A 61,559-nucleotide genomic window follows, 5' to 3' on the forward strand; every position below is an offset into this window, starting at 1 on the left:
TGGTACATGGATGGTCCTTCAACGTGATTCTAAACTGGAATGAATCTTTCTCGACGCACCACTCAACACCAAGGGTACGTTCTATCAGTAGGGCTTCAGAATCCAAGTCTATGTTCCTTATCTCTTCAGCTCTATCTTCGGCTGAGATGGCTTCTATAACTTCTTTCTTGTTTGAAGCAAACTTGTGCAGGCGGAAACCCCCTCTGCGGCACATCTCTTTAGCGTCTTTAATAAGGTTCACTGCTTCTTCTGATGAGGCGACAGATTTGAGGCCGTTGTCCACGTAAAAATTTCTTCGTACAAAGTTCGCTGACATTGAGCCAAGTTCTTCTTCATTATCGTTAGCAGTGGACTTCAAGGCGTAGTTTGCACATCCAGGCGATGATGTCGCTCCAAAGAGATGGACAGTCATTCTAAATTCTATCGGGTCCTTGGCCGTGTCTCCGTTCTCCCACCACAGGAATCTCAAGAAGTCTCTGCATTCTTCTGATACTCTTACTTGAAGAAACATCGACTCTATGTCGCACATGAACGCTACTGTTTCTTGCCTGAACCGACAGAGGACTCCCACCAAATTGTTTGTTAAATTTGGTCCTTGTAACAAATGTTTATTTAAGGTCTCGTTCTTGAATTCCGCGGAGCAATCGAAAACCACCCGGATCTTGTTTGGCTTTTTGGGATGATATATGCCATGATGAGGAATATACCAAACCTTTCCTTTATCAGATAAACTTGACTTGCTGTCTTGAGAACTTCCTTGGAGTAAACATTCGTCAGGTGGGACTCTTTCTGCATGGCCATTCTTGATTAAATTTTCCATGAAGGTGGTGTAGTCTTCTTTGTACTTCTGATCAGATTTAAACCTCCTTTTCAGTTGGCTTAAGTGATGCACGGCTACTTCTTGGTTGTTGGAAAGGCTTGGACTGGTTTCTTTCAAAGGCAAAGGCAACTCGTAGTGTCCATCTTCGCAGTGGCGAATGCCCTGTTCTACAGTCGCCAGAAATCTTCTGTCTTCTTGGGAGAGAGCCTGACTGTTTCTGTCCTTTTCTGAGAAGTCGGCTTCAAACATCATCTTCACTTCTTTAGGGGTGATTTCCTCCTTCGTCTGACTGGTAGTTACAAATGCAATATTTCTTGAACAATCGCTGCCTGTCTCGTATGCCAAAACTCTGTTACATGTTACAAAATCGTCGTCAACTTCATTAGCTTCTTCTTTAGATACAGGCATGATCACGGGACCAATTATGCCCCAACCAAGCAAGGTCCTAACAGCATAGGGATCTTCTCCTTTCCAGAGAATGACTTCTCGTGGCTTGATCGCTCTCGGACAATTACAGCCTAACAGCAGTCCTACGTCCATGCTACTTTGATATGGATACAGCTTATCGGCGATCTTCTGAGGGTGTTGCCACTCATTTGCCGTCTCCTTTCTCGGAATTTGGTCTCTTCTGAAAGGTATATTTGACCTTGAATATGTCTTTGGAAGCTCAATCTCCACTCTCTTATCGATTCTTTCAACAACCAAACCGCTTATTTTCTCAACAGCAATCTCCTGTCGTCCTAACATTGTGGACAGATTGAGTTTAACTTCAGGTCCCTTCAGGCCAAGGTCTTTGAGAACTTCAGACTTGATGAATGTGGTATCGCTAGCTTCATCTAAGAGAGCATAAGTCATAATCTCCCGTTTGGGACTGTCCTTATGGTGAAGCCACACTGGTACAATTAATGAGTTGATGACGACCCGTTGGCTATCTGTACTAGAACAGTTACTAATGGCTGGAATTGAGCTATCTTCTTTCTCCATCGCTTTCTGTGGTTCTTTGGCTTGCTTCTTAGTTTCATAATGGAGGGTTGTTGGGTGCGGCTTCTTGCACTCCTGACACGTAAGTCTACGCTTGCAGTCTTTAGAGAGGTGACCTTGCTGAAGACAGCCGAAACAAAGTGAGTTCAACTTCACGAAATCATGGCGCTCTCTTATGTCCATTTTCTTGAACTCTTCACAGTTGTACAACATATGGGACTTTGAACACGCCGGACACTTTAACTTTGAGTCAGTTTTCTCACCAGAAGGTGACTTCGAGTTCCCCTTTGACTCTTCTCCAGTTGTGGCAAGGCTGTTCAGGCTAGGTGGACGCCTTCGGTTTATGCTTGTTTTCTGCTTCTCGGGGCTCTTCTTCTTTTCCATCTTCAGCACATCGGGGGAGAAAACAGGATCAGTGGCGAGATCAGCCTCGGCTCTGACAAACTTCACAAGGTCATGAAAGGTGATTGTTCGTTCATCTTTCTTCTTCTTATCGAACGCATGTCGACACCATTTCACACCAGAATAAGATGGTAACTTTGAGCTAACTTGCCTCAGTACTTCTGTGGAGTTTAACTCGTTTAGGGAGTGTATACTTCTCATTGCTTCTTCACACTGGCCAAGAAAGTCGGACAATGCTTGGAGACCGTTACTATCACCTTCGCTTATTTGTGGCCATTCCTTCAATCGGGACTTATAGGCGTCAGAAACACGATGAGGGTCCCCATATCTTTGGGCAAGTAGATTCTTAGCCCGTTGGTAGCTATCATCAGAGTTCAGAGTGACGAAGCCCTTAATAACATCGTTTGCCTTTCCTTCAGTGTACTTGTTAAGAAAGTAAAGCCTTTCTCTGTCCGATGGAACTCTTGATTCGATGATGGTTTCGAAGGCTCTTGTAAAGATAGGGTAGTCAAAGTAATTTCCACTGAAGAGTGGAGGTTCTTGCACAGGGAGAGAACTCACTCGTTGTTGCTGCGCTATGAGGGCGCATAGCTCAGTCTGCTTAGCTTGGAGCTTTATAATTTCCTGTAAAGCCTTCTCACTTGGACTTGGGGGTGAGATCTCGACTTCTGACTTCAATACAGGTGACAAAAAAGGATTCACTGGCCAAGACGAGTGACGCTCTTCTATCGCAGGAGTCTGACTTGGTCCAGGAGGTGTTGGAGTTAAAGCAGAAAACAGCGAATCGTACGTTCTAGGTTCCGTCTTTACAGACACACCTCGCGGTTTCGGTAACGGGGTGTGAAAAGGATTAAGAGGGGTATCTGATCTGCATTCAACCTTGCGTGGTTGCGGTGATTCGTGCAACAAGGGAGGAGCAAATGGATTCGGAGAGGCTTTGAACTTAACTTCCGTTTTGGCGGGTGGCCCAGATTGCATTGGCACGAAAGGAGGAGCGTCTTCGTTTAATTTACTTCGCACAGGAACCATTTTCGGTGTAGCCTGCTCCAACGTATTTGCCCTTTCTTGTTCTTCTTCTTCGAGACTTTTCATGGCATCTCGTTCAGCTCTTGCCATTGCTAGCTCCTTCATACGTGTCAGTCTTCTAAGCTCCGCTTCCTTATCGAGGAATTTCATTTGAGCTTCTAGTTTGGCAGCTTTCGCAGCGGTCTTTATTTTTTTCGACCGAGCGGAGGAATTTGACACGTGAGATGTCTTCGTACTACCTGTTCTGCTTGTTCCTGAACGATAGCTCTTCACAGAGTGTTGTTTAGCTGCTTCCTTCTCAAGGGCGTGTATTTGACCACTGATCTTCAAACGACAGTCCTGGTACTCGCGATCTTTAAGGTCAAACCACCTATAGGAGGCGTCAGTTTCCTGTTCCGTCAGCATGAGCTCATGATAATCGGTGAACGCTTGATGGAAATCTTCTTTCAACTGATCGAGATTATCTCTTTCTTGAGAAAACCATTCAATGTCCTCGCAGGTCATATAGGAGGAATTAATCCTCTTGATTTGCTTTGCCATCCTTTTATATGCAGCGTCTCTCTTTTGTTGGAGCATGGAAATGTTCATTAACCGTCCCTTCTCCGTGGGTTTCCGGTCACGCGTTCTACGCTGTTGCATGACATCCTCACTAGCTAACACAGCGGGTGATGCACTGAGGAGGTTATCGATTATTTCTTTGGCGTTTTCTTCTTCAAACATCTTGTAACGTTCTTGTATGTGGAGATATTTTACTGTTACAGCGAAGCGACGATCATGTTCTTTACTATCAAATCAAACGTGTCGCTAACTGATCGGGGACATTTAAATACGGAGAACAAAAACTTGCAGGCGATGAAATGGTGTGATGTAATCAACTTGATTTATTTCTTGCCAGCGATCAATGATTCTCGTAAACTAAAAAACAAATACAACTAAATGAACTAACTTATAGGGGAAATCAAATATAAACGAGTAGCGATAGAAACAAAAGACGATAAAACATAATTGTGTACGAAAGGCTTAATGACAAAGTACAAGCTTGTGCATTTTGGGAGCGGAACCCCGCACATGAAGAATCTTATTGTTGCATGGAAAACACTTAACAAATACATCTGTTAATCTAAATAAAATGCTTCATATATTGACTTTCGATGAAGATAAAATTAGTAGAAAGGTAACTGAAATATCCATACTGTAGTAAATAACGAAATATGCGAAATTGTTACGAAATGTACACATGTATGCCCACGAGGGGACAAATAAAGTACTAAATCAATTACCTGAAGACTAAATCAACAAAAATATCTACGAAAGGAAACGAAAATGATTACTTACATATCTGACCCACACAGTAAACGTCCAAATAACGAAACGAAACTAAATGACACAAAAACTTATTCTGCTACTGTATTATGCGAGAAACGTGCAATCGACTGAAATAAGAGCTATCCAGGGGGAGTATTAGAAACAAAGCAATGACGTAAATGAAACACTGGAAATGAAATGAAACTAAAAATAATGAAAACTAAATGAGAAACTTAACATAAAGTATACCCATACTTTCTGGAGTAAGGTGACCATCAGCCCGTTTCTTTAGTGTGCGCATGTTATTAAAAAAACAAGCACTTGTAGGTGTTGTAGCACGTCTGCGCTGATCGCACGTTCGATGAAAATCATTATCTTCATCGTAGCCAATCTTGAAACGATCCCGTTTTTTAAGGAAGATCTTAAGACATTCACATTTTTATTTCCTTTCCCAATTATTCGTTATTTGGAACAATATTATTCATGTATTATTCCTCCTTTGCACCTTTTTTTTATTATTATTATTAGGCCATCCCAATTTAATGCTTCGTTTCCCATCGCCCGACCGACCCATTTTTTTGGAAAAGTCAAAAAAAAAAAAAAAAATTGGAGAATCACCTGTAAAGAAGCAAGTACTTTAATTTACAAGCACATTGTCTTATTAACACCAATTGTCTTAAATTATCATCGATACTTCGTTTTTGTAGCCTTTTTAGACATTTGATAGTTCTGTTAGCAAACTAAACGTGAGATTTAATATGCAATATGATTTATGAGGCCCTCTCACAGCAAGGGGTAAAATTCCTACAAGCGACGTGGCCTTGAAAAAGTGACACAAGCGGTGACTAGATGAGATGGTTGTGGGTTACTGTCAAACTCCGAAAACTGTGAACACCTGAAAAATTTCAGGAATGTTGATTGTCTACGGGCCACTTACAATAAAGTTCAGGAATACGCAAGCAAACCGCAAAACCACAAACTAATTACGGTTGCCGTTTGCGTGTTAGTTATCTTGCGCCTTGGCTAATTTCTCGAAACACAATAACATTCCATAAACTTTTCTGGAGTTCACGGTTTTGTGAGTTTGACAGTAAGTGTCGACAGGAACATTACCTACTCCTCAAAACACAAAAATATGACCGTATATGAAATTCAGACATAATCCTCCTCAGAGGGTCTCCCTTATGGTTGGCGTTAAACCAGTTGGCCATTTAAGGAGTCGAACTTAAACTTAAACCACTGACCACTGGTCTGAGTCATTCTTCCTTCACTTGGGTTCATTTATTATCAATATTGAAAAAATGTTGAGTTCAAATTTTGGATCAATTGAGGCAGTCTCCAGGTAACTGAGCACCTACATTTGTACTTCTCTCCTAAGTCAGCATTAACTTTAACTTAAACTTTAACTTTATTGAATTCATTGCATGTTATCAATTAACATGTACATAAAAATATATATATTTTAAATATGTTAGATAGAGAACAAAAATGAGAAATGGTGAAAGAATGAAAGATAGTGAATTATAAGCGTGGTGAAACAAATGTGAAAATGAATTAATCATGTCACGGGCGTGGGACAAGAAAAATGTGAGTCCCTGACGGGATTCGAACCTATGACTTTCCAAACACTGGGCGGGTGCTCTATCCACTTGAGCTACTGAGAACTCATGGAAAGTGAGGCCATATACTAGCTAGGTTCATATTTGACGTGCATCCTGCATACTGCAAGGATCAGCAATATCAATGTCATACTGTGTGGTGAAAGAATGAAAGATGGTAAATTTTAAGCTCGGTGAAACAAATGTGAAAATGAATTAATCAGCGTGTCACAAGTATAGAAGTATGTGGCCTCGCTCTCCATGAGTTCTCTGTAGCTCAAATGGATAGAGTGCCTGCCCAGTGTTTGGGAGGTCATAGGTTCGAATCCTGTTGGGGAATCTGCACATTTTTTCTTTGTTCCACGCTTGTGACATGCTGATTAATTCATTTTCACAATAAAATGCAACTAGTTAAATTCGCATGCATTGTGCATGTGATGGTGTATTTGGTTGGCCAGAAAAAGTCTTGATGGCCAAGATCTACGTGGCCTGCTTTGGCTTTAAAAATAAGGACTATGTCTTTCAAATCCCTTCTATACTCCAGTGGCAATAGGTTAACTTTGAATTTAATTGTCTTTCAGATAATTCAAAATAAACTTTGTAGCTCTGTGCTGGACATTTTCTAGCAGAAGTTTTTGCTTACATGTGTAAGGGGACCAAAGTTCATTAGTCAATTTAACTAAGTGTACGTTTGAGGCCTGACCAGCCGCTTTTCATTTTTCTTGAAATTAAATACTTGTCGTTTGACTTGGGGGTTTCTTGTGATTCAAAGGTCAATGCAAAATTTATTGAGTTCGAGGTCTGAGTCCAAAATATCGTAAAATCGTTTGATGTCAACAATCTTATTGGAAATGTTTTGAGCACCAAATGCAATAAATTCTCCTGTTGCATTGGAAAATCAACGACTTGCCAGACAAAGTGATCCTTGATTGACTTAAATTGGTGATCAGGTTCTATATGTCACTATTGGTGGAAGAGGTCTGGTCAGTAAACCAGAAACCTTAATTGATCTTGTGCACTTCTGTGTTTTTAGTTTTTATGTGTCTGAGACATCTTTATTCATAACATCTTAAACCTGAATGGTATCATGGCACTTAGCATATAATGAATGTTGCCAGAGCAATTTTTTTATTCAACTCATGAATTATAATTAATGATTAATTTATAATCATTATTAATTATTAATGCTGAGATTTTACTGCAAAATTTGGGAGTAATTTGTCACCCATGATATAAAAATATTATAATAATGTTATCATTAGTTAGTCAGTATAGGGTCAACCTTGTAATTCTCTCCTACCCATTAGGGATGAGTAGGAGAGAACCCTGGGAATGAGGTTGGTATAGGGTTTTATCATTGTACCAACAAAAGTTACTTTTTTATTGACCAGTCAAAATTACAACCACTTGCTGATTAGCCATGTCATGTGAAACTATATATAATAGTGGCAAAATTGATAAAACCCTACTACAACATTATGCGAACCATGATAATATACATACAGTAGAACCTCTATAACTCAAACTCAGATAACTTTGAATTCCATAGTGACTCGAACTAAATTTCCTTTCCCTTGAGCAAGATTTCACTGAAAATTACCCCAATAGCTTGAATTCCCCACTAACTCGACCTGTTTTTTGTTTCCCTTCAGAGTTCAATTTACTGGGGTTCTAATGTGCTTCATTTTTGTTCTTTTTTATTTACATTTATAGGCACACTGTTAGGTGTAACAAAAGAGGAAAAATGCAATAACACCAGACATAATCAATTTGTCAGCATTATGAGTGCAGTAATGGAAAGTTTAACACTGGAAAAGGCCATACAGGTAAAATTAAAATGTTAACCATGTCATTCTCGCAGTGTACCATCATTTAGCTGCAAATTGTAGTAACAGAAAAATTGCCTCATTCTTTGCTTAGGCAGGTTCACATGAGCAACACAAATGCAAGCACAAGTACTGCTGTGCAACAGATTTTCACACTTCCACCACAACAGTGAGATACAGCACACTGCATTTTAAGTATCATCCCATTATGGTGGACAAACATTTATCACCTTGCATCTGACCCCAGGGGGATGAACTCAAGAGAAACTTGAGTAGAGGCCTGCCACCCAGGCCTTCAAACCCTGAATTTGTTTAAGACTACCTTGTCTAAGACAAGAGACCCTAGTCCCTGACCCTTGACCCTGATTCATTTACTTTTGCATACAAAATAGATTTATTTTTTAGAGGAAAACCTTGGAATTATGGTTTAAAGATATGTTGGTACCACATATGTAGATTGCTTTTTGCCAACTTTCACACTCTTTGAAAGGCTTCCATTCCCAAAAGACACCCTGTTCAAGACACTAAAATTAATAGTGAAATTCAGTATACCCTGTTAATTCTGGAGACCCTAAAAACCATACCCTGTTCAGCTGCACATGCCTGTTTAGTCCAAATAAGGGAGTGCCCCCCTCCCGCCGGGCATTTGACTGGCTTGTTTCACATATGGTTAATATGTTAATGTGAGCAAAAACACAAGCATTAGCACTTGCACTAGCATTGCATTTAGGTATTGATATCACTTTTATGTTTTCTTGTGTTCCCATTAATATTTGCACCTGCATTTTGATCTGTGTCACTAGTATGAACTGAGCTGTAAATCCATTTTAGTCAAGTCCAGCTTTTAGCCCTCCAATTCCTACTAATACTATGTAACAGCTGATAAATAGTAGATGCCAAAGAAGGTAATTTAGGAATGTTTGGGTAGAACATTCTCCTGGAAAATGATACAAATGTTCATGTTCCCTATTCTAGACTCAAACTCGCTGATTTCTATTCTCTATCCCAGACTAAATTACTTGAAACCCATACCCTTTACGGTGGCACATGCCAATATTGTACCCCATACATGGTAGAATTCCCCCAGGCTTTTTTGTAGGCTCCATTACCAGCCGCTGTTCGGGAAAATGAGCCCACACTCGTCCTTCCTCTTCAGGAAGGATCAAAGACCGCACCCGGGAGACGGCGGAAATTAAGCCTAGTTTTTTTGCTACCTTTAAAAACGACCTTCAGGTGCTGATATTCAAAATGGAGCTTTACTGGAACTCCCCTGTCGTTGAAGAGAAATCAACCTGATGATTACATGTAGATGTAGATATTTTGTTGCAACTTGCAGAAATAAGTAAGTCCTACTTCAAAGAATACTCAGAAATTTGAGGCCTACCGGCACCAAAGAAAATAACTATTCACTTTATTAACTGAATGACTACATGTATATTACATGTATCTTGAGAGAGTGCCCCATCCAGAAAAGCACCATGCCCTAGGGGGACTCCCATATAAAAGTGACAGGGATGCTCGTTGTCTCCCTTAGGGGTATTAAAAATTGCAGATTTTATTCTCACCAAGGGTGTTTGGGACAGGAAGTCACTATATTTGCCCTTTCAGGTATCGCTTAGGGCTATGCATGAAGAGATTTACATAAATGCCATAAATGTGTGTAGTTTCCTTTAGAGGTCAGTTTAAGCTTGAGCCACACCCACATTGGTCTCCCTTAGGAGTTTAATTTTAGTTTTCTAACAAGCATCCCCTAGGCGCCACACCCCTCGCAAGGCCGCAGCTTTCCTTAATTTTTATAGTCTACTTTTACCGTTGTTAATGGTGATTTTTGCTAACATATAGACTTTAAAAACTAACTTTTATCACCTTCCTCCTTTTCTATTTTTGTCATTATTTATAAAAAAAAAGGTGAAAGATAACGTAGTACTGATAGAGCGATTTTCGTATGACCTTGAAAATGGTTTCGGTAAGTGTTCGTTATTTGTTTTATCAGCCAATGGATGAAAAGATCAAAACATGGACTCCTCGTTTTCCCGCCAAAGAAAACTGTAATGTGGAGAAGGCATTGTTCGATTGGCCAATTGTGTCGCAGAATGACATCAAAGCGAAGTATCGATTAATTTCACCCGAGCGTTCGCTTAACCAACCAAAAGCCACATGCGTTTGTATCCATTCGATAAACCAATCAAATTGCTCTATTTCCGTTCGTTTGTTGTGCATGTTTTGTTCGCGCGTTTTCATTTCAAGGTCATACGAAAATCGCTCTCTTCGCAAAATGGTTGCCTGCGTGCAGACGTCTCCTATTTCCTTTGTTGCACGTGCAACAAAGGAAATAGGAGACGTCTGCACGCAGGCAACAAAATGGAAGTTTTGAAAAAGTATCACACAGACAAGTCGAAATAAATCATTTTCGTGATTTCTTCAGGGTAGTCTTTTGATATACAGTAAGTGGTAGAAACTACTTCATTTATAATAGACTTTATTGATTCCATAAAAAATAAAGATAGATTTGTTCTCACCAACAATGGCTGGTTTACTGATAGCCTGTTAGCAGAACGGTGTTCAGATGGTGGGGAACGATAAAAATTGTACACGGGGAAAACGAGGAGAAAAAATGAGGGGAGACTGGGGCGACGGTCCCCTCGTGTTTTTTTTCCCTCGTCAATTTTTTGCCCGCGCTCTACTACCTGGATGCCTGGAATAGGCTAGTTTACTGACTGATCTTTACATTTTGTTGGCTTATAAGGCCTTAGAAGGAGTGAAGGATGAATATGAGATGGACAATGGAACACTTGCTATCATCACTCCGGATCAGTACGATGAGGCTTGCAATATCATGGCTAACTACTTTCTCCCAGACAACCCTCTTTGTAAATCATTTGGAGCTACTTGGAATGAGCTTTTAAATGAAGTAACACTGGCACACCTCAAGATGAATCTTTCCGTCTGTATGATGACAAGAGATACTAAAGAAATTATGGGTGTACAAATCACTGGTGTGAAGAAAAAGTCAGACCCACCGGAAAATTTTTGCCCAGAAGAAGAACCACTAAAGGCTCTATCCACATTAACAACTCTACAAGAGAAGGAAGTGAACGTTTTCGAGCGATACGAAGTTGATGAAGTGGTAGATTTTGTCGCATTAGCAGTTAAGGAAAAATACCGGCGTATGGGTGTGGCTGGTCGTCTTTATGCAGCCAGTGTAGCGATGTGTCGGGAACTCGGGTTCAAGGCAATCAAAGGTGGAGGGACATCAAGTTATTCACACAAATTGTATGATAAGCAGGGGTTTGAAGCTCTATCGACACTCGCGTTAGACACTTATTATCACAACGGACAACCAGTCAGTGAGGGCACAGGTGGGCATACCACGAGAAAGATTTACGGCCTAAAAATTTGATATCGGGTTCAATTTATAGAGTGGTTTTCGTTTGAGTGTCGTAAAACCAAAACCAAAGTAATTACTCTGGCCAATCACATAGGACACAGACAATACATTGAACCAATCAAAACTCGAAGTAATTACATGTGGCTGACGCAAAGCGCGGGAAAATGCATGCGAGCGCGTCACAATTGGCTTTGGTTTTACTTCTGATTGGATGAAAAGGTGGCGCGAATCTTTTAAGCCAATCGCATCGTGTAGAAAGTGCAAAACCAATTACTTTTCGACACTTAAATGAAAACCGCTCTATTGAAATTAACGTAGTGGAGTACAATTTGGTCTGAAGTCATAAGCGCGATTGAAATGAGGAGTATGATTTCAGACGAAAATTGTACCACAGGAAGTGATTACCACTTTATTACAGCCATTTTGAAATCGCAAAATTAAGTCATTAGCAATATTTTATCAATCCAGTAGCCGGTTTGTTGAAAGGAGGAATCTGGAACGCTTTTACATCTCCTTTTATATGCAAAACAGAAATGATGCGATTGAGAACAGGTGTGATTTAGAGAAAAGTTGTGCGATTTGTGAATAATTGACACCGCTGAGAGTCAATCAGATTACAAGTATCACCAGTGATTTCAAAACGGATCTAAGTAAAGCAGTTAAAAGAGTTGATAGCCAGCGTGAAGACGTCTCAGATTTCCCGTGTTGCAGACCTTTACCACATGCAACAAAACTAAAAGAAAAGAGGCGACGTCTGCAAGCAGGTTAAAGTTTTACAATCATTGTTATCATCATCATCATCATCATCATCATCATCATCATCATTATTATTATTATTATTACTATTATTATTACTATTAGTATAGTGGGTGGGAGAAGCGGGATGGGTAATTGAGGGCCGACCTGTCAGAACCCCTCCATCAGGCCTCTAAATTCTGTGATTATTGAGGAGAATCTAATAGGGTAAGTCAAACTCACTCACCTTTTTGGTGTCAATATTGACCACTACAGAAAATACCATAATGTTCTTTGTTTGTCACCCCAAAATTTTGCATAAGCATTGTTTTCAGTTTCTCTTCGGGCCATTTTAACTCCTAGGAGAAACTGAAGACAATGTTTATGCGAAATTTTGGGGTGACAAACAAAGAGCATTATGGTATGTAATGGTATTTTCCGTAGTGGTCAAGAAATTGATAACCTTCTTTCCCAATCAAAGCCTGTGATTTAATTTATGGCATTTTAGCGAATTGTTAACATACCTTTGTTTAGTAGTTACCTGTAGTATGTTAATTCAAGTTTGCAGCGGTTTGTAAACTGACCAGACGTTACAATAAAATAAAGCTGAAGTTGAAGTTGAGCGCCTTACAGACAACCTATCATACGCCACCATTATGATAGTTTAAAAACAGCAAAATGTTCCCAGTCGAAGCCACTTTAATTATTTCCTCTCGTAAGCGAGCTTGACCACCTTTTAGGCGGACGCTTTTTATAATTTTCAGTTGTTCCTAACCTCGTCTAAACGACCACTTGACACGTGGTCTGATCCGGTTTAGTTCGCTGATCAGAGTATACGAAGAATTTTCAGTGACCAACGTGAAATCGCACATCTCATTAATGGTCTTTCATAGAAATTGCCTCCACATCCTTAACCTGTTTCCACAAAGTAGATGTATAGGCTCTTTGCATGACTTGATCACGTGACCAACTTTCGGTGAACACGAAAACAGTTCACTTTTGAAAAATTTTGCTAGCTCAGGCTGAAAGTGCATATTAAAATTAAGTAACCTGAAAATTTTAAGCCGTGTATCTCAAAAGTAGCGATTGTAACGGCCGCCGAAAGTTAGAAGCATTTGTATGAGAAAAACAACTTTTGCCACCTAGTCACGTTTGGATGGTTTTCCATACAAATCCTTGTAAATTGTAAAATTTTGAAATTGTCGTTTAATCTTTCCTTTACGCATTTGAGGGCTCAATTGAAAGGAGTTCTGAGCCCTGTAATGCTTCATGACAGTTTTGAAAATTTCGAAATTACAAGGATGGAAAACCATGCAAGCATGACTGGATGGCAAAAGTTGTTTTCAACATGGCAAATGGCAAAAGTGCATTTTGGGTGATCGCCATCCTCGGAGACCCAGGGACAGTCAGGCCCAGTTCATACGTCGTGCTTCTGCCGTGCCGAACCTAATTAATATTGGGTTCGACAGAAGCACGGCACAAGCACGACTTCAATTCAGACGTCGTGCCAGAGTCGAACTTAATTCAGTGTTCGCACAGTAGTCAGTACAGCGGTAAGCGGTGACGAAAAATGGCGCCACACCGTAACCTCCAGCGTAAATTGCTACTTGTAAAACTCTTACAAAACTCGAGGACGAGAAGAAAAGAAATGCAGCAGAAAATCCTTTTCCTTTTGACCGTCAGGCGAATGATATTATTAGAAGTTTTTTTCTTTCTGCTCTTCTTATTTCTTCCGAGAAAACTACTGCTGATCGATCATGTCGACGGCTTCCCCGTAACAAGGGATGGTTCGAAGAAGTATGGAACACATACACTGCTCAGCCGCCATGTTTGTTTTAAATCATTCTCGACCCCGGCCCAGTGCTTACGCTTCTGATTCCTGGCCGTCATACCCAGAGGAGCTCTGGGGTAATAAAGAGAATCAATGCGCATGCTCATTGAAGGACATTTTTCCTCGAAGCTACTTGCGGGACTCGCAAGATAACAATTCCCGCGAAAAATACATTTCTGAAATTTATGCATTTAGTTCGACACGGCATAAGCACGACGTCTGAATCGCTGCCGTGCCAGAGTCGTGTAGCACGGCAGACCTTGTCGAACTTAATTGTTCTGCCGCACTAAATTAAAAACTTTGATTCAGACGTCGTGCTTCTGCCGTGCTTATGTCGAACTTAATTCAAGAATTAAGTTCGGCACGGCAGAAGCACGACGTATGAACTGGGCCTCAGTCGCGGATCGGGCTGGGAGAAAAGGCGGGACGTACTTGAAAACTTTCGTCCCGACTGACTGCCCCTGGGTCTCCGAGGATGGGAGAACGCTTACGGGCGCGTCCTCTGTTTGTGCTTCTTGCTGAATTTTGGCAATTTTCATCAGCTATGACTTTCGTGTATACCATTATTATATCACTTTTAGACTGTTTTCCTATCGCGTTCATGTGTGACCGACGCTGCTTATTGCGGGCTGAAAAAACCCAAAGTTCAAATTAATAATGTTCTCTCAGGATATCCTACTCTGGTGTTAAATTTGAACCAGTTGCAGCAGTGAGTGCATGGGTTAGATGGGTGAAGAAGGAGAAGGAAGGATTTTACAGACAACAGCTTGCGGATAGTTTGGACTTCCTCAACGAGCTTCTTCCCTGGTTCTGGTTCCATTGTCACCGCCTACAGGATGTCGTCAAAAGACAATAATCCTAGCCTGCGAAAACAGCCAGCTCTTCTCGCTCCGCGCCACAAGAGACGTTTCGCAGAAGCGAGAAGAGATGGCTGTTTTCGCGGGATATCCCCTGCTTCCAAAACACGAGTCTAGCCTGGAGTCTGGGGATGAGTGTCAAACCCATTAAGGGGTAATGCTCAGGGGTTGACTAAGGGTAGCAGGAGCCGATTACTCCTGTGGGTAGCCTGCTCCAGGCTCTCAGATAACGAGGAAGACGCGAAAGAAAAAGGCGCACGAAAAGTTTTATAGTATTTTCGTGTTTGCGCTTTCTCAATTCAGCGGACCCGACTATCTCGGAGCCTGGAACAGGCTAACTAAGGGGCAACTGAGGGCCAATCTGAGGGGCCTCGTTCCGAAACCGTCCCCGGCCCCCTAAGTAGATTTGACAAGCAGGCTGGATAAGCGCTCGATCTCGACGATCTTACGAAAAAATAGTGCGGAGACTGTGAATAGTCTATTGAAGGGTTGTACTAGTTTTCGAGACCTTGGTATTCTAGGTCTTAGTTTCGAGGTCCTAGCCGAGGTCTTAGGTCTTACATTTCTAGACTACAAGCCGCCACGAGGGTCAGAAAGGGGGTTTTCCGTGAACCCTGAACGCCTATTATTAATTGCCGTGAATCGTGAACGAGAGAATTTATTTCTCGTGATCCGTGAACAAAAGTAATCCCGTGATTCGTGAAAAAAAAAAACTAATTTATTTCTCGAGATTCGTGAACATGGTCTATAATTAGCTAATTTTTCGTGAAATATTCAACGTAAACTTTCGAGAAACTTGATATATCAAGGTCAAGTCTAAGGTCAAGTCAAGTGTGAGGCCGGGACACTTCCTCTCAATATATGTACCGTTCCTCATATACACCAGCATTGAAAGCAGTTTTCCCCACTCAACCTTTTCCAGATGATGTAGAAACTACAGCTTCGCTTCTGACATTCAGCCGCATGATCAACAGGATGCTACTTCTTTTGACGTTTCCGATGACTCCGACGAAGTGCAAGAATATGAGGCAGATTCTAATGTCTTGTGATCATGAAGACCTGAACGATGATGAAGATGAACTTACCTTTCTCCGTGGCATACAGACAAGTAGGGGTCGAATGGTCAGAGTTGTTCGGCCACAAGGGAGAACAGTGTATTGTACAGGCTGTGTTATTACCTTACGAGACCTGTAAAACTACTGGCAAAGATATTTTTCTTGCACATACGCACTACACTAAAGGATTGCAAGTAATGAAGTGTAACCAGTTTTGCTTGTGTAGAGTATGGCATGCAGTTGTGAATTTTTGTAAATTTAGTATTTTAGGGTGTGAAAACACTTCTTGTCTATGAATGATTCAAAATAGTCCACACCTCAGTTTCGCAATACTATGTGGGCGACAATCAAATGCTGAATTTTGCGTGGTTCGTGAAAAGTCTGTTTTAATTCCCGTGAACCGCTTTAAATTTCGATTTTAATTCCCTTGAACCGTGCACGACACCCCGCCTTTCCGACCCTCAGCCATAGTCTATCCCCTGAAGAGTCTTTAGTTATAAGTGCGAGAATAAAGCCGCTCTCCAAAATGCAAACCAAAGGGAAAAAGTCAAATCTTGTAATTTAGGATTTGCACCCAATTAACCTTGGAAGCGCCAACGGGCTGTTATCAACCCAAGCAAAAACGTGGTAGAGCTATAGTCCTACCACCCTCCCCCTCTGCCATCGCTGATTCTTGGGGAATGTCAGCTCTTTTTGGACTTCTGTCACCCAGGTTTACTTTTATACTGTATGACTAAAAATTCACGCGCGATTTTGGAGGTGCGAAAATGTCTGCACCTTCCCCCGTCTTTGCCGCGCTTTTCTCGGGCTTTATTTTCGCTTCGTGCTGGTCTGAACACACAAAAAAGCGCCTTTGTAAAGAATTTGAATATTCGGATGGATTAAAACCTAATGTCGTAAGATTTTCCTCTTCTTTTTGTGTCCCGTCGCCATTAATTAGCCTCGTCTCCAGGGTGTCCTCCAGTCGTGGACGACGTAGACTGGAAACTAGGCATGCCACAATGCCATGAATAATGGTGGACGACCTTGACTATTTTGCTTTTAAAAATCGGTAAGTTTTTCATTTTATTTCTTAGTTAAAGTATACCCATACTTTCTGGAGTAATGTGACCATCAGCCCGTTTCTTTAGTGTGCGCATGTTATTAAAAAAACAAGCACTTGTAGGTGTTGTAGCACGTCTGCGCTGATCGCACGTTCGATGAAAATCATTATCTTCATCGTAGCCAATCTTGAAACGATCCCGTTTTTTAAGGAAGATCTTAAGACATTCACATTTTTATTTCCTTTCCCAATTATTCGTTATTTGGAACAATATTATTCATGTATTATTCCTCCTTTGCACCTTTTTTTTATTATTATTATTAGGCCATCCCAATTTAATGCTTCGTTTCCCATCGCCCGACCGACCCATTTTTTTGGAAAAGTAAAAAAAAAAAAAAAAAAATTGGAGAATCACCTGTAAAGAAGCAAGTACTTTAATTTACAAGCACATTGTCTTATTAACACCAATTGTCTTAAATTATCATCGATACTTCGTTTTTGTAGCCTTTTTAGACATTTGATAGTTCTGTTAGCAAACTAAACGTGAGATTTAATATGCAATATGATTTATGAGGCCCTCTCACAGCAAGGGGTAAAATTCCTACAAGCGACGTGGCCTTGAAAAAGTGACACAAGCGGTGACTAGATGAGATGGTTGTGGGTTACTGTCAAACTCCGAAAACTGTGAACACCTGAAAAATTTCAGGAATGTTGATTGTCTACAGGCCACTTACAATAAAGTTCAGGAATACGCAAGCAAACCGCAAAACCACAAACTAATTACGGTTGCCGTTTGCGTGTTAGTTATCTTGCGCCTTGGCTAATTTCTCGAAACACAATAACATTCCATAAACTTTTCTGGAGTTCACGGTTTTGTGAGTTTGACAGTAAGTGTCGACAGGAACATTACCTACTCCTCAAAACACAAAAATATGACCGTATATGAAATTCAGACATAATCCTCCTCAGAGGGTCTCCCTTATGGTTGGCATTAAACCAGTTGGCCATTTAAGGAGTCGAACTTAAACTTAAACCACTGACCACTGGTCTGAGTCAGTCTTCCTTCACTTGGGTTCATTTATTATCAATATTGAAAAAATGTTGAGTTCAAATTTTGGATCAATTGAGGCAGTCTCCAGGTAACTGAGCACCTACATTTGTACTTCTCTCCTAAGTCAGCATTAACTTTAACTTAAACTTTAACTTTATTGAATTCATTGCATGTTATCAATTAACATGTACATAAAAATATATATATTTGAAATATGTTAGATAGAGAACAAAAATGAGAAATGGTGAAAGAATGAAAGATAGTGAATTATAAGCGTGGTGAAACAAATGTGAAAATGAATTAATCATGTCACGGGCGTTGGACAAGAAAAATGTGAGTCCCTGACGGGATTCGAACCTATGACTTTCCAAACACTGGGCGGGTGCTCTATCCACTTGAGCTACGGAGAACTCATGGAAAGTGAGGCCATATACTAGCTAGGTTCATATTTGACGTGCATCCTGCATACTGCAAGGATCAGCAATATCAATGTCATACTGTGTGGTGAAAGAATGAAAGGTGGTAAATTTTAAGCTCGGTGAAACAAATGTGAAAATGAATTAATCAGCGTGTCACAAGTATAGAAGTATGTGGCCTCGCTCTCCATGAGTTCTCTGTAGCTCAAATGGATAGAGTGCCTGCCCAGTGTTTGGGAGGTCATAGGTTCGAATCCTGTTGGGGAATCTGCACATTTTTTCTTTGTTCCATACTTGTGACATGCTGATTAATTCATTTTCACAATAAAATGCAACTAGTTAAATTCGCATGCATTGTGCATGTGATGGTGTATTTGGTTGGCCAGAAAAAGTCTTGATGGCCAAGATCTACGTGGCCTGCTTTGGCTTTAAAAATAAGGACTATGTCTTTCAAATCCCTTCTATACTCCAGTGGCAATAGGTTAACTTTGAATTTAATTGTCTTTCAGATAATTCAAAATAAACTTTGTAGCTCTGTGCTGGACATTTTCTAGCAGAAGTTTTTGCTTACATGTGTAAGGGGACCAAAGTTCACTAGTCAATTTAACTAAGTGTACGTTTGAGGCCTGACCAGCCGCTTTTCATTTTTCTTGAAATTAAATACTTGTCGTTTGACTTGGGGGTTTCTTGTGATTCAAAGGTCAATGCAAAATTTATTGAGTTCGAGGTCTGAGTCCAAAATATCGTAAAATCGTTTGATGTCAACAATCTTATTGGAAATGTTTTGAGCACCAAATGCAATAAATTCTCCTGTTGCATTGGAAAATCAATGACTTGCCAGACAAAGTGATCCTTGATTGACTTAAATTGGTGATCAGGTTCTATATGTCACTATTGGTGGAAGAGGTCTGGTCAGTAAACCAGAAACCTTAATTGATCTTGTGCACTTCTGTGTTTTTAGTTTTTATGTGTCTGAGACATCTTTATTCATAACATCTTAAACCTGAATGGTATCATGGCACTTAGCATATAATGAATGTTGCCAGAGCAATTTTTTTATTCAACTCATGAATTATAATTAATGATTAATTTATAATCATTATTAATTATTAATGCTGAGATTTTACTGCAAAATTTGGGAGTAATTTGTCACCCATGATATAAAAATATTATAATAATGTTATCATTAGTTAGTCAGTATAGGGTCAACCTTGTAATTCTCTCCTACCCATTAGGGATGAGTAGGAGAGAACCCTGGGAATGAGGTTGGTATAGGGTTTTATCATTGTACCAACAAAAGTTACTTTTTTATTGACCAGTCAAAATTACAACCACTTGCTGATTAGCCATGTCATGTGAAACTATATATAATAGTGGCAAAATTGATAAAACCCTACTACAACATTATGCGAACCATGATAATATACATACAGTAGAACCTCTATAACTCAAACTCAGATAACTTTGAATTCCATAGTGACTCGAACTAAATTTCCTTTCCCTTGAGCAAGATTTCACTGAAAATTACCCCAATAGCTTGAATTCCCCACTAACTCGACCTGTTTTTTGTTTCCCTTCAGAGGTCAATTTACCGGGGTTCTAATGTGCTTCATTTTTGTTCTTTTTTATTTACATTTATAGGCACACTGTTAGGCGTAACAAAGGAGGAAAAATGCAATAAGACCAGACATAATCAATTTGTCAGCATTATGAGTGCAGTAATGGAAAGTTTAACATTGGAAAAGGCCATACAGGTAAAATTAAAATGTTAACCATGTCATTCTCGCAGTGTACCATCATTTAGCTGCAAATTGCAGTAACAGAAAAATTGCCTCATTCTTTGCTTAGGCAGGTTCACATGAGCAACACAAATGCAAGCACAAGTACTGCTGTGCAACAGATTTTCACACTTCCACCACAACAGTGAGATACAGCACACTGCATTTTAAGTATCATCCCATTATGGTGGACAAACATTTATCACCTTGCATCTGACCCCAGGGGGATGAACTCAAGAGAAACTTGGGTAGAGGCCTGCCACCCAGGCCTTCAAACCCTGAATTTGTTTAAGACTACCTTGTCTAAGACAAGAGACCCTAGTCCCTGACCCTTGACCCTGATTCATTTACTTTTGCATACAAAATAGATTTATTTTTTAGAGGAAAACCTTGGAATTATGGTTTAAAGATATGTTGGTACCACATATGTAGATTGCTTATTGCCAACTTTCACACTCTTTGAAAGGCTTCCATTCCCAAAAGACACCCTGTTCAAGACACTAAAATTAATAGTGAAATTCAGTATACCCCGTTAATTCTGGAGACCCTAAAAACCATACCCTGTTCAGCTGCACATACCTGTTTAGTCCAAATAAGGGAGTGCCCCCCTCCCGCCGGGCATTTGACTGGCTTGTTTCACATATGGTTAATATGTTAATGTGAGCAAAAACACAAGCATTAGCACTTGCACTAGCATTGCATTTAGGTATTGATATCACTTTTATGTTTTCTTGTGTTTCCATTAATATTTGCACCTGCATTTTGATCTGTGTCACTAGTATGAACTGAGCTGTAAATCCATTTTAGTCAAGTCCAGCTTTTAGCCCTCCAATTCCTACTAGTACTATGTAACAGCTGATAAATAGTAGATGCCAAAGAAGGTAATTTAGGAATGTTTGGGTAGAACATTCTCCTGGAAAATGATACAAATGTTCATGTTCCCTATTCTAGACTCAAACTCGCTGATTTCTATTCTCTATCCCAGACTAAATTACTTGAAACCCATACCCTTACGGTGGCACATGCCAATATTGTACCCCATACATGGTAGAACTCCCCCAGGCTTTTTTGTAGGCTCCATTACCAGCCGCTGTTCGGGAAAATGAGCCCACACTCGTCCTTCCTCTTCAGGAAGGATCAAAGACCGCACCCGGGAGACGGCGGAAATTAAGCCTAGTTTCAGTTTGCTACCTTTAAAAACGACCTTCAGGTGCTGATATTCAAAATGGAGCTTTACTGGAACTCCCCTGTCATTGAAGAGAAATCAACCTGATGATTACATGTAGATGTAGATATTTTGTTGCAACTTGCAGAAATAAGTAAGTCCTACTTCAAAGAATACTCAGAAAGTTGAGGCCTACCGGCACCAAAGAAAATAACTATTCACTTTATTAACTGAATGACTACATGTATATTACATGTATCTTGAGAGAGTGCCCCATCCAGAAAAGCACCGTGCCCTAGGGGGACTCCCATATAAAAGTGACAGGGATGCTCGTTGTCTCCCTTAGGGGTATTAAAAATTGCAGATTTTATTCTCACCAAGGGTGTTTGGGACAGGAAGTCACTATTTTGCCCTTTCAGGTATCGCTTAGGGCTATGCATGAAGAGATTTACATAAATGCCATAAATGTGTGTAGTTTCCTTTAGAGGTCAGTTTAAGCTTGAGCCACACCCACATTGGTCTCCCTTAGAAGTTTAATTTTAGTTTCTAACAAGCATCCCCTAGGCGCCACACCCCTCGCAAGGCCGCAGCTTTCCTTAATTTTTATAGTCTACTTTTACCGTTGTTAATGGTGATTTTTGCTAACATATAGACTTTAAAAACTAACTTTTATCACCTTCCTCCTTTTCTATTTTTGTCATTATTTATAAAAAAAAAGGTGAAAGATAACGCTATTCGCAAAATGGTTGCCTGCGTGCAGACGTCTCCTATTTCCTTTGTTGCACGCGGAAAAGGGACGTCTGCGTAACGCCGTCGCTAATCGTGTTCCAGCATCCCGCTGGCAGGGTATTCTATTTCGCATAAATTGGGAAATAATATCCGGTTAGAAATAAGAGTTGACAGGCCAAACACAACATCATAAGCCCGTGATAATGCGAAACGTGACCTTGAGAGTCTGCTTGAACAGAGGTTTTTCTTCTTTTCTCTCTTTCGCGAAGGTTACTAGCACCACACAGTGCATGTAGCATTCTCAACTTTGACTGAGTAAATCTCGTTTTTGCCGCACTAAGTCTTACATTTAGAGGTCATGAAGCAGGTTTGTTACATGCATACTGAGTGGTCATTTCCTGTGGTTTATGCTTCTGTGGATGTTCCTGATAGGATTTGATTTCAGATGTAGTTGTAAAGTGTTTAAATTTTCTTTGACCTCTGTTTGTTACGGCCAAATAAAGATTTTAGTTTCTTTGGCTGGCTTTCTCCGAAATGGCTGCCTTGTGCGAAGTCCACGCCGCTTTTGTAGTTTTCTCAGACACTGTGTGATGTTTCATGCACAGTAAATTGTAAAGAAATAATTTCCTTGTACACGTTAAATTTTCCGTGGCCTCGCACAAGATTTCTTCAAACGGTCTGCCCACAATGGCACATGTTTCGATTTGTTTTGGCTGGAAACCCCGATTACATAAATCACCGCATACATTATCAGACCAGATTCGATAACAACCAATCAGCGTTATGTCAAACAATGCGCACTGTGTGTCAGCCTATCACAGCATGTTCCCAAGATCTTGGGAACCCAGCGAGACGCTGGAACACGATTAGCGACGGCGTTATGCAGACGTCTCTTTTCCGCGTGCAACAAAGGAAATAGGAGACGTCTGCACGCAGGCAACAAAATGGAAGTTTTGAAAAAGTATCACACAGACAAGTCGAAATAAATCATTTTCGTGATTTCTTCAGGGTAGTCTTTTGATATACAGTAAGTGGTAGAAACTACTTCATTTATAATAGACTTTATTGATTCCATAAAAAATAAAGATAGATTTGTTCTCACCAACAATGGCTGGTTTACTGATAGCCTGTTAGCAGAACGGTGTTCAGATGGTGGGGAACGATAAAAATTGTACACGGGGAAAACGAGGAGAAAAAATGAGGGGAGACTGGGGCGACGGTCCCCTCGTGTTTTTTTTCCCTCGTCAATTTTTTGCCCGCGCTCTACTACCTGGATGCCTGGAATAGGCTAGTTTACTGACTGATCTTTACATTTTGTTGGCTTATAAGGCCTTAGAAGGAGTGAAGGATGAATATGAGATGGACAATGGAACACTTGCTATCATCACTCCGGATCAGTACGATGAGGCTTGCAATATCATGGCTAACTACTTTCTCCCAGACAACCCTCTTTGTAAATCATTTGGAGTTACTTGGAATGAGCTTTTAAATGAAGTAACACTGGCACACCTCAAGATGAATCTTTCCGTCTGTATGATGACAAGAGATACTAAAGAAATTATGGGTGTACGAATCGCTGGTGTGAAGAAAAAGTCAGACCCACCGGAAAATTTTTGCCCAGAAGAAGAACCACTAAAGGCTCTATCCACATTAACAACTCTACAAGAGAAGGAAGTGAACGTTTTCGAGCGATACGAAGTTGATGAAGTGGTAGATTTTGTCGCATTAGCAGTTAAGGAAAAATACCGGCATATGGGTGTGGCTGGTCGTCTTTTTGCAGCCAGTGTAGCGATGTGTCGGGAACTCGGGTTCAAGGCAATCAAAGGTGGAGGGACATCAAGTTATTCACACAAATTGTATGATAAGCAGGGGTTTGAAGCTCTATCGACACTCGCGTTAGACACTTATTATCACAACGGACAACCAGTCAGTGAGGGCACAGGTGGGCATACCACGAGAAAGATTTACGGCCTAAAAATTTGATATCGGGTTCAATTTATAGAGTGGTTTTCGTTTGAGTGTCGTAAAACCAAAACCAAAGTAATTACTCTGGCCAATCACATAGGACACAGACAATACATTGAACCAATCAAAACTCGAAGTAATTACATGTGGCTGACGCAAAGCGCGGGAAAATGCATGCGAGCGCGTCACAATTGGCTTTGGTTCTACTTCTGATTGGATGAAAAGGTGGCGCGAATCTTTTAAGCCAATCGCATCTTGTAGAAAGTGCAAAACCAATTACTTTTTGACACTCAAATGAAAACCGCTCTATTGAAATTAACGTAGTGGAGTACAATTTGGTCTGAAGTCATAAGCGCGATTGAAATGAGGAGTATGATTTCAGACGAAAATTGTACCACAGGAAGTGATTACCACTTTATTACAGCCATTTTGAAATCGCAAAATTAAGTCAGTAGCAATATTTTATCAATCCAGTAGCCGGTTTGTTGAAAGGAGGAATCTGGAACGCTTTTACATCTCCTTTTATATGCAAAACAGAAATGATGCGATTGAGAACAGGTGTGATTTAGAGAAAAGTGGTGCGATTTGTGAATAAATGACAGCGCTGAGAGTCAATCAGATTACAAGTATCACCAGTGATTTCAAAACGGATCTAAATAAAGCAATTAAAAGAGTTGATAGCCTGCGTGAAGACGTCTCAGATTTCCCGTGTTGCAGACCTTTACCACATGCAACAAAACTAAAAGAAAAGAGGCGACGTCTGCAAGTAGGTTAAAGTTTTACAATCATTGTTATCATCATTATTATTATTAGTATTATTATTATTAATATTATTATTATTACTATTATTATTACTATTAGTATAGTGGGTGAGAGAAGCGGGATGGGTAATTGAGGGCCGACCTGTCAGAACCCCTCCATCAGGCCTCTAAATTCTGTGATTATTGAGGAGAATCTAATAGGGTAAGTCAAACTCACTCACCTTTTTGGTGTCAATATTGACCACTACAGAAAATACCATAATGTTCTTTGTTTGTCACCCCAAAATTTTGCATAAGCATTGTTTTCAGTTTCTCTTCGGGCCGTTTTAACTCCTAGGAGAAACTGAATACAATGTTTATGCGAAATTTTGGGGTGACAAACAAAGAGCATTATGGTATGTAATGGTATTTTCCGTAGTGGTCAAGAAATTGATAACCTTCTTTCCCAGTCAAAGCCTGTGATTTAATTTATGGCATTTTAGCGAATTGTTAACATACCTTTGTTTAGTAGTTACCTGTAGTATGTTCATTCAAGTTTGCAGCGGTTTGTAAACTGACCAGACGTTACAATAAAATAAAGCTGAAGTTGAAGTTGAGCGCCTTACAGACAACCTATCATACGCGACCATTATGATAGTTTAAAAACAGCAAAATGTTCCCAGTCGAAGCCCCTATAATTATTTCCTCTCGTAAGCGAGCTTGACCACCTTTTAGGCGGACGCTCTTTATAATTTTCAGTTGTTGCTAACCTCGTCTAAACGACCACTTGACACGTGGTCTGATCCGGTTTAGTTCGCTGGTCAGAGTATACGAAGAATTTTCGGTGACCAACGTGAAATCGCACATCTCATTAATGGTCTTTCATAGAAATTGCCTCCACATCCTTAACCTGTTTCCACAAAGTAGATGTATAGGCTCTTTGCATGACTTGATCACGTGACCAACTTTCGGTGAACACGAAAACAGTTCACTTTTGAAAAATTTTGCTAGCTCAGGCTGAAAGTGCATATTAAAATTAAGTAACCTGAAAATTTTAAGCCGTGTATCTCAAAAGTAGCGATTGTAACGGCCGCCGAAAGTTAGAAGCATTTGTATGAGAAAAACAACTTTTGCCACCTAGTCACGTTTGGATGGTTTTCCATACAAATCCTTGTAAATTGTAAAATTTTGAAATTGTCGTTTAATCTTTCCTTTACGCATTTGAGGGCTCAATTGAAAGGAGTTCTGAGCCCTGTAATGCTTCATGACAGTTTTGAAAATTTCGAAATTACAAGGATGGAAAACCATGCAAGCATGACTGGATGGCAAAAGTTGTTTTCAACATGGCAAATGGCAAAAGTGCATTTTGGGTGATCGCCATCCTCGGAGACCCAGGGACAGTCAGGCGCGGATCGGGCTGGGAGAAAAGGCGGGACGTACTTGAAAACTTTCGTCCCGACTGACTGCCCCTGGGTCTCCGAGGATGGGAGAACGCTTACGGGCGCGTCCTCTGTTTGTGCTTCTTGCTGAATTTTGGCAATTTTCATCAGCTATGACTTTCGTGTATACCATTATTATATAACTTTAAGACTGTTTTCCTATCGCGTTCATGTGTGACCGACGCTGCTTATTGCGGGCTGAAAAAACCCAAAGTTCAAATTAATAATGTTCTCTCAGGATATCCTACTCTGGTGTTAAATTTGAACCAGTTGCAGCAGTGAGTGCATGGGTTAGATGGGTGAAGAAGGAGAAGGAAGGATTTTACAGACAACAGCTTGCGGATAGTTTGGACTTCCTCAACGAGCTTCTTCCCTGGTTCTGGTTTCATTGTCACCCCCGACAGGATGTCGTCAAAAGACAATAATCCTAGCCTGCGAAAACAGCCAGCTCTTCTCGCTTCGCGCCACAAGAGACGTTTCGCAGAAGCGAGAAGAGATGGCTGTTTTCGCGGGATATCCCCTGCTTCCAAAACACGAGTCTAGCCTGGAGTCTGGGGATGAGTGTCAAACCCATTAAGGGGTAATACGCAGGGGTTGACTAAGGGTAGCAGGAGCCGATTACTCCTGGGGGTAGCCTGCTCCAGGCTCTCAGATAATGAGGAAGACGCGAAAGAAAAAGGCGCACGAAAAGTTTTATAGTATTTTCGTGTTTGCGCTTTCTCAATTCAGCGGACCCGACTATCTCGGAGCCTGGAACAGGCTAACTAAGGGGCAACTGAGGGCCAATCTGAGGGGCCTCGTTCCGAAACCGTCCCCGGCCCCCTAAGTAGATTTGACAAGCAGGCTGGATAAGCGCTCGATCTCGACGATCTTACGGAAAAATAGTGCGGAGACTGTGAATAGTCTATTGAAGGGTTGTACTAGTTTTCGAGACCTTGGTATTCTAGGTCTTAGTTTCGAGGTCCTAGCCGAGGTCTTAGGTCTTACATTTCTAGACTACAAGCCGCCACGAGGGTCAGAAAGGGGGTTTTCCGTGAACCCTGAACGCCTATTATTAATTGCCGTGAATCGTGAACGAGAGAATTTATTTCTCGTGATCCATGAACAAACGTAATCCCGTGATTCGTGAAAAAAAAAACTAATTTATTTCTCGAGATTCGTGAACATGGTCTATAATTAGCTAATTTTTCGTGAAATATTCAACGTAAACTTTCGAGAAACTTGATATATCAAGGTCAAGTCTAAGGTCAAGTCAAGTGTGAGGCCGGGACACTTCCTCTCAATTTATGTACCGTTCCTCATATACACCAGCATTGAAAGCAGTTTTCCCCACTCAACCTTTTCCAGATGATGTAGAAACTACAGCTTCGCTTCTGACATTCAGCCGCATGATCAACAGGATGCTACTTCTTTTGACGTTTCCGATGACTCCGACGAAGTGCAAGAATATGAGGAAGATTCTAATGTCTTGTGATCATGAAGACCTGAACGATGATGAAGATGAACTTACCTTTCTCCGTGGCATACAGACAAGTAGGGGTCGAATGGTCAGAGTTGTTCGGCCACAAGGGAGAACAGTGTATTGTACAGGCTGTGTTATTACCTTACGAGACCTGTAAAACTACTGGCAAAGATATTTTTCTTGCACATACGCACTACACTAAAGGATTGCAAGTAATGAAGTGTAACCAGTTTTGCTTGTGTAGAGTATGGCATGCAGTTGTGAATTTTTGTAAATTTAGTATTTTAGGGTGTAAAAACAATTATTTCTTGTCTATGAATGATTCAAAATAGTCGACACCTCAGTTTCGCAATACTATGTGGGCGACAATCAAATGCTGAATTTTGCGTGGTTCGTGAAAAGTCTGTTTTAATTCCCGTGAACCGCTTTAAACTTCGATTTTAATTCCCGTGAACCGTGCACGACACCCCGCCTTTCCGACCCTCAGCCATAGTCTATCCCCTGAAGAGTCTTTAGTTATAAGAATTGGGTCTTTGCGATTTTGGTGAAACTCTGTTCAGCGCAAGGCACTAATGCGCACTATGCGTAGCCGAGAGATTTTCACGAAAAAATGCTGGTAACAGCAGATTTTCGACTCAGACCTCAAAGGAGCGTGGCATTATAACCACGTGACATTTACTCCGATCGCCAAAAATTTTATGTTATATTGTAGATTGATCTATATGTTATCCATTCTATGTGTTAGACTTACGATAAAAGTAAAGGTGGGTATACCAGAGAGCTTCAAAGTAGGATGGTACCCCCTTAAAAAAACTGGGTCGAGTCACCTTAATTAGCCTCGTCTCCAGGGTGTCCTCCAGTCGTGGACGACGTAGACTGGAAACTAGGCATGCCACAATGCCATGAATAATGGTGGACGACCTTGACTATTTTGCTTTTAAAAATCGGTAAGTTTTTCATTTTATTTCTTAGTTAAAGTATACCCATACTTTCTGGAGTAATGTGACCATCAGCCCGTTTCTTTAGTGTGCGCATGTTATTAAAAAAACAAGCACTTGTAGGTGTTGTACATCGGCGTCTGCGCTGATCGCACGTTCGATGAAAATCGTTATCTTCATCGTAGCCAATCTTGAAACGATCCCGTTTTTTAAGGAAGATCTTAAGACATTCACATTTTTATTTCCTTTCCCAATTATTCGTTATTTGGAACAATATTATTCATGTATTATTCCTCCTTTGCACCTTTTTTTTTATTATTATTATTAGGCCATCCCAATTTAATGCTTCGTTTCCCATCGCCCGACCGACCCATTTTTTTGGAAAAGTAAAAAAAAAAAAAAAAAATTGGAGAATCACCTGTAAAGAAGCAAGTACTTTAATTTACAAGCACATTGTCTTATTAACACCAATTGTCTTAAATTATCATCGATACTTCGTTTTTGTAGCCTTTTTAGACATTTGATAGTTTTGTTAGCAAACTAAACGTGAGATTTAATATGCAATATGATTTATGAGGCCCTCTCACAGCAAGGGGTAAAATTCCTACAAGCGACGTGGCCTTGAAAAAGTGACACAAGCGGTGACTAGATGAGATGGTTGTGGGTTACTGTCAAACTCCGAAAACTGTGAACACCTGAAAAATTTCAGGAATGTTGATTGTCTACGGGCCACTTACAATAAAGTTCAGGAATACGCAAGAAAACCGCAAAACCACAAACTAATTACGGTTGCCGTTTGCGTGTTAGTTATCTTGCGCCTTGGCTAATTTCTCGAAACACAATAACATTCCATAAACTTTTCTGGAGTTCACGGTTTTGTGAGTTTGACAGTAAGTGTCGACAGGAACATTACCTACTCCTCAAAACACAAAAATATGACCGTATATGAAATTCAGACATAATCCTCCTCAGAGGGTCTCCCTTATGGTTGGCATTAAACCAGTTGGCCATTTAAGGAGTCGAACTTAAACTTAAACCACTGACCACTGGTCTGAGTCAGTCTTCCTTCACTTGGGTTCATTTATTATCAATATTGAAAAAATGTTGAGTTCAAATTTTGGATCAATTGAGGCAGTCTCCAGGTAACTGAGCACCTACATTTGTACTTCTCTCCTAAATCAGCATTAACTTTAACTTAAACTTTAACTTTATTGAATTCATTGCATGTTATCAATTAACATGTACATAAAAATATATATATTTGAAATATGTTAGATAGAGAACAAAAATGAGAAATGGTGAAAGAATGAAAGATAGTGAATTATAAGCGTGGTGAAACAAATGTGAAAATAAATTAATCATGTCACGGGCGTTGGAGAAGAAAAATGTGAGTCCCTGACGGGATTCGAACCTGTGACTTTCCAAACACTGGGCGGGTGCTCTATCCACTTGAGCTACTGAGAACTCATGGAAAGTGAGGCCATATACTAGCTAGGTTCATATTTGACGTGCATCCTGCATACTGCAAGGATCAGCAATATCAATGTCATACTGTGTGGTGAAAGAATGAAAGATGGTAAATTTTAAGCTCGGTGAAACAAATGTGAAAATGAATTAATCAGCGTGTCACAAGTATAGAAGTATGTGGCCTCACTCTCCATGAGTTCTCTGTAGCTCAAATGGATAGAGTGCCTGCCCAGTGTTTGGGAGGTCATAGGTTCGAATCCTGTTGGGGAATCTGCACATTTTTTCTTTGTTCCACGCTTGTGACATGCTGATTAATTCATTTTCACAATAAAATGCAACTAGTTAAATTCGCATGCATTGTGCATGTGATGGTGTATTTGGTTGGCCAGAAAAAGTCTTGATGGCCAAGATCTATGTTACGAATGCGTTACTTCGTATTGCGTTACTAACGTGCATGCGCACCAGCTTAGGGGGCGAGGCCCGATGATTGTGTAATCGTTTGTAATCCTGCTTTGTGCTTTATGCCTATATCGTGATCGGTTATATGGACGTTTGTAAGGTCCAATCATTTTAATCGGGAAAAGAGGTATGATTCTTCGTTTAATATATATTTTTTCGCTTTAATTGTTGCATGAATCACGGATAAATCAGTCTTTATTTACCTACCGAACTAGTCGATAATCGTATTTGCTTTGTATCATGTTATCGCCGAGTTATTTAAGACATTGTGTTCAAGTCTCTTAGCTAGACTCTCGATAATTTCATTGTTGTTTCTGTCACAGTTTTTACGTGCCTAAACGATAAATAAATTTGTGAAGTATCACCGATCGCTATCTATGGTTTTGGTCGATACCTTTTAACGCAACGTGATGACCAGTACGCTACAGTAAAAACTCTCCCACTGTGAAAGGACTTTATTATGGAAAACGTGGTTGAATCAACGGAACCGTCACAAGAAGAAAACGTTAGGAAATGTTCACGCGAAAGAAGGATGACAGAAAAAGGATTAGACTATAGAAAACAGCTGCTAGAAAGAGATCGCAATTCAGCTTTGAAAATATGGAAGGATCAGCTCCAGACAGCGAGGTCATTGGCTTCGACCTCGGATGACCTAAGAGTCCTACAACGAGAAGTCTTCAAGCTGGAAACACGAATGGAGGATCTCACTAAAGTGAGTCATAAACTGAACGACCTGCAAGATCCCGAAGAAAGATCTAAGGACATGGAAGATCACGGAATGTGGCTACATGAAAACATGGAAGTTACCAGAAGCCTGAATATCAAGATATGCGAGTTACAATCCGATGTGAACGATAGAGTCTCCCTCTATTCAAAACGTTCTCGCCGAAGTAGGTCGTCGAGTAAATCTAAAAACTCCAGCTTCTCTATTCCAATAAGAGCGCAAATGATGGCAAGAGCTGCCAGACTTGGCGCAGAACTCAGATTCCATGATATCGAAAGAGATGAGGTGGCCGCTTTAAAACGACGAGAAGAAGACATCAAGAAATTGCAAATAATGAGGGAACTAGCAGCCACTAACGCCGAACTTGAAGCAGTAACTAAAATCGAAGAGGAGGAATTCGGTGTTACTATAAATAAGACCGACGATCTTGGACTCCCAGAAGATGATGCCCATAGCCGTATCGAGGAATACCTAAAGTCACAATTGCAGTCCATTACTGACGAATCGTCTCCCGAAGCTACCGCTAAAACAAAGGTCGTATCCACAACGATGTCGGAAGTGGTCGCCAGCTCGTATCAATCTTCCGGGGCAGCCTCTGGATTCCAAAACGCCCCCTCCACTTCAATCTCAAGATCGCACGCCGAAACAAACGTTACATTCGTAAAGAGGTCAGAAGTCACTGCCAGTTCTTGTCAGCCTTCCATTTTAAACCCTGCCGCTCCCGCCTTTACGACAAATTCGACGCCTGTCCAAACGATTACATATCCATTCAGTCCTTCCCAGGCTTCCCCGAACGGTAGAGCTAGTACACCGGAATTGACAGGTGTCGGCGAAGTCATCACGAAATTAGCAGATCTGCTCACTCAGCGACAGGACAAGGACTCACTCCCGCGGCCAGAACCTGAAGTATTCAACGGTGATCTGCTGCGATACCCACTATGGATCAAGTCGTTCGAGACCTTCATTGAGAGAAAAACGAAGGACCCATCCGAAAGACTTTACTACCTCGGCAAGTTTACAGCTGACGAAGCTAAGGAGTCAATCAACGGACTCCTCCCTCTGGACTCTGAGGAGGCCTACGTTGAAGCTAAGAGAATCCTGGCAAGCAGATTTGGAAATCCCTTCCTGGTGTCAAATGCATATCGGAAGAAAATTAACGACTGGCCAAGGATATTGCCGAACGATGGCCCAGGTCTTAGAAGGTTTTCAGATTTTCTCCAACACTGCAACACCGCAATGCATTCAATTAAGTACTTGGGTGTACTCAACGATCCAGAGGAAAATCAAAGGATGCTCAAGAAACTTCCAAGTTATTTAGTCTCTAGATGGAGCCGAATCGTGGATAAATGCATTGGTGAAGAGCAAACGGACAAATTGAACTTAGAAGAAGTACCTTGTCACGCAAGAGAAGCTACATATCCTTCCTTTGCGGAGTTTTGCCAGTTCCTGGCGACGGAAGCGAGAATTGCATGCAATCCTGTCACCTCTCTACGAGCAATTAAAGACGAAGATTTGAAAGGGAAAACGCATAGCGGATTACGAAGGAGCAAGGGTCCTGGACTCAGCAGTCTAGCAACAGGCGTAAACGAAGCTGAGGGAGGAAGCGAGAAAAGCAAAGAAGAGAAAAGGAACCGACAGACGCTCTGCCTCTACTGTAAAGCCTCTCATGATCTTGAAAATTGCGACAAATTTCTGCGCTTGCCACTGAATGAGAGAAGAGACTTCATCCTGGCCAAGCGCCTATGCTGGGGGTGTCTAAAGTGGGGACACGTAAACAAAGATTGCCGTAGGAAGAAAGCCTGCAAGACATGTAACGGACCACACCCTTCTGCCTTACATGATGAAACATGGAAGACACCAACAAAGGAAGAAGCCCCTAACGTGAAACAAGACAGGAGCAACTTAAACAAGGACGCATCCGTCTCCAATCGAATTGAAGTCTGTCCTATGAAGGGTTTCGACCACTGTACATCCCATTCGTTGATCGTTCCGGTCTGGCTTCATCATCAAAATAACCCTGAGAACAAGATCAAAGTGTACGCACTCCTGGACGAGCAGTCAGATGCATGTTTCATCAGGAAATCTACTCTCGATACGCTTGGCGTTGACGGTCCAGAAATTCACTTGGAACTTTCAACCGTTCTTGCTCAGAAGACCATAACTAGCAAGAAGATAACCGGCCTCTCAGTCCGTGGCATCAATGAAACGATAGATATTCCTCTCCCTAGAACGTATACAAGAAACGTCATTCCTGCTAGAAGCAGCCAAATACCGATTCCCGAGACCGCCAGGAAATGGCCCCACCTAAAGGAAATTGCAAGTCACCTGATGCCACTTGATAACGACATCGAAGTTGGTCTCCTCATAGGAGCTAACTGCGCCCGAGCAATCAAACCGCACAAAGTGATCCTCGGAAATGATGACGACCCGTACGCCAAGAAAACCGCTCTTGGGTGGGGAATTATCGGCGTGGTCGAACGAACGAGCCAAGACGACAGCACCATTGATGTTGCCGGTGACATACTCTGCAACCGAATAGTTGCTCACGAAGTCAAAACTACATCAGAAAGAAGAACATGTCACTTTGCCGTGAAGACCCATGTTAAAGAAATCATTAGCCCGCTTCAAGTAGAGAGAATGTTCACGTTGGACTTTAACGACAAAGGAACAGAAGAAAAGTCACTCTCATTCGAAGACAGAAGATTCCTTAAGGCGGCAAAGGAAGGCATTCACCAACGAGAAGATGGGCATTATGAAATGCCTCTCCCTTTAAGGAACGAAAACGTCGAACTGCCGAACAACAAGGACCTAGCACTGAGCAGATTAATGAAGCTGAAGCAGAAGTTGCAGAGCGACACACAATACCGAGAGGATTACGTTGGCTTTATGCAAGAGACCATAGAGAACGGCTACGCAGAGAGAGTTCCCAGCACAGAGGTATCAAGAAAAGATAAACGCGTCTGGTACATTCCTCATCACGGAGTGTACCATAAGAAAAAACCAGGCAAAATAAGAGTGGTGTTCGATTGTAGCGCCCTATGCCATGGCCAGTCTCTCAACCAACAGCTTCTACAGGGCCCAGACCTCACCAATAACCTTACTGGAGTATTGTGTCGTTTCCGAAAAGAACGAGTGGCTTTCATGTGTGATATCCAGGGAATGTTTCATCAAGTCAAGTCAAGTCAAGTCAAGCATCGGGACTACCTCAGATTCCTGTGGTGGGAGGATGGAAACGTCGAGAGCGATCCAGTCGAGTTCCGCATGACTGTTCATCTTTTTGGCGCAACTTCTTCCCCTAGATGTGCCAACTTTGCCCTAAAGACCACTGCTGACCATTTTGAAGATGTTTGCGGCAAAGAAGCAGCAGAGTTCGTAAGGAAAGATTTTTACGTCGACGACGGCCTAAAGTCGGTGGCAACGAACGAACAAGCAATAAACCTCATCAAGAATACCAAGTCTTTATGCCAGAGAGGAGGATTCCGACTACACAAATTTACCTCAAATAGTCAGGTAGTCATCAGCTCCATACCCCCTGAAGACCGAGCCACCAAAACGAAGCATCCCAGCCTCCTCAACGACACCGCAATCGAACGCGCACTGGGAGTGCATTGGTGTATAGAGTCTGATACACTTCAATTCAGAATCGAACTGAAGGACAAACCGTTCTCAAGAAGGGGTATCCTGTCCACCGTTAGCTCTGTTTATGATCCCCTGGGCCTGGTAGCACCCTTCATTTTATTAGGCAAGAGAATCCTTCAGGAATTGTGTCGCAAAGGTGTTGATTGGGACGACGATATTCCAGACAACATTAGAGCGAGATGGGAGAAATGGAGAGCCGAACTCCCCTTACTGGAAAGGTTGAAGGTCCCGAGATGCTATAAAACGGAAGACTTCGGAGAAGTTCAGACAGTTGAGCTGCATCATTTTTCCGATGCCAGCCAGAACGGCTACGGACAGTGTTCGTATCTTCGCTTGATGGACGACGCGGAAAGTATCCACTGCTCCCTCGTTATAGCAAAGTCTCGCGTAACGCCATTGAAGCCTGTTACAGTGCCCAGGCTTGAGCTCACTGCTGCTCTGGTTGCTTCCAAAATGGGTGGTGTCTTACTGAAGGAACTTGAGTTTGACCAAATAAAGGAAACCTACTGGACAGACAGCAAAACTGTGCTAGGATACATAAACAACGATGCTAGAAGATTTCACGTTTTTGTTAGCAATCGTGTCCAGGAGATACGTGAACGAACGTCACCAGGACAGTGGCATTATGTAGGGACCAAGGAAAACCCAGCCGACATCGCTTCCCGTGGTTCCGAGGCACAAGAACTGATCGATACCCGTCTGTGGTGGAATGGACCGGACTTCCTCTGGAAACCCTCAAGAGTTTGGAACCAGACTGAAATTAGCCCTTCTATTCATCCCGACGATCCCGAAGTTAAAAGGGCTTCCGTTCTGACGACTAAAGTCCAAAATCCCCCGTCCCTTTTAGAACGCCTTGAATACTTTTCCTGCTGGCACCGAGCCAAGAAAGCCGTAGCTGTTTGTCTTCGCATTCAAGAGAAGTTTCGAAGTCGATCTCCTGGCGTCAACGACACCACTGCACGATATCCAACTGGTTCTCAGAAAACCAAGTATATTCCAGTTAATGTTCAAGAGTTACAGAGGGCTGAAAACGAAATAATCAAGAACGTACAAAGAGAAGCATTTAGCGACGAATTACGTATTCTCAAGGAAGCCAGTACCAGAGAACGAGCAACTGACCGAATCACCTCTACCGCTCCAGGAAGGAGGGAAATGAAGAAGACAAGCTCTCTTTACAAGCTTGATCCATTCCTTGACGATAACGGAGTACTCAGAGTTGGTGGACGAGTTAGACTTGCAACTGGCCTTACCTTCGATGCCAAACATCCCATCATCCTTCCGAAAAAGGGGCATGTAACCGAGTTGATTGTCTGTCATCACCATCATTCAGTCGAACACCAAGGTCATGGAATCACCCATAACGAGATCAGATCGACTGGTTATTGGATAATCGGTGGTGGCTCAGCCGTGTCCAGTCACATTTCAAGATGCGTCAAATGCCGAAAACTGAGAGCAGCTCCTCAAGAACAGAAAATGGCCGACCTGCCAGGGGATCGTCTCGAGCCTTCTCCCCCGTTTACGTTCTCAGCAGTTGATTATTTTGGACCCTGGTTCGTGAAGGAAGGTCGGAAGCAGCTAAAAAGATATGGAGTACTGTTTACATGCCTATGCTCCCGAGCGATCCACCTTGAAGTTTCGAACACCCTTAGCACAGATTCCTTTATAAACGCTTATCGTCGCTTCATCGGTCGCCGTGGACCAGTGCGCCAGCTTCGATCCGATCAAGGCACCAACTTTGTTGGAGCGATGAACGAACTGCAACAAGCCCTTTCCGAATTAAATCACGAGCAGATAAGAGAAGAGTTGCTGAAAAGTAGCTGCGATTGGGTGAAGTTTAAGATGAACGTTCCACACGCAAGCCACATGGGAGGAGTTTGGGAACGTCAGATACGGACGGTGCGAAGTGTCCTAGCCTCGTTATTAGAACGTCACGGAAGCCAGCTAGATGACGAATCACTGAGAACGTTCATGGTTGAAGCCGAAGCGATCGTTAATTGTCGGCCTTTAACAGTTGACAGCATCAGTTCCTCGCAGTTTTCCGAGCCGCTGACGCCCAACCACTTACTCACCATGAAGTCGAAGGTTGTCTTACCTCCTCCGGGTGATTTCCAACGCGTTGATCTATACCTAAGCAAGCGATGGCGTCGTGTCCAATACCTAGTAAACGAATTCCGGTGCAAATGGAAAAGAGAATTTCTGCAGTCCTTGCAGTCAAGACAGAAATGGATTTCAGTGAAGCGAAATCTGCAAGTGGATGATGTCGTGATCGTAAAGGACGACAGTTTGCCAAGAAACCGCTGGAAGCTAGCTCGTGTCAGCGAGACTTATCCCGACAACGACGGTCTGGTCAGGAAAGTAAGAATCGTGGTTGCCACAGACGCCCTTGACGACCTTGGCAGGCCCACAAAGGCAGCTGTGTACCTTGAACGACCTGTCCAAAAACTGGTTCTATTGCTCCCTACAGATCAAGTTGCAGACCGGGGAATCCCCTCCGAGGAGCCATAGCAGTACCAAGTATAATGTTGACCTGATATCAGTCAGAATCCCAAGAAGAGACAATGAACCATGATCGAATGACTTTTATTAAGTTTTGTTTCGTTTGTTAAGTAAATTGTTGCTACAATTTAGGGGAGCCATGTTACGAATGCGTTACTTCGTATTGCGTTACTAACGTGCATGCGCACCAGCTTAGGGGGCGAGGCCCGATGATTGTGTAATCGTTTGTAATCCTGCTTTGTGCTTTATGCCTATATCGTGATCGGTTCTATGAACGTTTGTAAGGTCCAATCATTTTAATCGGGAAAAGAGGTATGATTCTTCGTTTAATATATATTTTTTCGCTTTAATTGTTGCATGAATCACGGATAAATCAGTCTTTATTTACCTACCGAACTAGTCGATAATCGTATTTGCTTTGTATCATGTTATCGCCGAGTTATTTAAGACATTGTGTTCAAGTCTCTTAGCTAGACTCTCGATAATTTCATTGTTGTTTCTGTTACAGTTTTTACGTGCCTAAACGATAAATAAATTTGTGAAGTATCACCGATCGCTATCTATGGTTTTGGTCGATACCTTTTAACGCAACGTGATGACCAGTACGCTACAATCTACGTGGCCTGCTTTGGCTTTAAAAATAAGGACTATGTCTTTCAAATCCCTTCTATACTCCAGTGGCAATAGGTTAACTTTGAATTTAATTGTCTTTCAGATAATTCAAAATAAACTTTGTAGCTCTGTGCTGGACATTTTCTAGCAGAAGTTTTTGCTTACATGTGTAAGGGGACCAAAGTTCACTAGTCAATTTAACTAAGTGTACGTTTGAGGCCTGACCAGCCGCTTTTCATTTTTCTTGAAATTAAATACTTGTCGTTTGACTTGGGGGTTTCTTGTGATTCAAAGGTCAATGCAAAATTTATTGAGTTCGAGGTCTGAGTCCAAAATATCGTAAAATCGTTTGATGTCAACAATCTTATTGGAAATGTTTTGAGCACCAAATGCAATAAATTCTCCTGTTGCATTGGAAAATCAACGACTTGCCAGACAAAGTGATCCTTGATTGACTTAAATTGGTGATCAGGTTCTATATGTCACTATTGGTGGAAGAGGTCTGGTCAGTAAACCGGAAACCTTAATTGATCTTGTGCACTTCTGTGTTTTTAGTTTTTATGTGTCTGAGACATCTTTATTCATAACATCTTAAACCTGAATGGTATCATGGCACTTAGCATATAATGAATGTTGCCAGAGCAATTTTTTTATTCAACTCATGAATTATAATTAATGATTAATTTATAATCATTATTAATTATTAATGCTGAGATTTTACTGCAAAATTTGGGAGTAATTTGTCACCCATGATATAAAAATATTATAATAATGTTATCATTAGTTAGTCAGTATAGGGTCAACCTTGTAATTCTCTCCTACCCATTAGGGATGAGTAGGAGAGAACCCTGGGAATGAGGTTGGTATAGGGTTTTATCATTGTACCAACAAAAGTTACTTTTTTATTGACCAGTCAAAATTACAACCACTTGCTGATTAGCCATGTCATGTGAAACTATATATAATAGTGGCAAAATTGATAAAACCCTACTTCAACATTATGCGAACCATGATAATATACATACAGTAGAACCTCTATAACTCAAACTCAGATAACTTTGAATTCCATAGTGACTCGAACTAAATTTCCTTTCCCTTGAGCAAGATTTCACTGAAAATTACCCCAATAGCTTGAATTCCCCACTAACTCGACCTGTTTTTTGTTTCCCTTCAGAGTTCAATTTACCGGGGTTCTAATGTGCTTCATTTTTGTTCTTTTTTATTTACATTTATAGGCACACTGTTAGGCATAACAAAAGAGGAAAAATGCAAGAACACCAGACATAATCAATTTGTCAGCATTATGAGTGCAGTAATGGAAAGTTTAACATTGGAAAAGGCCATACAGGTAAAATTAAAATGTTAACCATGTCATTCTCGCAGTGTACCATCATTTAACTGCAAATTGCAGTAACAGAAAAATTGCCTCATTCTTTGCTTAGGCAGGTTCACATGAGCAACACAAATGCAAGCACAAGTACTGCTGTGCAACAGATTTTCACACTTCCACCACAACAGTGAGATACAGCACACTGCATTTTAAGTATCATCCCATTATGGTGGACAAACATTTATCACCTTGCATCTGACCCCAGGGGGATGAACTCAAGAGAAACTTGGGTAGAGGCCTGCCACCCAGGCCTTCAAACCCTGAATTTGTTTAAGACTACCTTGTCTAAGACAAGAGACCCTAGTCCCTGACCCTTGACCCTGATTCATTTACTTTTGCATACAAAATAGATTTATTTTTTAGAGGAAAACCTTGGAATTATGGTTTAAAGATATGTTGGTACCACATATGTAGATTGCTTATTGCCAACTTTCACACTCTTTGAAAGGCTTCTATTCCCAAAAGACACCCTGTTCAAGACACTAAAATTAATAGTGAAATTCAGTATACCCCGTTAATTCTGGAGACCCTAAAAACCATACCCTGTTCAGCTGCACATACCTGTTTAGTCCAAATAAGGGAGTGCCCCCCTCCCGCCGGGCATTTGACTGGCTTGTTTCACATATGGTTAATATGTTAATGTGAGCAAAAACACAAGCATTAGCACTTGCACTAGCATTGCATTTAGGTATTGATATCACTTTTATGTTTTCTTGTGTTTCCATTAATATTTGCACCTGCATTTTGATCTGTGTCACTAGTATGAACTGAGCTGTAAATCCATTTTAGTCAAGTCCAGCTTTTAGCCCTCCAATTCCTACTAGTACTATGTAACAGCTGATAAATAGTAGATGCCAAAGAAGGTAATTTAGGAATGTTTGGGTAGAACATTCTCCCGGAAAATGATAAAAATGTTCATGTTCCCTATTCTAGACTCAAACTCGCTGATTTCTATTCTCTATCCCAGACTAAATTACTTGAAACCCATACCCTTTACGGTGGCACATGCCAATATTGTACCCCATACATGGTAGAATTCCCCCAGGCTTTTTTGTAGGCTCCATTACCAGCCACTGTTCGGGAAAATGAGCCCACACTCGTCCTTCCTCTTCAGGAAGGATCAAAGACCGCACCCGGGAGACGGCGGAAATTAAGCCTAGTTTTTTTGCTACCTTTAAAAACGACCTTCAGGTGCTGATATTCAAAATGGAGCTTTACTGGAACTCCCCTGTCATTGAAGAGAAATCAACCTGATGATTACATGTAGATGTAGATATTTTGTTGCAACTTGCAGAAATAAGTAAGTCCTACTTCAAAGAATACTCAGAAATTTGAGGCCTACCGGCACCAAAGAAAATAACTATTCACTTTATTAACTGAATGACTACATGTATATTACACGTATCTTGAGAGAGTGCCCCATCCAGAAAAGCACCATGCCCTAGGGGGACTCCCATATAAAAGTGACAGGGATGCTCGTTGTCTCCCTTAGGGGTATTAAAAATTGAAGATTTTATTCTCACCAAGGGTGTTTGGGACAGGAAGTCACTATATTTGCCCTTTCAGGTATCGCTTAGGGCTATGCATGAAGAGATTTACATAAATGCCATAAATGTGTGTAGTTTCCTTTAGAGGTCAGTTTAAGCTTGAGCCACACCCACATTGGTCTCCCTTAGGAGTTTAATTTTAGTTTTCTAACAAGCATCCCCTAGGCGCCACACCCCTCGCAAGGCCGCAGCTTTCCTTAATTTTTATAGTCTACTTTTACCGTTGTTAATGGTGATTTTTGCTAACATATAGACTTTAAAAACTAACTTTTATCACCTTCCTCCTTTTCTATTTTTGTCATTATTTTTAAAAAAAAAAGGTGAAAGATAACGTAGTACTGATAGAGCGATTTTCGTATGACCTTGAAAATGGTCTCGGTAAGTGTTCGTTATTTGTTTTATCAGCCAATGGATGAAAAGATCAAAACATGGACTCCTCGTTTTCCCGCCAAAGAAAACTGTAATGTGGAGAAGGCATTGTTCGATTGGCCAATTGTGTCGCAGAATGACGTCAAAGCGAAGTATCGGTTAATTTCACCCGAGCGTTCGCTTAACCAACCAAAAGCCACATGCGTTTGTATCCATTCGATAAACCAATCAAATTGCTCTATTTCCGTTCGTTTGTTGTTTCTGTTTTGTTCGCGCGTTTTCATTTCAAGGTCATACGAAAATCGCTCTATTCGCAAAATGGTTGCCTGCGCGCAGACGTCTCCTATTTCCTTTGTTGCACGCGGAAAAGGGACGTCTGCGTAACGCCGTCGCTAATCGTGTTCCAGCATCCCGCTGGCAGGGTATTCTATTTCGCATAAATTGTGAAATAATATCCGGTTAAAAATAAGAGTTGACAGGCCAAACACAACATCATAAGCCCGTGATAATGCGAAACGTGACCTTGAGAGTCTGCTTGAACAGAGGTTTTTCTTCTTTTCTCTCTTTCGCGAAGGTTACTAGCACCACACAGTGCATGTAGCATTCTCAACTTTGACTGAGTAAATCTCGTTTTTGCCGCACTAAGTCTTACATTTAGAGGTCATGAAGCAGGTTTGTTACATGCACACTGAGTAGTCATTTCCTGTGGTTTATGCTTCTGTGGGTGTTCCTGATAGGATTTGATTTCAGATGTAGTTGTAAAGTGTTTAAATTTTCTTTGACCTCTGTTTGTTACGGCCAAATAAAGATTTTAGTTTCTTTGGCTGGCTTTCTCCGAAATGGCTGCCTTGTGCGAAGTCCACGCCGCTTTTGTAGTTTTCTCAGACACTGTGTGATGTTTCATGCACAGTAAATTGTAAAGAAATAATTTCCTTGTACACGTTAAATTTTCCGTGGCCTCGCACAAGATTTCTTCAAACGGTCTGCCCACAATGGCACATGTTTTGATTTGTTTTGGCTGGAAACCCCGATTACATAAATCACCGCATACATTATCAGACCAGATTCGATAACAACCAATCAGCGTTATGTCAAACAATGCGCACTGTGTGTCAGCCTATCACAGCATGTTCCCAAGATCTTGGGAACCCAGCGAGACGCTGGAACACGATTAGCGACGGCGTTATGCAGACGTCTCTTTTCCGCGTGCAACAAAGGAAATAGGAGACGTCTGCACGCAGGCAACAAAATGGAAGTTTTGAAAAAGTATCACACAGACAAGTCGAAATAAATCATTTTCGTGATTTCTTCAGGGTAGTCTTTTGATATACAGTAAGTGGTAGAAACTACTTCATTTATAATAGACTTTATTGATTCCATAAAAAATAAAGATAGATTTGTTCTCACCAACAATGGCTGGTTTACTGATAGCCTGTTAGCAGAACGGTGTTCAGATGGTGGGGAACGAGTGAAATTGTACGCGGGGAAGACGAGGAGAAAAAATGAGGGGAGACTGGGGCGACGGTCCCCTCGTGTTTTTTTTCCCTCGTCAATTTTTTGCCCGCGCTCTACTACCTGGATGCCTGGAATAGGCTAGTTTACTGACTGATCTTTACATTTTGTTGGCTTATAAGGCCTTAGAAGGAGTGAAGGATGAATATGAGATGGACAATGGAACACTTGCTATCATCACTCCGGATCAGTACGATGAGGCTTGCAATATCATGGCTAACTACTTTCTCCCAGACAACCCTCTTTGTAAATCATTTGGAGCTACTTGGAATGAGCTTTTAAATGAAGTAACACTGGCACACCTCAAGATGAATCTTTCCGTCTGTATGATGACAAGAGATACTAAAGAAATTATGGGTGTACAAATCACTGGTGTGAAGAAAAAGTCAGACCCACCGGAAAATTTTTGCCCAGAAGAAGAACCACTAAAGGCTCTATCCACATTAACAACTCTACAAGAGAAGGAAGTGAACGTTTTCGAGCGATACGAAGTTGATGAAGTGGTAGATTTTGTCGCATTAGCAGTTAAGGAAAAATACCGGCGTATGGGTGTGGCTGGTCGCCTTTTTGCAGCCAGTGTAGCGATGTGTCGGGAACTCGGGTTCAAGGCAATCAAAGGTGGAGGGACATCAAGTTATTCACACAAATTGTATGATAAGCAGGGGTTTGAAGCTCTATCGACACTCGCGTTAGACACTTATTATCACAACGGACAACCAGTCAGTGAGGGCACAGGTGGGCATACCACGAGAAAGATTTACGGCCTAAAAATTTGATATCGGGTTCAATTTATAGAGTGGTTTTCGTTTGAGTGTCGTAAAACCAAAACCAAAGTAATTACTCTGGCCAATCACATAGGACACAGACAATACATTGAACCAATCAAAACTCGAAGTAATTACATGTGGCTGACGCAAAGCGCGGGAAAATGCATGCGAGCGCGTCACAATTGGCTTTGGTTTTACTTCTGATTGGATGAAAAGGTGGCGCGAATCTTTTAAGCCAATCGCATCGTGTAGAAAGTGCAAAACCAATTACTTTTCGACACTTAAATGAAAACCGCTCTATTGAAATTAACGTAGTGGAGTACAATTTGGTCTGAAGTCATAAGCGCGATTGAAATGAGGAGTATGATTTCAGACGAAAATTGTACCACAGGAAGTGATTACCACTTTATTACAGCCATTTTGAAATCGCAAAATTAAGTCAGTAGCAATATTTTATCAATGCAGTAGCCGGTTTGTTGAAAGGAGGAATCTGGAACGCTTTTACATCTCCTTTTATATGCAAAACAGAAATGATGCGATTGAGAACAGGTGTGATTTAGAGAAAAGTGGTGTGATTTGTGAATAAATGACACCGCTGAGAGTCAATCAGATTACAAGTATCACCAGTGATTTCAAAACGGATCTAAGTAAAGCAGTTAAAAGAGTTGATAGCCAGCGTGAAGACGTCTCAGATTTCCCGTGTTGCAGACCTTTACCACATGCAACAAAACTAAAAGAAAAGAGGCGACGTCTGCAAGCAGGTTAAAGTTTTACAATCATTGTTATCATCATCATCATCATCATCATCATCATCATTATTATTATTATTACTATTATTACTATTATTATTACTATTAGTATAGTGGGTGGGAGAAGCGGGATGGGTAATTGAGGGCCGACCTGTCAGAACCCCTCCATCAGGCCTCTAAATTCTGTGATTATTGAGGAGAATCTAATAGGGTAAGTCAAACTCACTCACCTTTTTGGTGTCAATATTGACCACTACAGAAAATACCATAATGTTCTTTGTTTGTCACCCCAAAATTTTGCATAAGCATTGTTTTCAGTTTCTCTTCGGGCCATTTTAACTCCTAGGAGAAACTGAAGACAATGTTTATGCGAAATTTTGGGGTGACAAACAAAGAGCATTATGGTATGTAATGGTATTTTCCGTAGTGGTCAAGAAATTGATAACCTTCTTTCCCAATCAAAGCCTGTGATTTAATTTATGGCATTTTAGCGAATTGTTAACATACCTTTGTTTAGTAGTTACCTGTAGTATGTTAATTCAAGTTTGCAGCGGTTTGTAAACTGACCAGACGTTACAATAAAATAAAGCTGAAGTTGAAGTTGAGCGCCTTACAGACAACCTATCATACGCGACCATTATGATAGTTTAAAAACAGCAAAATGTTCCCAGTCGAAGCCCCTATAATTATTTCCTCTCGTAAGCGAGCTTGACCACCTTTTAGGCGGACGCTTTTTATAATTTTCAGTTGTTCCTAACCTCGTCTAAACGACCACTTGACACGTGGTCTGATCCGGTTTAGTTCGCTGATCAGAGTATACGAAGAATTTTCAGTGACCAACGTGAAATCGCACATCTCATTAATGGTCTTTCATAGAAATTGCCTCCACATCCTTAACCTGTTTCCACAAAGTAGATGTATAGGCTCTTTGCATGACTTGATCACGTGACCAACATTCGGTGAACACGAAAACAGTTCACTTTTGAAAAATTTTGCTAGCTCAGGCTGAAAGTGCATATTAAAATTAAGTAACCTGAAAATTTTAAGCCGTGTATCTCAAAAGTAGCGATTGTAACGGCCGCCGAAAGTTAGAAGCATTTGTATGAGAAAAACAACTTTTGCCACCTAGTCACGTTTGGATGGTTTTCCATACAAATCCTGTAAATTCTAAAATTTTTAAATTGTCGTTTAATCTTTCCTTTAAGCATTTGCGGGTTTAAATTACCTTTATGAATTGAAAGGAGTTTTGAGCCCTGTAATGCTTCATGACAGTTTTGAAAATTTCGAAATTACAAGGATGGAAAACCATGCAAGCATGACTGGATGGCAAAAGTTGTTTTCAACATGGCAAATGGCAAAAGTGCATTTTGGGTGATCGCAATCCTCGGAGACCCAGGGACAGTCAGTCTCGGATCGGGTTGAGAGAAAAGGCGGGACGTACTTGACAACTTTCGTCCCGACTGACTGCCCCTGGGTCTCCGAGGATGGGAGAACGCTTTCGGGCGTATCCTCTGTTTGTGCTTCTTGCTGAATTTTGGCAATTTTCATCAGCTATGACTTTCGTGTATACCATTATTATATCACTTTTAGACTGTTTTCCTATCGCGTTCATGTGTGACCGACGCTGCTTATTGCGGGCGGAAAAACCCAAAGTTTAAATTAATAATGTTCACTCAGGATATCCTCCTCTGGTGTTAAATTTGAACCTCGTCTGTCAAACGTTCAGGGCATACTCGTAGGTATCGTAGGGAAAGTTTTTCAAATTCACAATTCGAAAGGATATTAACCCTTCGTTGAGCTGAGTCAAGTTAATTCTCTTTATTAGAGAGAATGATGATGTTAACGCCAAACGGAAAACTTCAATTTGTACCCTGACGTTATCAACAAACGTTCCCTTTTGCTCCTACAAAAAAATTGGATAGTTTCACGCCAGTTCATGCATAAGAATTATTTTGGACAGATATATCTCCCTGTTTCCTATTGTGAGAAATTTTCAACTTAGTTTTGACGTTCGACCGTTTGCGTTAACGTGAGTCCAAATGTATTGCTGGTCGGCGAGAGGGGAAGAAGAAGCGAATCCTGGGCTCTGATTGGCTACCGGGCCCGAGCGAGTAAGACCTCTCTTGCTCCCTCCATTTCCTTTAAAAAATCGGTTATTAGGTCATACAATAAATCCTTTATCATTGACGAAACTTGTTCCGTCAAGATGGCTTGAAAGTAGCTAGCCTCCTTCTTTTGTTCACTCAAGCAATTCAATCACCCGTTAGCAAGTATGATTGTAATCTCACACACCTGTTTAAGCATTCGTAAACAATGTTTAATCGTTCCATAATTCTTGGGTAAGTACAAAAGTCCTTGGAAATCTTTGCACGACCTCGGTAACCTTCGCTAATATTTAGATTTATTTATCACATTTGAAAGTATAACTGAAACGATTTTCCGATTCAACACGGACTCGACAACTTCTTAGCCTGCATACTTTCATCAATGTTATTTACTATGTATTTTAATTTCTATATTAAAATTAATTAGTTTTGCGGGTTTTCCCCTTGTGAATGCTCCATACTGTTTTTCGTTTCTTAATTATGAGGTTTTAAGAAGTCTCCAAAGTATGCATTCTGGCCCCGTGAAAGACTCGTTTGAGCCGGAATTTAAAGAAGTTTCGTGATTGCTCTGCCGTCATATATTTTACCGCATTCTTTTTCACTTGCAAGTTTCAAAAATCTGCTGGCAAAGAATTCAAAACTTTTTTTCAATAACGCTCCCTTTCCCGGCACCAAAGGAAAAGCTAAACTACCATTACTTATATGTAAGCTGCATGACCTTATTTGTGTAGAGGTTGACTTTATTGAACAATTCCTCAATCCATTTTTTTAATAATTTAATACCGGTGTATATCTCAATCATGCGGTTCATGTGCATAGAAAAACTTGCAGAATATTTGACCTTAAACTGACTTTCCAAACAGTCTCACCGGCGAAACAGCACCCTTACGAGTGTGTAATTTGATATCTATATAAGATGAATTGAGGATCGTCTGGTGTAAATAAAACAAAAGTGCCTCCAAAGAAATTAAAACTGGAAAATTTTTTGTATATTCCCCTTTATCTTCTTGTTATCTTTCCTTTTTTGGTCTTACTGAAGCGGCGGAATGAGATTACAATATACCTCGTCAAGGATCCTTTTCCATAAAATTGAATGACCCACTGCTACTATTAAAACCAGGATTATCCGAGACAAGTGACGGTTGAATAGTCTGAAGTTCGATGGACGGTGGCCTTTTAGAAAAAATAAAACTTTTTTCAGGTTGAATTGAAGTAACCTTTGGGAAGTTGATAATTTTCCGTATCGCCATTCTTATCTCCATCATGCGCCAACAATAAATCAGTGGATTGAGCGCAGAGTTGATAAAAATCGATGTAACTGTGTAGAGATAGGCGGCTTTTGTTAGAAGAGTTTCACCTTTGGCAACTTCCACCAGCATCACTACAAGGAAAGGAAAATAACAAAGAAGAAAAAATCCTAGAATATACAACATGGTTATTGTTGACCGCTTGTATCGTACCATATCGATAGTCTTGCTGTTGTCGCCGGGCGTTTGCGTGAAACACTGTTGCCTAATTTGCATCTGATGTCTCCTGACAAGTTTGTAAATCATGGTGTATGCCATAAACATTATCACCGATGTTATAACCAGGAAATTCACGGCAATAATTCTTAGTACTTTTCTGCTCACCACAAAGAATCTCAACACCGTTATTATTATCCAGATTAACCAGAAACTCAGAGCTACTTTGGCAATTCCCCGCCTTGTGACTACTTCATTATAGCGCAAGTGAAGATGTACGGCAAGGAATCTCTCGCAGCTGATTGCTGTAATAGTAAACAGCGAAACACCAGCAAGAAGCCAGCCGAAGCTTTCAGACACTAATCCCGCAACGCAGTGTACACTGACATTACCGGCAATTTGCGAGATGCGCCAGGCAGAAAACGCAGGCTGAGCCAATGAGCCGACTGCAAGATCTGAGGCGGCTAACGAGAGTAGAAGAGCGTTGGAGGCTGTTTGAAGCGACGGTGTTTTCCACACCGCTAAAATAACCAGTACATTTCCACAGATGCCAGGTAAAATGAACAGACAGTTTAGAACTGAACAAATAAGATTGTGAATGTACAAGTATTCAGGATCCTCCACCGAATCAGCCATAAAACGACAAGAATTCGCAAACGCTTCTACCTCCATGCGCGGGTTTTCTGTAGCCATGACACACTCGTCCCAGCTGAAGATTATACAATTTTGATGATGGCCTTGGAAAATGTCCAAATGGAAATCAGATAGTTTAAGTGTGAGTTAGAAAGTCTTCTGTCATGTCGGTCGCTTAGACGTCGATTTCAACTGTTTTTTACAGAGAATCCAATATTTTTTAGAGGGACGAAAACTGAAACCATGGTTCCCTACGCCTCCGATTAGCTAAGTACATGCATTGAGTGAGAGAAAATCTATTCTTCTTCCAGCTTCACACCAGCGTGCTACCGTAAATTGAATGAATAATTAAATTCAATATGAGGTCCATAAAAGATATTAGGCAAGAGTGTAATTAATAACATTGCGCGAAAGCAGAGAAAACATTGTTACTTTGGTTTATTTGTGTGCATGGCAGCGGCGGCTGAAGTACATGGTGGCGAATTGAACAGTTTTTGGGCCAATGAGGTTTTCTACACCAGAGCATTGCGGTCTGTTTAAATGAAGCATAACAAAAGGTGTCTTTTCCGTTAAAACAAATTTAATCTTAAGTAAACAGGCGTTAAAATTGGCCGAAAGCTTAATGATATAACACAATGCATTATTTAAAGGGTGTACCATCTAGCTGGACAGTATATGCAGTACTTAGAGGCAGTCAATTAAACCTCGTTTTAAAAGAAAAGGCTCTTAATGCGCAATTCTTGATTCTGTTTTTTTTTCTTTTTTATCGGAAGATGATTCAAAGATAAATTGATGTATGTTTTGACGTTAAAACGGACAGAGCAAAACTTTTATCATTTTCGGTTTGCCAGCAGGATGGTAAATATAAAAGCGATCGGTATTTTGAGATGGCTATCAGGTCGTAAACGGGAACAGGATTATAAATCTTAGTGTTGTCTCAACAATGTCGACAGTTCAAAGGAAAGCTCGTTTAAAGTCAATATCCACCATGTATTTTAAAATCTCACATTGCATTGTACGTTTTATGAGAAGAAAAGAATAAGAGAATGAAAGCGCAAGCAATTTAAGTAATCGACGATAAAAATAGGATCTGAAATCTGGATGATAAATAATAATTAAAAATTTAATGTTATTGGTTAACTGATTTACTCTTTCTACAATGCCGAAGATCAGACAAATTGAACCGATCGTTAAAACTCGTCAGCACCATTTTTACATGACACCCAGGCAATAATTTTAAATGTCTTGTATTGCGCCATTTTGATTGATGGCAATTTCAGGCATCGGTTAATTGAATAGCAAAGTAGCCATCAAATCATCACATACTGAATGGAATCCCGATTTTCCAAACCACGTTAAGAAAAGCAAATCGGTTCGAATTATCGAGGTTTGAAAAATCGCGAGTAAAATTACAAGTTTGCCGCGGACTTTTAAAGAGAGGCCAGGTTTGATTCGAAATCTGAGATTTAATTCTAAAAACTGGCCGAGTTTTCAAGAAAATAGGTTATACTGTACATTCGAAACTGTTTAATTACTGCTTAATTTTTTCCCTTTTCAAAAGGAGCGATCTTTACTATTAAAGCCAGCTGTCTAGAGAGAAGGCTGTAGTACGTTGATTTTAAAAAAATAATTACACTTCATTTCCCTTTCTTTAGAACATTCAAATCAAACCTTTTAGCCTTAAATCGAAAAAAAAAAAAACACCTCCATATTTATGACAAAGAAATAAAGTAAATCAATCAAAATTAACGTTGACGATTTATTAGGTTCAGCGCGAAAACAGCCGATGAGGAGAGAAAATAAAGGCTTCACGTTCTCTTGCCGGTAACCTTTATCTATAAAATGCCTTGACCATATTGTTTAGGATAATAACATATTAGTAATGCCGGTCAACATAAAAGAAACCCGAAATTTGGTTTCATAAACTGAGTTGATATCTATTAATTTATTTTTCGCAAGTATACTGATGAGTTTCTTAACGGTGACCACATCTCACATTACCAATTCCCTCTTGGAAATTTTGCCGAAGCTATTCGGCCATAAAGGACCAAAACTATTCAAATTTTGTTCATGATACTGCCAAACTTTCTCGTCAGCAGAGCTACTTGGCTTTTTTCTACCCCAGAGCTCTAGGGTCAGTTTCACTTACTCGCAAGTTCGAGCATGCGCAGAAAGAAAAGAAATCGATAATTTTTAGGTCTCGCCCATTCTCGTCCCCAGAGCCACGTGGTCACGTGGTCTTGAAACGAGAGGCTCGCCACTGGTTCGTTAAAAATTGTGCCGAGTGGCTCTGGAATGGGTCTGGCCCATTCTCCTTCCAGAGCCATTCGGCTTAATTTGCACCAAAAGAAACGACGGGGCTGTAGGATCGAGAATGGGTCTACAGGCCCTAGTAATGCTCTCTCTCTCTCTCTCTGAAAAGTCATTTATCCAGTGGATAGCGCTATCGAACGTTTGTGCAACCGGGGCTGAAAGTGACACAGTTGACTCAGTGACATACACAATTACCGGACTATTACCTTTAGATTTCTCTCCTCAGAACCCCTTTGACCTTTTTCACTTCTTTCATTCCAGCTCTTGGCTCAAACGCTTTGATTCGAATTCATTGTTTTTCCTCTTGTAATCTGATTGGGTTGATGTTTCTAAGTGGTTTCGGCTGCTGCGGCGAAATTCAGTCGGAGCCTTTCAGACCTTTCAGCCGAAAAAATTTCAAGCTCATACCGAACAAAATTTTCTATCCTGTGATCAAGAAAGCACTACAAGATAAGATTGTCAAGGGAAAACACATCGTTAGAAAACTTGAAGATAAGCAGAACTTTTTACTACATTTGGAGAAATTTTCAGTAAATTTCGACTATATTTGTTTGTTTTTGTCTTTCTTTTGGACTCGGGTAATAATGCATTCCAGGGGCGGATCCAGGATTTTTTTAGGAGGGGGTGCACTCGTCTCTTGCTCTACTTCAACACCAATAAACCACATAGTTTTTTTTTTTGCAGAATACCAGTTGTATTAGAAAACCGCAGGTCATCTCAGGGGGGGGGGGGGGGGTGCGCACCCCCTGCACCCTCCCCGTAGATCCGCCCCTGCATTCCACCCTAAGGATTTTTTTCTTTCTTTTTATTCAAAATATCATTGGCATATTCAGATTTTCATGTAAGTAGGAGAAAAGCCAGACGGGCTTAATTTCAGTTGGACGGAAAAATAAGGTGGGGCCCAAGTCACTCCCCTTGATCCACCAGTAAATAGAAAACAACAGGAGATTACAGGGGCTATGTTACTTAGCCTGTAGATTGCAAAACAGTCGTTTTTTTTCTAAAAATCAGTAAAGAAGTCGGTAAAACGTGGCGTAAGAGTCTTACGCGCGCGAGCCGAAAGGTCCGTAGGGCGCGCGTGTGTCTCTCTCTCTCCAGTCTCGCTCTCTGTTTTCAGCCTCGTTCCAGACCTTTTGTTTGACTGCTCGCGGGTACCTGAATACGCAAAAGTACGGACTGTTTTACAGTCTATCGCAGGCTATATCACCGTAACGATTTCTTTCGGCGATTTTTGAAGGCATAGCATTACCCTGCGTGCAGAGGTTTCTCTCTAGCTCGGCTTTTAGCGTTTAAGAAGTCGATCGCGTCGCTTGACACTGTTGTCAGTCGCGACGTACTATATACAGAATTTCACAGACACTAAAATGGGGAGGGGTTGGGAAGGTCACCTCGGACCACCCCTAAATCCGCTCAAGATCTTTTGTAAAATAAGTTTGGCACCAAGCATGGTGAATAGATATCGTTCATACCAGTACTTATCACTCTATGGTTCAAAGGGGGTAAAAACGAATGATTAAAACGAACTAACAGTGGGAGTTTCAAAACGGGCATCAAGGAATGACCATCACAGGCAGGAGTCTCAATAAATACTCTCTTGACACCTGTAACAAGGACTCGAACACGAGAAAGAGTTGTTAATGTAACAAGAATACAAGAGGTAGCATGTTCATGTAACCCACGCAAGGATCTCACTACCTTTTCTGGCTAAATAAGAGCGGCTCCATTTTTCGAAAGTTCGGTAACTTCTTGAGCCTGAAGCTAAACTTTAAAACTGAATGAAAATCTGAAGAATGGTAGTGCGGATTCTGGGGGAATGAAAAAGGCGGCTTTCAAAGCCTTTCAAGAAACATCCCATCCTAGGTCCTGGACAACCAAACCCAGGTCCCGGGAGGCGGAAGGTTACATCAGACATAACAATTTCAGAGTGGGAGTCACAAAAAAATAATAAAGAAACAAAAGTGTACAGTTACAATTTTTATTTATTGAAAAATCAACGGTATCTACGGAGAGACAGCGTATTACGCCTCTTCCAGGAACCGCGACGGGAGCTGCCAATCACCTTGTTGAATCTATGACCCTTGCGCATTCCACGGTTTTTACGGCCAGCGGCAGTCAAGCCACGCAGCTCACGGTGCTTATGGACTGGTTTGCAGATCCAGTTGATTCTGGGGTCACGGCGGACAGCTTTGTGGAAGGGATCTACCATTATAACTTCAAAGTACTTGTATGTGGAATCGTGGGCGACCCAGTACGAGTTGAGCACCCGCAAGCTGCCACAGTAACGACCAGCACGCTCCTGAAGGAAAGAAAATTTCATTGGATTTTATTCAACACTATTTTCTTCCTGTTATCAGCTTCTCTGATAACAAAAGTCAGGAGGTATCAAACCCCTCTCTAAAAATTTGCTCACATATGGCCACAATGAAATAGTGATGAAGTCGTGCTGAATTCAAAAATCAAAACTATTCCTATATTTATTTCATCAGCAAAGGATTTCGATTTTAAGAAGGGAAAGAGAATGGAAAAAGTCAAGACTGCTGTGTCACTTTTAAACCCAAAAACTACATTGTTGCTTTTGGTGCATGACTGGAAATTGGAAGCTGATATTTTGGATCTGGAACAGAAGGTGAAGTGCATAACCTGGAATCAGTACTTTGGTACGTTTAGCTCTTAATAGCCAGATGGCCCGACTAGCTTTAAGATGCATTTTTTTGGTAAAATTCCCAGGGGTGAATGGATTAACTTCATATTAAAGGTTAGCCTTTGCAAAGACTGTTAATGCTCATGTTATCTTTCTTCTCAAAGCATGTGAACAGAGGGAACACATGCATTTGCAGTAAGGAAGAAAGAAACAAGCAGCACTCAGATGCATTCAAGAACCTTAAGACAAGGATCTCAGAAGCAAGAGTTACAACTTGATTACTTTACCACAAGTGTAACGCAAATCAGTGAATATACACAACAGTTTGCTGACTACTTATGGATAAGACCATGTTTACATTTACATCTACATCGGCGAAATCATTTTCAGATAGCACACCAACTTTTACAAAACATAAAATGAATAATAAGCCCATCTGTATTGGTGAGTACAACTGTATATGAATATGGATCTACCTGGATTTTTGAAAACAAACCTATCAAGATTTGCAGCCATTTGAGAAAAATAAAGGCCAAATGGCTAGTTAGTCTTTTTGCATCTGAAAGGCCCGAAAATCACACTTACCAAGGAAAAGGAAACAAAAATTAGTGAGACCAAAAGGAAAGAAAGGAGAAGAGGAAAAAGCAATGGTTGCACCTTAAGTTTTTATATTAATTTTTGCTACTTTGGAGACAAGACAGAAGAGGTCTATTTTAGCAGTAAAGTTTTCAAAAGACCAGCTTCATATAGGTATAAATTTATGACACATACATGTATCAAGATAAAAAGTTATAATTTCCTGGTAAAGCTCCCTCTTGCTAAAATGAAACTGTATTCATTATGTGTTTATTATATAGACAAGAGAGTACAAAATATACCCTCATAAAATTAGTTCATATGAAACTACATCCGGGACTCGAGTAGCGTATTATTTTTCATATCCTCACTGTTGAGGATATCGATGAAGTCATTTCCCGCTCAAACTGTTCTTGCCAAATACTAAGAGAAAAATGGCAAGTGATAAATTTGTAAGTTATCTGAAGCTCTGCTCTGAGCTGACATAAGTTTTTAAGGTGAATAAACTATCTATCTATCTTCTCCTCTCCTAAAGTCAACTCTGGTCTCTGACCTGACAAATTACCTGCTTATTAAAAAAATAATTTGCAGCCTTATTCAACCCCTAGAAATTTTCCTTAAAAAATCGTTTGGGGCTAGTCAAGCCAAATTCTGGTCACCATCTGGCCAAAAAGAAAGACTGTCCAAGCTTCCAAAAACTCCACTGGACTCTAGATTTGACAACTGAAGTTTTGTGAAGAGTATTAGACATGGATGACATTACACTTCTCAAAGGTGCAGTACTAGGCTTTATTTTGGTGGGAAAAGTTTTTTGGGAAAACCTCAAGGGTCACAAGATTTTCAGTGGAATTTTTGTGTCGACTTGCATTTTAGCATTTTTGTATGGCCTGTTGACTGAATCATGCTGATCTGGATACGGGTTGAAAAATCCCTTTTCCCTACACAATACCCTGGTGATGTCATAGGTAGTACAACATACATGGATCCACACAGGGGGTTATAGATGGCTCAGATATAACTGGGTTAACCCTTTGGTGCGCAATCGTACGAATTCGTACGATCGGAAGGGGTCTGCAGAAAAATGGTCAGCGTACATTTGCATGAGTCTTGGGTAGCCTGTGGTGACTTGATCAAGAAAGTGAACAACATGGGCGACATTTTGTGTCTGTATGATCAATTTTGGTCAAATTTTCGATATTTTATCGACCTCAGCGGCACGTGAACTCAAATAATGGCAACAGAAGACAAAGATCTTTCAGCTTCGGTTATATTTTTGGGGATTTTTCGCGGTAATGGTCATGTTTTTCGATGAGTTCTTCAGCGAACTACGAAGCTTAAGATTCAAACAGTTGAACTTTTAAGTGTGTGGTGCTGTCGAGGAAAGGTGCTGGATTTATAGGCTTGAAAGGTAACTCGAAGCAAAATTTGTTATTTTACAAAGAAACATATGCAAATAGCGCCATTTTGTATCGACCAGTCAAAGATTTTAGCCATTCTTTCGTAGTTTTAACACCGTTTATTTTGCTTTCTTGGTTTCAAAATAAAGCTTGTGTGACATTGGATCGATTTTTCTCACTGGCTTTGATATATGTTGCTGTGTGGAGTAATCATGCGGTGATAAACTTTATAGGCAACTATTTTGAGACACATTTTTGTCAAGTTTTTATTTTAAAAAAATTCTCAAAAATAGGATATTTGGTTTTCTGTTACCGAATGCGGGCTAGCTTCAATTTAATGTATCCCGAAACAGTCTAGGTCAGTTTTTGCCATCATACTATCAAGATCGATGCCAAGAAATAAATTTTTTGTTGGTAGTATTTTTAGCGGCCTTTTCCTTCCCAGGAACTTGCACACGAAAGGGTTAAAAGAGTGATTTATGAGACAGTATCAAGGATGTGCTCTAAAAAAATTGAAGGGAGGCCAGTGCTCTGAACTGGTGAAATCCAGAGCAGCTTATGATTGCTATGCTAGTCACCCAAGAACAATAATTACTAGGAGCATGGGCCACTGGGCGCTGCTAAAGCACAGCCTTGAGTATTATAGTGCTGAGAACAAAATTAATATGCAAAATTTGCCTACCTCAGCGACAGATCTCAAGCTTCTCTGAAACTTCAGTTGGTTCACACCTTGGTTGGTGGGTTTACCAAAAGTGGCACCCTTGGGTACTGGACGCTTGCGTCCACCACGCCTCACACGAACGCGGTAAATAACATATCCTTGCTTAGCTTTGTATCCTAAGCGACGTGCTTTGTCAGGGCGTGTGGGTCGAGATGCTCTATGGATAGCATTGAGTTGGCGAAATTGCCAGCATCGCACACGCAGCATAAAACGCAGAAGATCTGACTGTTTTTTCTTAAAGAGCTCCTCAAGGTACTTATATGCTCCCATGCTTTACCACAGGTCAGCTGAAAGAATAAAATTATGTGGAATTCAGTCACTGGCATTCAGCATGTATCAATACAGCACAGGATCAACAACACCTCCAGAAACAAAGGATTCTGTGTTTAATATGCACCTTAAATTTTGAAACAAGTTTTGGTAAAAAAAGTGCTTTTATACAGGGGTAAAAACACCAAGTGTGCATATATAGATGATATTACATGGCCACGTGGAGATATGAAATTTCTCAGAGAGCGTTGAAAAATATTTAATCCGTGAGTGCAGCAATTGAAATATTTTTCAACATGAGAAGAGAAATTTCGTATCTCCAAGCGGCCACAAAACATTCTATTTATCATATAAACACCAATGAAATACCAAACTTTTTCACTTTGATAGTTTTTTGCGGTGAAAGGTGTGAATTAGTATGTGGCCATAACAATGGTGATCTTTTCACATGTGAAGATAATATGCTTTCCCAGGAAAGCTCACCCAGTATTTCATTGGCATTTATATAATAAGGTTAGATTCTTTCTGTAAAATGAGGCACCGCTGAGTAGCAAAAGCCATAAAGTACCAGTCAATTTCAAACCTGTCTTATATCATCATCATCATCATCAACAACAAAAACATCATCACATATGAACACATTTTAAGTTGCCATCGTATGATTATTTCTAAGTGCTTCACTAAAATAAAGTCATTCTGTCTTCACATGGGAGAAAGCCAATAAAGGCAATTTCTGACGATTTCTGACGGGGGGTGGGGGGGCACATATTCTGCACTTTAAACTTTACTTTTCTGAAGGGGTAAATTTGTAAAGGCTTTCAGGGTTGAGCCAGCACACAGTGGCGTCTGATGCCTTACTTGGCTCCAGCCGACAAAGAAATCTTAGCTTGTTCGTATAGACGTAATAAAAGGCTACGCGGTGAGCGTGGCTATGTACAAAAAATTACGCGACAGACTTAAAATAACTAGCCATCGACAGAAAACTGAAAGTCAACACCTTACAACTAAACTAGATCTCATTCGTTCCACAGTCAAACAAACACATTAGTCAATGTCCATAAAACGAATTTGTGGTAAGAAAATAACTTTTAGGAAAAGGAAAATTGTCAAAGTAATAGTGAAACCGTAGTTTACCGTTGGATGACGGTTTTTAAGCTAAGATTATAAACGATTTCAGATATGGTTTTCTTACCAGCGGTCCTAAAGAGCAGAGAAGGAAAGAGGTCTCACGAGTGGCTGAGCCTCGTTTTGAAGATTATTCTGCGCATGCGTTTTTGCGATGTATCTCAACCCGCCATTTTTAGTCGCCATTTTGAAAGTTTGTTTTATGGGCGATAAAGAGAGAAAAATTCTTAGATCTTTTTGGTTTTCTACCAAGAAGAAGACCTGTTTTCTTTGCAAATGAACCAAGGAGAAAGGGGAGAAGAAACAAATAGAGAGGAGTGGATGAGTAAGCTAACAGACATGCGATTTCAGAGGGCCGATATGAATCGTTTGATTATGGATTACCTCGTAACAGAGGGGTTTAAAGAAGCTGCTGAAAAATTCAAAATGGAATCTGGTACACAACCTTGTGTTCCTCTTGACAATCTAGATGAAAGGATCAAAATAAGAGCTGCTGTTCAACGCGGAGATATAGAAGAAGCCATCGCCTTAACGAACAAGCTAAACCCTGAAATTTTGGACTGTAAGCCTCACCTATACTTCCATTTGCAACAACAACGACTAATCGAGTTAATTCGTGAAAAAGATATTGAATCAGCCGTTGACTTCGCACAGAACCAGCTCGCTGAACAGGGTAATGAATCGCCAGAGTTTCTAGAGGAGTTAGAACGTACAATGGCTCTTCTAGCGTTTGATAACCCTGAGGATTCTCCCTTTGGGGAGCTGCTTTGCCCTTCTCAAAGGCAAAAAGTTGCCAGTGAATTGAATGCTGCTATCCTAGAAGCTGAACACAGAGAAACATCTCCTAAACTCTCTAATTTACTTAAGTTGTTATTGTGGGCACAAACAGAACTGGATACAAAGAAAGCAAAGTTCCCCAAAATGGTAGATGTAGCTAGTGGAACATTTGTTTAAATTTTGGGTTAACTTTTTATGGAAGATTATGCCTAACGAAGATGATGCATCTTAGGTTGTAAATACTTCATGCACTTATTTTTTGTGTGGACATTGGCGTATGAAAACATTAAGGAAGGAACAATGTTGAAATACATCGTTATTTACCTCTTTTTAGGAGCAACTACAGAATACAGGGCCATATTGTAATGTCTGCAACAGAAGTTGTTCATTGGCTCACCAGTCATTCCAAGCATTTAACCCATTTGCCCCTGGAGCCACCACAACAGATATACATAGAGAATTGGCCTTGTATTATATAGTTGTGCCTCACATCATTGAAATTAATTATTTCTGTAAAATAAGGTAAACTGAAATGAAAGGATTGATGGCCATTCAGCAGGTTGCACATTGAAGGGGTGCATTGAATAATACCTAGAGTGGCTCCTTGGGTGCGTACCATTTATGCAAACCACCTGGGTGGAAATCTTGTGCATAAACATAAAACTATAAAATTTGGGGTAGTGGGAAAATGACCTGCTACAAATGTATATCCAAATCAGCTGAACAGACTGAAATGAGTAGAAAAATTGCATCCTCTCAAATCGTAGTCCATGCTTTCTGTAGCTCCCTACATGGGATGGTGCAAACCATCTGACTTTCCAATTGTATAACGTTCCCCTGATCTAATGCCAAATTCTCGCTTTGGCTCACAAATGTACTAGAGCAAATTGGAAAGACAGTCTAGGTAACCCATCAATCTGTAGGAAAAAGCAACTCTTTGTGATTACAGAATTCAGGGTGCCTTTGTCTTTGCAGAACAAAGCATGAAACAACAATAATTGTTGCCATTTAACAGAGTAGCAATGGTAATTGGTTGTATTTTGATCATGTAATAATATATTATATATCTGAATAAAAAAGGAAAGATGGTTGTGTGTTACATGTGCATCACATTTGCTGTAGTCTGATTGGATATATTTTTTAAAGGCCCTGATTAGAGTACATTGTAATAGAACTGATAATTCAAGCTTTGCTTTAAATTCAGTGTAACCAGGCCCAAAGTGTCAATGCCTTCTTTTATTCATGTGTGCTAAAGGAAATAGGTGTCAGTATTGATAATCAGTAGTATTAATTTTGGTGGCCTGGGGCCCGTTTCTCGAAAGTCCCAGTAACTTTTCAGGCCCGAAATCAAATATTCAAATCGAAATATAACGAATAAGAGCGCGGGTCCTGGCAAGCAAACTACTCCATTTTGTTTCATTAACTGATAGTTGTATCACGTTAGATGCAAAATTATTGAAACCTCGATCTTAAATTTAAACAGAGACAGCTTACCGGGCCCGTTAATTATCAGGACTTTCAAGGAAAGGGGCCCCTCGACTTGTTTGCAGGGTTTTCTTTAAGGTTTTAAGTAACCGGAGTTTTTTGAAAAGTAGACGGTTGTGGGTCTGGAGGACCCATCAATGGGCTTTAAAAAAAGGATCATTTTGATCATTTGAAAACTGAACGCTGGAAAATGCATTTCAAATTTATATTTTTATTGAGCCCAAGTTTAGACCCGATAAACATCATCTCCTCGACATATCTTGACTCTTGAAGTAATGGAAGTAGCCAGCGAAATCTTGAAGAGAAGCCAGCGAACTTCGCCGGCTACCGGCTCTTTTATACAACCCTGTGTTTGTTTTATGTGTACATTTTTAAGTAAGGTAAAGTTAAAAATGGGCGCACATGAGTCAAAGGCCCAATCGGTCAGAACTTATCCTAGTTTCCTCAAAATGAAGCATGCCTGGGGGTATTGCTACTACCCCCTGGATGGGATGCTAAGTAAAGTTCCTTGTCTAGGGAAACGACGTGACAGGCAAGGCTTAAACCCCAGTCCTCCAGATCCGCAGTTCGAGGTGTTAACTGCTTGGCCACACACAAACTCAAAAATTTAAAACTGACCAACCACAAAGGCGATTAGATGTTGCTTCAGTGTAATAATAGAAAGGCGGGTGATTGCTTTATTCTTTTGCTTCTACTAATGACTTCAGCAACCTAGTATCCACTAGATTGTTTGTGGTGGAGTTATAAGTGAGGCCCTGTAACGGTTAATTCCAACAAGCAACATGGCCTTGAAACAGTGACATAGGACAGCAGAAATGGTGACAAACAACACAAAGATGGGTTGAAAATGCGAAAGCGATAAAGAAAAAATACATTATAGTGAAATACTAGCAGCAAGATGGCTTCCTCCTCAATATGTGAAACAGATTTTAAAATTCAGACTAGGGACATATGTAACTCCTTAAGAGGGCCTCAAAAGTGGGACTGGAAGAAAATAGAAACATTCTCTCTCTTGCAACTCTTTTAGAGAGGCAGCATGACCAAGTGGTCAGCGTGTTGGACTCGCACTCCAGTGATCCCTGGTTTAAGTTCTTCTCTGGTAACTTGCTGGAATTGTTCTTGGTCGTCCTAAGTTCAAATCTGCAGCCATCCTTGTAAATAGCCAACTGGCTGCCTCCTGCCAGTTGGGTTTTTTAATCCTGTTATGTTCTGTTTGATTATTTATTTTCAAATATTATTTGATTGGAGTGCCCGTAAGCTATATGGATAAGCTAAGTGCATTTTCCACTATAGACAAATCTTTAAAGTTCTCTATAATTATAACTTCTTCAAACTTTGATATGAATCATGAGATATTTGATTTTCAATAACAGTCTGTCAGCCCTGAAAAACAGACTTGAGCCAGCCGAAATTAAATCTAATTATGTATCTACTTCTCCTGAAATAGCCTTAAATGTAGGTCTAGATTTTGGGAAAGGAAAAGCTAGTTATGTGTTAAATATGTTTAAAATGCCATGGCAGCAATCTCTGATTTTATCACTGAGAAAAGTTGGGAAGAGGAAAAGCAACCCTGTGAGTAGGCTTTAGGGTGAAAGCAGGCAGTGTCCACCTCTCACATCTGATATAATGGTAATTAAGACATGTTGGTGAAAGGTCTGGGTCTGACTGAAATCTTTGGAACTGCCCACACCTCTTATAACATTGTAGTTGGCAAGCAAGCAGATCTTCCCAGACCGCTTAAGATTTCTCAGTTCCAAGTTTTGCAACAGCCGT

General features: G+C 40.7%; 8 protein-coding genes across 8 annotated transcripts in view; 5 read left to right on the forward strand and 3 right to left on the reverse strand.

Annotated features, from left to right (window-relative positions):
• LOC140926326 (uncharacterized) overlaps positions 1–3,949 on the reverse strand; it is a 6,420-nt gene extending 2,471 nt beyond the window's left edge. The window contains exon 1 of the mRNA XM_073376080.1: positions 1–3,949. This exon is cut by the window's left edge and continues 2,471 nt beyond it. Within this exon, the coding sequence (XP_073232181.1) occupies positions 1–3,949 (3,949 nt within the window).
• Positions 3,950–7,856: 3,907 nt separating this feature from the next.
• LOC140927129 (arylalkylamine N-acetyltransferase 1-like) lies at positions 7,857–11,401 on the forward strand. The gene is made up of 2 exons (XM_073376781.1): positions 7,857–7,958; positions 10,705–11,401. Exons 1-2 carry the CDS (start codon positions 7,914–7,916, stop codon positions 11,356–11,358), a joined length of 699 nt encoding a protein of 232 aa, XP_073232882.1. The 5' UTR covers positions 7,857–7,913; the 3' UTR covers positions 11,359–11,401.
• Positions 11,402–16,851: 5,450 nt separating this feature from the next.
• Positions 16,852–24,028, forward strand: LOC140927130 (arylalkylamine N-acetyltransferase 1-like). Its single transcript, XM_073376782.1, has 3 exons — positions 16,852–16,875; positions 19,975–20,087; positions 23,335–24,028. The coding sequence occupies exons 2-3, from the start codon at positions 20,043–20,045 to the stop codon at positions 23,986–23,988; spliced, it is 699 nt and encodes a 232-aa protein (XP_073232883.1). The 5' UTR covers positions 16,852–16,875; positions 19,975–20,042; the 3' UTR covers positions 23,989–24,028.
• Positions 24,029–31,007: 6,979 nt separating this feature from the next.
• Positions 31,008–37,343, forward strand: LOC140926327 (uncharacterized). The gene has a single exon (XM_073376081.1). It carries the CDS (start codon positions 31,008–31,010, stop codon positions 37,341–37,343), a length of 6,336 nt encoding a protein of 2,111 aa, XP_073232182.1.
• Positions 37,344–39,201: 1,858 nt separating this feature from the next.
• LOC140928899 (arylalkylamine N-acetyltransferase 1-like) lies at positions 39,202–43,580 on the forward strand. The gene is made up of 2 exons (XM_073378702.1): positions 39,202–39,294; positions 42,887–43,580. Exons 1-2 carry the CDS (start codon positions 39,250–39,252, stop codon positions 43,538–43,540), a joined length of 699 nt encoding a protein of 232 aa, XP_073234803.1. The 5' UTR covers positions 39,202–39,249; the 3' UTR covers positions 43,541–43,580.
• Positions 43,581–47,432: 3,852 nt separating this feature from the next.
• Positions 47,433–48,541, reverse strand: LOC140927131 (histamine H2 receptor-like). Its single transcript, XM_073376783.1, has one exon. It carries the CDS (start codon positions 48,539–48,541, stop codon positions 47,453–47,455), a length of 1,089 nt encoding a protein of 362 aa, XP_073232884.1. The 3' UTR covers positions 47,433–47,452.
• Positions 48,542–52,755: 4,214 nt separating this feature from the next.
• Positions 52,756–57,642, reverse strand: LOC140928901 (large ribosomal subunit protein eL15-like). The gene is made up of 3 exons (XM_073378703.1): positions 57,592–57,642; positions 56,091–56,416; positions 52,756–53,090 (listed from the first exon to the last, which is right to left on the reverse strand). Exons 2-3 carry the CDS (start codon positions 56,397–56,399, stop codon positions 52,785–52,787), a joined length of 615 nt encoding a protein of 204 aa, XP_073234804.1. The 5' UTR covers positions 56,400–56,416; positions 57,592–57,642; the 3' UTR covers positions 52,756–52,784.
• Positions 57,643–57,693: 51 nt separating this feature from the next.
• Positions 57,694–59,400, forward strand: LOC140928902 (glucose-induced degradation protein 8 homolog). The gene has a single exon (XM_073378704.1). The coding sequence runs from the start codon at positions 57,801–57,803 to the stop codon at positions 58,476–58,478; it is 678 nt and encodes a 225-aa protein (XP_073234805.1). The 5' UTR covers positions 57,694–57,800; the 3' UTR covers positions 58,479–59,400.
• The last annotated feature ends 2,159 nt before the right edge of the window (positions 59,401–61,559 follow it).

The sequence above is a fragment of the Porites lutea genome, chromosome 2, assembly GCF_958299795.1.
Source record: "Porites lutea chromosome 2, jaPorLute2.1, whole genome shotgun sequence".
NCBI lineage: Eukaryota > Metazoa > Cnidaria > Anthozoa > Scleractinia > Poritidae > Porites > Porites lutea.

Excerpts from the sequence above, each read along its gene's own strand:
- LOC140928901 (XM_073378703.1), bottom strand. The coding sequence starts at position 56,399 with ATGGGAGCATATAAGTACCTTGAGGAGCTCTTTAAGAAAAAACAGTCA. Across the intron at positions 53,091-56,090 it reads GCTTGAGATCTGTCGCTGAG|GAGCGTGCTGGTCGTTACTG; the intron begins GTAGGCAAATTT and ends TCTTTCCTTCAG.
- LOC140927131 (XM_073376783.1), bottom strand. The coding sequence starts at position 48,541 with ATGGCTACAGAAAACCCGCGCATGGAGGTAGAAGCGTTTGCGAATTCT.
- LOC140928902 (XM_073378704.1), top strand. The coding sequence starts at position 57,801 with ATGAACCAAGGAGAAAGGGGAGAAGAAACAAATAGAGAGGAGTGGATG.
- LOC140927130 (XM_073376782.1), top strand. The coding sequence starts at position 20,043 with ATGAGTGCAGTAATGGAAAGTTTAACATTGGAAAAGGCCATACAG. Across the intron at positions 20,088-23,334 it reads CATTGGAAAAGGCCATACAG|GCCTTAGAAGGAGTGAAGGA; the intron begins GTAAAATTAAAA and ends TTGGCTTATAAG.
- LOC140926327 (XM_073376081.1), top strand. The coding sequence starts at position 31,008 with ATGACAGAAAAAGGATTAGACTATAGAAAACAGCTGCTAGAAAGAGAT.
- LOC140928899 (XM_073378702.1), top strand. The coding sequence starts at position 39,250 with ATGAGTGCAGTAATGGAAAGTTTAACATTGGAAAAGGCCATACAG. Across the intron at positions 39,295-42,886 it reads CATTGGAAAAGGCCATACAG|GCCTTAGAAGGAGTGAAGGA; the intron begins GTAAAATTAAAA and ends TTGGCTTATAAG.
- LOC140927129 (XM_073376781.1), top strand. The coding sequence starts at position 7,914 with ATGAGTGCAGTAATGGAAAGTTTAACACTGGAAAAGGCCATACAG. Across the intron at positions 7,959-10,704 it reads CACTGGAAAAGGCCATACAG|GCCTTAGAAGGAGTGAAGGA; the intron begins GTAAAATTAAAA and ends TTGGCTTATAAG.